General features: G+C 29.9%; 6 protein-coding genes and 1 non-coding gene across 8 annotated transcripts; 5 read left to right on the forward strand and 2 right to left on the reverse strand.

Annotated features, from left to right (window-relative positions):
- Positions 1 to 24,605: 24,605 nt before the first annotated feature.
- LOC125821309 (uncharacterized) lies at positions 24,606 to 28,827 on the forward strand. Its single transcript, XM_049500724.1, has 4 exons — positions 24,606 to 24,792; positions 25,253 to 25,349; positions 27,890 to 28,112; positions 28,354 to 28,827. The coding sequence occupies exons 1-4, from the start codon at positions 24,661 to 24,663 to the stop codon at positions 28,433 to 28,435; spliced, it is 534 nt and encodes a 177-aa protein (XP_049356681.1). The 5' UTR covers positions 24,606 to 24,660; the 3' UTR covers positions 28,436 to 28,827.
- A 304-nt stretch (positions 28,828 to 29,131) lies between these two features.
- Positions 29,132 to 32,802, reverse strand: LOC125821282 (pyruvate, phosphate dikinase regulatory protein 1, chloroplastic). 2 transcript variants are annotated; one of them, XM_049500700.1, is made up of 3 exons: positions 32,342 to 32,802; positions 29,674 to 30,316; positions 29,132 to 29,490 (listed from the first exon to the last, which is right to left on the reverse strand). In XM_049500700.1, exons 1-3 carry the CDS (start codon positions 32,783 to 32,785, stop codon positions 29,390 to 29,392), a joined length of 1,188 nt encoding a protein of 395 aa, XP_049356657.1. In that variant the 5' UTR covers positions 32,786 to 32,802; the 3' UTR covers positions 29,132 to 29,389. The 2 variants fall into 2 exon arrangements, with proteins under 2 accessions (XP_049356657.1, XP_049356656.1); XM_049500699.1 differs by having other exon boundaries at positions 29,132 to 29,493.
- An 11,015-nt stretch (positions 32,803 to 43,817) lies between these two features.
- On the forward strand, positions 43,818 to 47,414 carry LOC125821295 (gibberellin 2-beta-dioxygenase 8-like). Its single transcript, XM_049500711.1, has 3 exons — positions 43,818 to 44,295; positions 46,468 to 46,798; positions 47,124 to 47,414. The coding sequence occupies exons 1-3, from the start codon at positions 43,853 to 43,855 to the stop codon at positions 47,361 to 47,363; spliced, it is 1,014 nt and encodes a 337-aa protein (XP_049356668.1). The 5' UTR covers positions 43,818 to 43,852; the 3' UTR covers positions 47,364 to 47,414.
- Positions 47,415 to 48,116: 702 nt separating this feature from the next.
- On the reverse strand, positions 48,117 to 50,234 carry LOC125821318 (probable xyloglucan endotransglucosylase/hydrolase protein 8). Its single transcript, XM_049500731.1, has 4 exons — positions 50,054 to 50,234; positions 49,701 to 49,801; positions 49,176 to 49,378; positions 48,117 to 48,543 (listed from the first exon to the last, which is right to left on the reverse strand). The coding sequence occupies exons 1-4, from the start codon at positions 50,232 to 50,234 to the stop codon at positions 48,141 to 48,143; spliced, it is 888 nt and encodes a 295-aa protein (XP_049356688.1). The 3' UTR covers positions 48,117 to 48,140.
- A 1,201-nt stretch (positions 50,235 to 51,435) lies between these two features.
- Positions 51,436 to 51,515, forward strand: TRNAL-UAG (transfer RNA leucine (anticodon UAG)). Its single transcript has one exon. It is a non-coding gene; the product is annotated as a tRNA-Leu (tRNA).
- A 900-nt stretch (positions 51,516 to 52,415) lies between these two features.
- LOC125821313 (CRIB domain-containing protein RIC10) lies at positions 52,416 to 55,321 on the forward strand. Its single transcript, XM_049500728.1, has 5 exons — positions 52,416 to 52,584; positions 52,818 to 52,883; positions 53,062 to 53,159; positions 53,969 to 54,053; positions 55,082 to 55,321. Exons 2-5 carry the CDS (start codon positions 52,826 to 52,828, stop codon positions 55,267 to 55,269), a joined length of 429 nt encoding a protein of 142 aa, XP_049356685.1. The 5' UTR covers positions 52,416 to 52,584; positions 52,818 to 52,825; the 3' UTR covers positions 55,270 to 55,321.
- A 7,570-nt stretch (positions 55,322 to 62,891) lies between these two features.
- Positions 62,892 to 69,369, forward strand: LOC125821265 (homeobox-leucine zipper protein MERISTEM L1). Its single transcript, XM_049500683.1, has 11 exons — positions 62,892 to 63,141; positions 63,256 to 63,373; positions 63,909 to 64,097; positions 64,871 to 65,290; positions 65,374 to 65,475; positions 65,899 to 66,099; positions 66,184 to 66,352; positions 67,170 to 67,441; positions 67,746 to 67,841; positions 68,618 to 68,986; positions 69,217 to 69,369. The coding sequence occupies exons 1-10, from the start codon at positions 62,921 to 62,923 to the stop codon at positions 68,972 to 68,974; spliced, it is 2,145 nt and encodes a 714-aa protein (XP_049356640.1). The 5' UTR covers positions 62,892 to 62,920; the 3' UTR covers positions 68,975 to 68,986; positions 69,217 to 69,369.
- Positions 69,370 to 72,089: the final 2,720 nt, after the last annotated feature.

Here is a 72,089-nt window from a genome sequence, read left to right on the forward strand (position 1 = left end):
TATTCCATATCTAATGATTTTCATGGAAATTGATTTGTTTACATTGTGGAATATCGGCCACGGAATCAGTATCTGGATTGCAATTGCAAGAATTTTCAAAGTGAAGGTGTTGTCTGCTACCACATTTTAAAGACTATGTCTCATTGTAGTACTAATTTACAAACTAACCCATGCATTATGCAATGGGAGTAAACATAACCAAAAAAAAAAAAAAAAAAAATAAATAAAATACAACAAAAAAGACCTCATCCAGCGTCCTTGTGCGAAACCTACAACTCCAGGTTCCTTTTGCAAGCCCTCTTTTCCTCGGACCAACCATCAGGTGAAGTTCCCTCTCAAACTCGTGGAGTAATTTCAGAAACTCCGTTAGCGCCAACAGCAAAACCATTTGGTGATTTAGCAACCACCTTCTCGTATGTTTCGAAAGTTTGGGTGAGGGGTGGTTCATCCATTAAAAGCATCATTTCGACCCACCTCTTACCCTTCCATTCGATCAGCCACTTCAGGAACTCTGCTATTTCCTCCTCCATTTTCTGGTATGACTCCCGTTTTATGTAATATAACCTTTCCACAACCTCCGGAGAGGTTGAGAATGACATTGCCCTTCTTTTGTTATAAGGAGTTACGTAGTTCTCAGAACTCATCTTTTTTCAAGTAAGTATAAATTTATATTTTGGAATGGTTCTGGGCGTGAGGAATACATTTATAGTGAAAAGATTGGAGCCAAAAAGTGACGTGTTTGGCTCCCAAAAATTTGTTTATCGAAAATAAAAGAGAAGGAACGATTATTTATCTATTTTTTACTACAACATTAAAAAATTTACTATTAAATTTGTCACTAGATAATAAAGAACCAAAATGTGAGAATGGATGGGATTATTCACTCTTCTTTTTTAATCCATTTATTGAACAAGATTTTTAGAAGGTAAGAATATAAAATGTTACGTGTGTTCAAAAATGATTATTTGATACGAGCAAATTTGTCACTAGATAATTGGTCTCTAACAATTGTTAGTCGAAAAATAAAAGAAAAAGAAATAAAATCTGTGAATGGACGAGAAATAAATGACTAATTTTTATAAGGTAAGAAAATATAGTTCGATTAATTAATATAATCATTAATATTTTCAATGTTACGTAATAATTATTTGAGGCGTTTAAAATACAAATTTCATGAAAAATAAATTTTATTCATATATCAAAATGTAAATAACGTGAAATGACGGAATGAATTAGTTGTTCAAACCTAAAAGAAGTACTTGAGTACACCTAGAGGCTAGGAAGTTGACAAAATTTGAATTGATTAGTTGAATTTTCTTGCACTCTTCCTTTGTAAGGCAAATCCATTAATTAAGATCTTTTATCAGAAAGTAAGAATATAAAATTTAATTAATTAGTTTAATCATCAAAATATTCTATGATATAAAATTTTTCAGACCCTTTGTTATTAATATTATTGAAAATAAACTTATTCTTATATCAAAAATTTGTAGTAGTAAATATAACAAAGGCGAACCGATGGAATAGTTTTATTATTTTTTCAAGTCTAAGATAAGTTCTTGGGTACACCTAGAATTTTGACAAGATTTGATTTGATAAGTTGAATTTCTTACACTTTTCTTTTTTAAGATCAATTTTATTGGAAGATAATAATTTAAAATATAATTAAATTAATGCATTATCAAAATTTATTATGATATAAGTTATTTCAGACCTTTAATTATTAATTTCATAGATAATAAATTTAATCAAAAATTTTGAGTCGAAAATTAAAATAAAATGAACAGGAAGCGACGCAAAAATAATAACATAAATATGGGGACCTAACCTAGACTCGAACTCATGACTAATTGACTAAACGTTTAATCTTGCTTTAAACATTTGCGCTGCAATAGCATTCATTTATAATTGCGAAAAGAACTATATTTACGCTTCTTAATGAATATCAACTCTCTCGTAGAAGGAGTAGCTAGCTGTCTTTGGGAAGTGTGTGGAAACTTTATGTACAAGCTATTAACTTAGGGAAGACAAACACTGAAGTTAGATTTTCGGATTCAAAGAATTTCAAGTTTAAAGAGTTGTGATTTATCAGTTGAGATGAATGGTATTGAGAGTGCTTCGGAAGTTGTTCCATAAATCAGATCATTTAATGGAGGGGATTGTGAGAAGTAGCTTTCTAGGTATTCGTTTCAAAAAGCTACTCTCTTCTATTTCCATTACTTCATATTTTTATTGACCGACTCTTTTATTGAAAGATTTATCTTCTAAGTTAATTCAATGACAAATATTATGTGTGAAGTTGTTTGTATCTAAAATACAAAATAAACATATAAGTATCTCTTTTAACCCTACAAATTATTTTATAGGAGGTGCTATCACAAAATCACAATCCACATGGAATGAACATCCATTTTCAATTAATGATAAGGAACTATTAATGATCATTAAGTTCCAATGTCTGATCTATGGGAAGAATAAAAAAAATAGATTTTTTTATCACATTAATAAATGCAAAATAAATACAGTTTGCCACATTTAATGAAAATCATTGAATTCAGAGAAATATTTCAAAGACAAAAAAAATTGATGGAATCTCAAATTTTTTTTAGTACTACATAAATTGAGAAAGAAGAAATGACATCTATTATTTGAAAATGACGTAAAAGTATTACAAATCATATAATAAGAATTAATAATTTAAAATTTTAAAAGACTTTAATGTTTTATACTTATTCTATTTCCACTTTGGACAAAAATATCCTCCCAATATGCATATTTTTTTAAGCAAAAAGTGGGACCCATTATTGATGTATTCAAGGATGCTTTGGTAATTTTCCTGTGATGAATTCGTTTTGTTTGTTGTTTAATTTTTTTAAATAATTGTATAAATTATTATAAATCACAATAATTATTTACTTAAATATTCAAAAAATATAAAAATATTTAAAAGATCTGATTAACTCTTCAAATTTTATCGGTGACATATAAATTGGACAATGAAATAATATATATTATTTGAAAACTACTTACAAAGTACAATAATTTACAGTATTTAACAATAGAATATTTTAAAGACAAAAAAAATTGATTGAATCTCAAAATTTTATTAGTACCACATAAATTGAGAAAGAAGAAATAACCTTTATTATTTCAAAATTGCGTAAAAGATATTACAAATCATACAACAATAATTGGCAATTTAGAATGTTAAAAGACATAAATTTTTTTTACCATAGTTAACAATAATTAAAAATTTAAACTATTTTAAATTAATATTAAAGTTTGACTAACTCTTTAATTTTGTCCTTGTCACATAAATTTGAAACAAAAAATGATATATATTGGGTCGTGCTAGCACGGACTCCGATGTCTAGTATATATATATATGACAAATCAATAATAACAATAACAATAATATAGTTCATACTAATCCAATTATCTTGAACATGTAATAATTATGTCGGAGATATCAAATCTCTTCATCACTGCTACATCCATAGCAATGCTCTTCTTTTTCATCCTCTGCACTATCCCATTCTTGCGAACAAGAGGAACATACTTAATAGTGCAACAACGCGGTAGTTTATTATAGTCCACTAAATCAAATAACTGAAAAAAATAGGATAAAATATCTTTAAATCTATGTCGATACTGCCTTGTTATCGCTCTTTGTTTTTGAGTGACTTTCATTTCGCCAATTGTCTTTACCCCTCGCGGCTATATTTACCGCCTATATTCAAGTCAAATGGTCAAACTTGCACATTCTTGCCAACTACAATATATAGAAGATTGATATATTTGAACAAAGGTAGTTTAATCAACTCGGATTTGTCGTTGATTTATTATTCCAAATTAAAATTATGAACGAAAAGGAAACAAAAAAACACTATTTAAAATGACAACGTATAGAGACCCAAATTTGGTAGAAATAGAAGTAAACCTTACCAAAAAAAAAAACGAAAAAGCTCAATAAAGTATAAAATTAAAGTGATATGTTAGAAAAAAAAGAAAAATAAAAAAATAAAATAAAAATATATATATCATTTATTTGAGGGAAAATTAAAGTGATATGTTAGAATTTTTTTAATTTTTCTTGGATGAATTCAAAGAAATTGAAGATAGTGAAATTAAAAAAAAAAATTGAACTCTCACCAATAAAATAAAAAATCACTCAATTATTTTAATTATTTAAATTTTAGTCAAAAATTTATTTTTTGAGATTTCAATTTTAATCACTCAATTTTTAATTGCCAAATATATTTTTATTTTTATTTATTCTATAACCACTTAATGTTTTTAATGTTTAATATTAATAAATTTTTTCGTTCTTCATCTTTTTTCAATGCAAAAATCCATTTTTTATTTTATCTTTGCATCTTCTAAACCTTTTTTTTTTTAGTTCTACCTTTCAGTGTAAAAAATATTTATTCATACTACTATTATTTTGTGGTTTCACAAATTTATTTAGTTAATTTTTTATTATTATTAATTATATCTTTGTAAATAAACAAATAATTTTATATAACTATTTTTAATAATATAAATAATCAATATCGAGATAAAAAATAATATCAAAATGTTAGAACTATAATGAGTCCGGCAAATTTTTTTTGAACTTCATATTTTTCATGAATAAAGTTATTTAAGTGGAAGTATAAAATTTGGAAGAATTGTTAGAAAAGAAACTGAAGTAAAAAAAGTAAGAAAGAGAAAAAGAAAACGTTAAAAGGTAAAGAGAGAAAGATGTTTGGCCATTTGAAATGGATCCACTTGGCAAAATATAAATGGGCCTCATACAATTTTTATCTGTCACATCATATTTGTGCCTTATGGATATCTCAAAAGTTGTGATTTTAAAAGTATTAAAAGTGGTTTTACTTTTGAGGGTAATTTAGGTACACGAAATAAATGAATTTATCTAAATACCCTTAACTTTTCACCGAAATTACGAAAATACTTTGACTTTTGTTGCTCGTGTCATTTCGTGTCAAAAATCTCTCTTGCCAATTATATTTTCCGTTAAATATAATACTTATTTTCTTCTCAATTTTATAGAGTATAACATTATTATACTTGACATAACATGAAATATAAAAATTTAAAAATTATTATACATTCATCTTAACATTTGTGATTTTTTTTGCTTCTCGAAATGCAGAGAACACTCTTCGACTTATAATACTCTCTCTGTCTCAATTTATATAACCTACTTTTCTTTTTAGTCAGTTTCAAAAAAAATGATGCATTCCTATATTAAATAATAAGTTAACTTTAAAATATCAATTTTACCCTTAATAAAATAATTTATATCCACTCAAATTTTTATCATTCATTTTAGATCACAATTTTTAAAAGTTTTTCTTCTTTCTTAAATTTCGTATCGAGTCAAAGTACCTCACGGAAAATTTGAAGAAGGAAGTATCATTTTCATCACATAGATCCTAATCATATCTTTCCAAAGAAGTAATAACAAATATACTTTTTTTTTCTGACACTACATTTGAATTACTTCAAACTCTGTTATTAGTTACATAAAGTTTTCAATATTACACTTAATTCTATTTTTAAATGTATGAATTTTGATTTACAATATTGATAAAGATTTCCACCTAAAACATATGTCAATCAAAATTCTGAGTTCAGATGAACGCAACATTACAATTCTATATTTACCTCTATAAAGTACTATTTAAATTGCGTCTACGTAGTACCACCATAATCTATAAAGTTTTGTTCAAATTAAATTAAATTGGGTCATTCACTAAAGCGACTAGTTTGATTTGTAAGTGATAACTTTATAGTACATTTTTAGATGAGTGATTCAACACATGCCAGTGCCACATATGTGTATTGTCCTTGTTTATTCTAAAAACAATGTTATATATTTATATATAATTTAAAAATAATTTGATTTCTAAAATTTGATGTGTTGTAACTGTGAATTGTTTTGAGTAATAATATATCAAAGACTCAAAATATTAAAAAAAAGTTCATATCTAAAATTTGAGATTGTTTACAGATGATTTGAATTGATCATGGTTGAAAAATAAAAAATCAATCCAACGAGAGGGAGATGAATTGTTGTAATGTATAAACAATATATATTCATCTTTGATGTATAATTATATATCATATGTATACATCTATATATACACTATTTATAGATTAATAGCAATACATTACATACATACATTGCATAACTATTTATTTATACAATGTTACATTACATATAATTTCACGATAAAGTGTGATTAATCTCGTCTCCACAGATTATTGCATATCAATACATTACATACAAGGACTATTGCATCCTCCCAGGAACCTTAAGAGGAGTTGGACATTGTCCATTAATGTCCCCTTTGCATGAAATTGTTTGACAAATTCAAGATCAAGATCAAGTACTACTCGTGTCAATGGTTGAAACTCAATAGGGATGTTGAATCCATCCCCTAGAGAATGTTGTAAAAGTCCATATTGGAAAATTCGACAAATCGGCTAAGGGCGGTTTGACATCTCTCCTATTGAAAACGTAGTTAAGTATATATGATTACATAATTTAACATTGAATTAGAAAATAAATAGTATAGATTCTAGTTTCATTGTCATTCATTATAACAAAAAAATAATAATTAAAAATTCACATATAACAACTTTTCAGCCCTTATAATGATAAAATATTCATTGTGTTGAAGTTTCAAAATCCACAAGGAAACTCCAGCATATATAAAAACCTAGAGTTTCACTCGTCGATTTTCAAATTTTAGAATAGTTGCTATTTTTTTAAAGATAAGACCGAAAGTGGCTACTAGTGCTATTTCCACAATTTTTCATATGTTTGGGCATGAAAAAGAATGTGAGTGAACATGTTGAAGATAAACATAATAACCTAGAGTTTCATTTGTAGATTTTGAAATTTCAAAATTGTTACGTACTATTTTTCAAAGGCAAGGCCGAAAAGTGGCCACTAACACTATCTTCCACAAATTTTCACATGTTTGAGCATGGAAAAGATTCAAGACTCATACACGAGGGAACAAAGACATGATCAAGTTAATATAATTATGCTTACTCTAATTATAGATTAAACTCTTAGATGGGATGATGACACGAGTCGAAACATACCATCGCATTGAGACTGCAATGTATAGTTGAAAAGGAATGGAAGTAAAAGAAGTAACTTCTCAATTAAGATAGGTACATTATATATTTGTCATCTTGAAGGATGAAAATTTGTTACTTTATCATGTTGTAATAAAATTTAGTAGGTTTAATATAAGTTGATTTCTTTGAATGAGAGTTTTTATTATAAGATAGGGGCAACTTTTAGGCTCATCTTTAATTTTTCTACCACTTTAAAGAAAATGTAGTTTTCTTCACTATTTTCTTTTTCTTTATAGCTGGACTTTTTTTTTTGGATCAAAACAGAGATATTTTATTTATATATAATATGCATCATTACACAACTAGTGGCCTGAGATATTACAGACGTTTAGTTTGTCTACTACATTACAGACATCTAGATTAGCTACTACATTATTATTAGTACTATCCGATTGAAGAGGTGGAACTATGTGCCTATCAAAAGTTGTTCCTTCCAGTCTGCTTTGAGTACTTTCAGTGCAAACACGGGTGGAACTATCCATTCCACAAAATCTACGTCCTGCTTAAGTCTGCTTCCTTCTTTAGCTAGTATATCGGCCAACTGGTTTTGCTGCCTGCGACTATGGCTGATCTATGGCTCCCCATCAGCGGGAGCAACTCCCTGCATTCAGATATAATGTTAGTAAAAGAGTCGTGGCCATTTTGTATTACCTTAATGACTTCTGTTGAATCAGTGTTGATTTGTATCCTTGTGGTGGATAATTGTATTGCCATCTTTAGCCCAATCAAGAGTGCTTGAAGTTCCGCGTAAAGAGCCGAGATAAATTTTAGTTTTGCAGCGAAACCTTTCACCCAATTTCCCCATTTATCCCTTACTACTCCACCTGCACTACCTATCTTAGACTCATAATTGTAGGACCCATCTATATTTAATTTGAAGCCGCTATCTGGTGGTTCCCATTGTAGTTTGAATTTATCTTTGTTTCTTTTTTCAGAGTTGAATCCTAAATAATAAAATTCCATAGCTTTGTTTTTAGGAAAGTTGGTTGGTATGTTGATCTTTGTATTATTGTGGTAGTTATGATTTCTATTTAACCAAATGTTCCATCTATAGAAGGGGAAAATAAATTTCCACTCCATACCGTTAGGGGCACTTTGGTTTTTTATTTTCCTTATTGCAAGGAGCCATTCTGCTTCGTCCGTGTCTAATATGTGTTGTATGTACTGGTTTAGGCCCATTCCAACCCAGAATTGGTTGGCTTTGCTACATTCCATTAATATGTGTTTTGTAGTTTCTGTTTGATCACACACTATACAGTTTGGGCTATCACTAACTTCAATTGTATGTAAGTGTTGACCAGTAGGTAGTTTACCATGATTACAGACCCATAGAAAGTTTTTTTTATTGTTGGGACATTTTATTCCAAATCCAATGATAGTTCCTCTTGACTACGCCTTTCGTGCAGTTTAAGGTTTTAGTTTTAATGGCCTGGTAAGCTAAGGAAGTACTAAACTCCCCATTCGAGTTTAACAACCAACAAGGTGTTTTATTTAAAAACATGATAATACTGGTTTTAGAGTCGCCACTTAATTTTTTAAAGAAAAATTAAGAAAACTGTTGTTTTCAAAAGACTAAAATAGATATCTAATAAAAATAATAAAGAGGGTTCGGGATTCCTATTAATGTTCTAGGAAGGGTTTTAAAACACCTAAAACATCCGCCAACATACAATTATCCGATAATTAATTATTTGGTAATTTGTAAACATATGTGATTGGTTTAGAATAAACAAACTTAAAATTTCAAATTTTTTTAAAGGAGAAAGGGAAATAGCACAAGGGATTATATAAGAAAAGTATTTCAAAGTAATTAAAGTAGTAAAATAAGTATAATTATTAGTCTTTTAAACATCTAGAAACGATTATCTTTTGGGGAAATCGAATTAGGAAAACCTTAAAACTGACTAGCTAATAAACAATTAAACAAATACGAAATAGATAAAATAAGAGAGAGAGAGAGAGGGTTTTGGGCCCAAGTCTGATTTTCTGTTCGCCTGGACCAGTATTTGGGCCTAATTTCATTTTGGGCATTTGGCCCATTCAAATCACCTGCACATGTCTTAGTCTAACAATAAGGCTGCCAAAATTGTTGAGCCTTTGGCCCAATTTCCCTGTCCTAAAACTATCAAAAATCTACACAAATGTATGGATTTTTGGCCCAATTTTATCAAATGAACAAGCTGCTGTAATTTGGGGCTTTTGGCCTTATTTTCATATCTCTATATCGTGTATATGAATCTCGTATATTCCTGTATCACTGTGTATACTGTGTTGTATACAAGTGTATATCGATATGTAATCAGCTCCTTCCACATGTATATCAGCTTCCCTTACTATATATATTCTCTTTTTTAACTCCACATGGTTCCAATTGTGAGGTTGACTCAATAAGAAGGAGAATAGAAGAGATAGGAGTTGGGTCCAAGTTGGACTCCGCCAACATCACATAAATCAAACAAAAGTAAAAGAAGAAGAATTAGAATTGGACAAAATCTAAAAACTTAGCATAATATTCAAATCACAAGCAAAGAAACTAAGTGGTAATTTACGTAATTAATATTAAATAGACCACCAATTTTATTTTATTTTATCTTTTAATAATAATAAATAAATAAATAAATAAAAACAGATCACTTCAACAAATATAAAAAGGAAAATAAATATGGAATTAACAAACAAGACACAGCTTTATGCACATGGCAAGCATTTGACAAGTAAAGGATGCACACTGGCAAAGATTATTTATTAGCAATAAGAGTGGATAAATTATAAGTCATAATAGCATATGGACATCAGTAAACGGGTTTAGCAACATTCAAGTGAAATAGTTTTGGGACGAGGAGTAGCAAAGACACAAAAATGAGTTTAAATAGCTATACATATCGTGATTCCTATATTAAGCTTAGAGTAAAAGAGCGAAAAACATATGGCGTCGAATACAAGTTATTACCGTGTATGCGTAGCGACCACGACTTAACTAATACAAGTGTAGTAGTTCGAAATTTCAACAAAATACAGTAATGCAGGTTAGAAAATAAGAATAGTAACAACTTTAGTCAGAAAAATAATCTTCGACACAAACCAAACCAAACTTATTTATTATGAAACTGAATGCATTCTAAGCCAGTTAGAACAAGAACTCAACTAAATCTATCCATAACAAAGATTAGGCTAACATTGATATGAATCTATGATACCAAATCCTATTACACAATCAAACAAAAATTCCTAAAAAATCAACCTTTCCAAGTTCTTAGACAGCAAGGGAAAGTTAGCAATATGAAGGAAACATAACACATTTTAGAAAGAGAATTGCAAACTCGTATGCGAAAATAAGAAATAAGCGGCAACACACACTCATCCTATAATCACAACATGAGAGAAACAATTACAAAGCTCGATGAGAAAACTTAAAATAGTACCACACAAAACCTAAGACACAATCAGTGGCGGACCCAGGATTTTCACGAAGTGGGTTCAAGATATAAAAATATACCTAATATTATTTGTAATTTTTATGAGGCTAACAACATACATATCTGACTATACTAAACAATGCTAATACATTTGAAAAAAAATTACATTGACTTATGAATGAGACGGTAAATAACAAGATGGACGAAAAACTAGGCTTCAATATAAACTAAGAAAATAAAAGAATATTATGAATGATTTCTCTTCATTCAACATTTAACAAATAAAAACAAAATATTAAACAAAATAATTATAACCTTAATTTCAGAATCGAATACATAGAAATATACCTAATATTATTTGTAATTTTTTGTTGATTTTAGAATGATAAGGGAATTTTTAGTTGAAGAAATAAAAAATAACCACAATAATCATATATGTATATATAAAGACTAGAATCAAGAGCGAAAAACATTCAACAAAGAAGAAGACAAAAAGGTTTTTAGAATTGAGAATAATAGGGATTAGTGCTTTTTTGGTTGAGTTTTTTAAAAAAAAACAAAAAGGACTAAAGTTGTTGACTATTGGACTTTTAATTGTAAAAGTAAAAAGTTGTTCTACTTTTTATAGTTTCTAAATAACTAAAAGGACAAAAGTTACACCTACATAGAGGACAAAACTGTGCGTGAACATTTTATATATCAAAAAAACGAATTAAAACTAAATGTGGCAATGGGGATTCGATCCCGAGTTGGCTGGGAAACCCCTCAACCACTCGGCTAAACTTCAAACTTGTGTTAGTGGGTTCAAAATTTAATATATACATATAAAATTTTTAAAACTGATTTTTATATATATATATATATATATAAATATGAACTCACTTGAACCACTGTAGGTCCGCCCCTGGACACAATAATCCAGGTGCACCTGAAATTAACAGAACAGTAAGAAGAGAAACGAGTTTTTATCTTTATGAGGGCAGCGACTGAGACGATGAGCTTGAAGCGATTCCACTACCACGATCTCGACTTCAACGAACAGGAATCGACTAGAGAACCGTCCTTTGATTTTTTTTACTCTTTTCGGCTATGAATAGATGAGGAAAAACAATGGTTTTGAAGCGAGGATTTGTTTTAAAACTCTCTATTTTTTCTAGGTGAAATTGTGTATTCCCATAGAGTAAAAAAACAAATATGTATTCTTTTTTATTTTCTCCCCTCCCCTAAAACAATGAAGGGGAGGGGAAATTTATAGGGGGAGATTCGAATGAAAAAAGGGGGAAATTCGGATAGGAATTTGAAATTCAATTTTCAAAATCATTCAAGGAAGATCAGGCTTGGATAACTATCCATTGTTTGGAATTTAGGAAGCTCAATGATTAATTTATATTGTGGAGGTTCAAAATTGGGTGTCAACACAAGATTTATCCACTAGGTTCGATACTCTAGGTAAATAGATTCTCAGTATCTCTTTTAAAACATTACTTGGTATGACCTCTTGAAGGTCGTCAAGTTTCCAGCTTCCATTTAGTATAATGCTATCCATTGTTCTACTTGTTTCATTCTGGTGAAGGGGGCCATTAAATAAAGTCCTTAGGGGTGGGTGGTGTTTTATTTAAAAATATATATAAAAGGAAAATGACTGAGTTTTCGAAGAACCGATTAAACTTATGGTTTAAGAGAAATCGGGTTTCCAAAAGGACAGAGTCGCCACTTAATTTTTAGTAAAAAATCAAGAAAAAATACTTTTGGTTTTCAAAAGATTTAAACAGATAAAATCAATTGAAAACGGGTTCGAAGTTCAATATACATTCCGAGAAGGTGTTAGGCCCTCGGAATGCCCGCTAACTTGCGGTTGACCGGCGATTTGACTAAAATGACTTTGACTAATTTTGAGAAATTTAACATAAGAATATTTAAATAATTTACAATATTTAATTAATTTTGAGAAAATAATTAGATAAATGACACATTTTCTTTTTTAGAGAAAATAATTCAAAATGACACATTTGGCTTGTGATATAAGTAATTAGAATTTCAATAAAACTAGATTAATTAAAATTTATTTAATTCATTTTTTTTTTTTAGATAATAATTTGAACCAATTAAAGCATGATACCATTTTAAATCAATTGATAAAAGAGAACACACATAATTTTATTTAATTTTAGTTCATTTGAGGAAAGTGTTAACTTAAAACCATTTAAATAAGCAAAATGATTAAAGGAAGAGGCATTCAAAACATGTCCTTTTAAAAAACAAAAGATTTAATTAAAATGAAACATGGCCAATATATTTGATTAGTAAGACAAAACAAAAACAAATATAAGAATGTATTAAAGGTAAGCCAATGTAAAGAAATTAACTTATCGTTTGGGGAATTTAATTAGGTTAGTTAACAATTTAAAAGTTAGAGTCAACACGCAATAAACAATAAATAATCATAATTAAATAATTAAAGAGTAGGGAGAAAATGAATTTGGGCCTCATTTTGGGCCAAATTCGCTGAAATTTGGGGCTTAGGCTCAATCCCCTTTTTGTATACACTGGTTGTATATCAGTGTATATCGTATGAATCCAGCCCATTTTTCTTTTATATAAGGTTGTATACCAAATGTATACAACCTAATTCGACTTCCAGAACACATGTTTCAATTTTTGGACCTGTATATCGCTGTTTTTTTTTCCGTGTATACTTGTGTATACGACTGTATATTTCATGTATACAGCCCCATTCAGATCTTCTTTAGACCTGGAAATTCGATTCTCCGGCCCTGTCTCTACTCTAGGAAAATAGTATTTCAATTTCTTGTTGGATGACTCGATGAGCAAGGGGTATTAGGCCATAATGGCCCGATCGACGGAATGCAAGGAGAGGAGATCAAGTCCACACATGGAAAACAACAAAAAGAGGCCGAAATTAGTGATATAGCATACTTCGAATCTATATAATGCAGTCCAAAAGATACATGGAAAGAAAAAAGAAATGAGGCAATTTAATCAAAGTGCAAGCCTATTTAACGCAAATCTAGACTACCAAACTAAAACCGATTAACTAAACTTTCCCTTTGCACATAAGTGAGCTACTGGAAAACTATTATTTAATAGAATTTAAACATTTGGAGACATGGAAATGTTTAGAGAAGCAAGAACCCATTAGCGAACGAAATAATTAATCCAAACTGGAGACAATATTTTCCCAGAACAATGTAGATATTACTAATCCTCATTAAGAGCAAAATCATTCCACTAACTCAAAAGACAATTAACCAAAACTTTCAAGGCACAAACGAGATATTATAAAATTAAAACTAAGAAAATTTCGACAACTTTCAGCACCAAACAGTAGCAAACACATATGCTTGAACAAATAAAATTAGAGATCATTCAAAGGGGAAGAGAACAATAACAAATTATATTATGAGCATCAATAAAGAAGACCAAACATGCTGATGGTATATCAATCAAACCACTTTACAGTAACCCATAGCCATGCTTCCAAACTTGATAAACTTAATCTGACTGATACACAATTTGCGTGGAACCGAGTACAAACAAGCTATCGGAAAGACTAAATGCCGACATTCGAAGTAAGAGAAATATTTATGAACGACCAAACTTAACAACAATATCATCTAGACATTAAATTGAAAAGAAGGGGAAAATTTTAATAATAATAGCGATAAATCTGAGAGAACTCAGATATGCAAAGTATTACTTTGGCGAGATATGACTAAATTAATGAATGCACTCAAAAGCAAGAAGAAACATACATGAAGACAAGCACACAAGGGCTGAATCGAACTTGAATATGCATGACCAGGAGACAGACTATTAAGACAATATCAAATGCAAAGAAAATCCAAACCAAGGCATGTTGAGAACAGTTTACTCTAACCAAAGGGAAAAGGGAACGAACTTTGCTTTTGGAAATAGACTCGACTAAAATGAACCAATGAAAAAGAAAGATCAGAAACGAACAACAAACAATGCAGTCCGATACTTAAAACAGTAGCAAATACAACACATAACTCATATTGTTGACATCTCGATTCATTCATTCAACTTGAGGTGAAAGAATGAAGCGTATGACATCGAGTGTTAAGCAATGACACATATTCATGCTAAACAGGGGCAGACTAAGACTAATACGGTCATTTCGAAAGCTTATCACAACTAAACTATGAAGAGCTAAGGCGGCAAGAACAGTAATGGTCTGACACTGATCCTCCAAACATTCATACAAATGCCTCCGAATCCTGCTCGCATATGAAAGACCCAACTTCGAGACAGGTAAAACAATCGCAACTTCGAGAAAAAAAAACCAAACGGAGAGACAAGCTAAAAAAAAAATGCATTAAAACTTTCTTGGAAAATAGAATACACTGCCTAACTCAGAAAATAGGACGGAGAGAGTAACGTTAGGACAAACACATCATATCAGATCATTTTAGAATCCGCCAAGAGCTATATATCAAGTCAACACAATGCACTCGAAATAAGCAAAAGTATCATGAGTTGTTTACCTTATTCGAAGCAGCGCACCGAAGACGAGAACGAACTTGGAGCGACTTTGACACCAACTTCGAACTTCAGAAATTCGGCAGGTTCCCGATAACCGACAACTGAGGGAAGAAAGGTATATATTTAGGATGTGTTTCTTATATGAGTACTGTAGCTCAGCGACTCCTTTCTCTGTAAATATTTGCCAAAAATCTCAACTAAAAAATATCTCCCCTGTCTTCTCTAACGATTTCTCTAGCACAAAAAAATTTTAAACTCCAAAAAAAATCCCCCTCTACAATGACCAACAAGGGTCTATTTATATCCAGGGATTTATGGTTCACGATTTTAGGGGTAGAAAAAGTGAAAAACGGATAGAAACAAGGGCTAATTCGGAATTTCCCACAAATTCCCAAATTCAAAATCTTTACCAGGAAGCAGTTGGGTTTGGTATGAGATTTCATCCAAAATCCCAGAAAATCCGGACGAGGAGCAGAGTGGGTGGTTGTTGCAGAGAAAGCTGTTGTTTGTTGACATCTTGGACTGTCGTTGCCTTGACATTTTGGGTTTGCGTCTGGGGAAGAGGAAGACGCTGGCAGGGGGCTGTTTTGGTACTGTAAGGTTGTTGTTTATTGTATCATAGCGTTGGAATTGGAAGGGAAAGGGGATGGGGTCGGCTGGAATTGCTACTGTACGTATGTTGGTGTAGGCTGGGAGTGTTTTGGAATTGCTATTGTATTGTTACTGTAAGTAATGGATTAGAAATGTTGGGTGTGTCTTTGGTGAACAATTGAAAATGGGCCTGGGTCAAGGGGAAAACGTGGGATGGGAAATTGAATTGGAAATGGGCCAAAATTGGCCTGTTGAATTGGGTTAAGGATTTGACCAATTTGATTGAAATCGTAGCCAATTAAAATTAAGAACTTAGTCGAATTGAATTTAATTAGCAAATTCGACCGAACCTTAAATAAGACGAATTAATATTAATTAATTAACGAGCTTCTTAATCTAAACGAAATAAAATAATCAACCTAATTAGCAAAAAACTAATTATTTCAAAAAATATTATAAACTATTATATGACTTAACTAATTAAAATATAAATTCGGCTAAAACCTAAATAAGGTGAGCTAATATAAAATTACTTAATGAGTTTCTTAATGTTAACGAAATAAAATAATTAATTCGATTATAAACTAATTAATTTAAAACTATGGCCATGACTTAAATAATGTTACTTAAATAAAATGTGCTTTTCAAATCAACAAAATTAAATAAGACAAAATAATATAAAATAAGAATAATTAAAATAATAAAATAAATAACTTATACTTTAAACCAAATTAATTTAATTGAATATAAAACAAACTCTTTTTGAGACGATTTTTGAATATTCATAAAATATAATAATTATATACATAATTATGTAAAACATATATATTATCTAAATATTATAAAATAAGACAGAACTAGTTAAAATAACTTGCAAACTATATTATTATTATTATTATTTTATTTATTTTTTTTGAAATTTTATAAAACTAATTATTTTAAATCGTTTAAAATTGAAGAAGCTCAAAATGATTAATTTATATTGTGGAGGTCCAAAATTGGGTGTCAACAGGTGGTTTGGTATCCAAGCATCATTCCACTTATTTACCTTATTACCATTTCCTACGTTCCAGTGTATGTAGCGCTTATCTATCTCCCATCCTATCTTAATGTTTCTCCATAGTATGCTACTACCTTTTCTAAACAGCGTGTTGGGTATACCGCCTAGAAAGTTAGTCTATAGGCTAAGTATAGTTCTCGCCCAAAGTGTAGTTGGGTTGAGGAAGAGTCTCCACGCTAGTCTAACTAATCCCTGTCTAATCCCTCTTTTTGGTTCAAAGTATTCCGTTCTTGTATCGTTAATTAAGACTGCTTTCTTACTCGTAGTGATACCAAACATGATTAGATTGATAATTTTTGGAGGGAAGTTAAACAAGTGGAGAGTATATTTCACAAAGGACCATTTCAATTTGTCAAAAGCCTTTTCTAGATCTATTTTCATTATCATGTTGTCTTGCTTTTCTTTCATTTTCTTAAGATGGTTCAAAATTTCTTGTACTATGATGACATTATCTGTACCCTGTCTATTTTTTAGGACGCTAGCTTGACAAGGCCCTATTACTTTATGTAATAGGGGCTTAATTCTGTTAGCTATTATTTTGGTGATTATTTTATAAGTTGTATTACACAAGCTTATAGGTCTAAAGTTTTAAAGATTTTTTGCATTTTTGCATTTGGGTATGAGACATATATGAGTAGTATTTATTTGTGGGTCTATACATGCCTTATTAGCCCACGTTTTGTGACAGAAATCAGTTACTGCAGAACCTACAAATTTCCAATAGTCCTGGTAGAAGAATGGGTGTATTCCATCTGGTCCAGGAGCTTTATAAGGTTGAAAGGAGAATACTGCATTGGAGATTTTCTCTGTTGTGAGGATATCATCCAATGTTGATAGTTCCTCCTTAGATAAGCTCGAGTCATGAACACTAAATGATCTAGCAGATTGGAGTTGATTAGTGTTAAAAAGATTACTGTAGTATGAGTATGTATAGTTTATAATTTGATTTTGATCGTATATCCAAGTTCCATTCTCCGTTTTCAGGGACAAAATTTTGTTTCTTCTTCTTCGGTTAAGTGTAGTGGTATGAAATTTTTTTGTGTTGGTATCTCCCTGGTTCAGCCAATTTATTCTGGATCTTAATTTTCAATAATCTTCTTCGTTTTTAAGGATATCGTTATATTCTTTGATAAGTTCGGTCTCCAGGTTTAAAAGAAAATCACTAGTATCATAACTAGGCAATGCTTGTAAGCCTTTTAAGCGTCTTAGAATCCTACTCTTTTTTATGAAGATGTCTCCAAATGTAATATTCTTCCATTTAGTTTCATCTTCCTTCACGACTTTTAAGGCCTCTAATAGGTTATCCTTTTTCACCCAAGCTTTGCCAACTATCCTACTAAATTCAGGATGTGATGTCCACATTATTTCTAGCCAGGGGCGGATCTACGTAGAGCGTGCCGGTTGTTCGAGCACCCATTGACCCCGACAAATTTTTTGTATATTTATATAGAAAATCTGCAAAAATGAATATATAATAGATATGAACACCCATTAAGATTTTGAACAAAAGCACTGATGGGTGCTTTGGTTCAGGGCCCGGTCTTAAAAGTCATGCGTGCGGGGCTGTAGGTCGAGGGATCGATTCTCCCCAGCAACAACCCATTTTTTTCTCCATAAATTATACATTTTTCATAATTAGATCTCAACCTTTTACAACATTCATAAATGTTCTTCCATAGTCTTTTTTAGCTGGATTTGACCACACTACATGATTTAGGTTGGAAGTTAGATCTCATTCTTGAAAATTAATTAATGAAGCCTTAGTAATCTTTAGGAACATATCTCTCATTCACATCATATATTTTCTTGTACATAAAATAAATTATTATTTATAATATCTTATTAAATGCATTTCAAATTGATTCATGAGAAATTATATTTGAATGTTTTGAAAAAGACATTTGTAATTTCTCATGAATCAATTTGAATTGCATTATATTAGCCCAAATTTAAAATGGGATGAAATAAACAGATCAAATGAGTCCATATAATAAAATAAGCGGATTATTAACTTATCCAAACATAAATGAATTAGACGAATCATGAATATTTGGACTGATTTTGCCCACCCCTACCAAAGACTGATTTTCCTGACTCGTGAGTTAACAGTAGGTGATCAACATCTGATATAACATTTAAAATTTTATTTGCAAATTATGTATCAATATGTATAGATACAAAAACAAAAATAACCTTTAGCGACAATTAATTAACGATAATAGCTTAATTACTGCTAAATATGTATTTTTAGCGGCAATTAGCAGTTCTTGATGTTAAATTTTCATTAATGGTAGATACTTTCCAGGAAAGTCCAAGCGTAAATCTCTTGATGTTATATATTCTCATCATTTGCGTGTTGATATTTGTTATGTCTTTATCAATTTACATTTTCAAGAGCTTAATAACTGTTTTAATGTTGTGAGTAGTGACTTACTTCTTGGTATGACTAACTTGAATTCAGTTACTTCAATTGGTGGTTTTGATAAGAACAGGATAATGATATTGACCGAGTATTATAAAAATGAGTTTGATAGCAATAAGCTTCGAGATCTCAGTTGTTAGCGTGATAATTTTATAGTTTATGCTCGTAATTTTGATAAGAGATTCTTCAACTTGAAGAGAATTAGTGACTTTGCTAAAGTATTGGTAAAGTCAAATCTACATCAAACTTGGCTACATGTTTATTTGCTTATCAATTTGACTTTCATTCTTCGTGTTGCTACTATTTCTGTGGAACGAGCTTTTTCATCCATGAAGTACATCAAAAATGAATTTCGTAATAGTATAGGTGATGAATTTTTTAATGGTTGTGCAATGCTCATTTCCTTAACATAAAAATAAATGAGGAAAGCTTGCAAGAGTAAATTATTAGTTATAATTGGTAAGAGAAGCTAGGAAAATTTGGACTTCATTTCTTAGTTTTTCTAAGAAATGAAGAGTTTTTAACTATAATGTTTAAATAGTTGTACACTTATACAGTTATACAATGCATTTATAGTAACTTTATAATAAGAGAAGTGAACACCCACAAGCCTAAGATCCTGGATCCGCCACTGTTTCTAGCCTAAAGGACCTCCTTCTAAGATACCCCACCTCCCTTGTTAAAGATAGTAGAAGTGGGCAATGGTTTGAGTGGGTTCGAGGTAGGTGCTGGACCTGTGCATCTGGATAGCCAAGCAACCACTCATTGTTTGCTAAAAAACGATCTAGACGTTCAAAGATAAGGGAGCGTTTATTTTTATATCGCTTATTCAACCATGTATAACGACTACCTTTATAACCCATATCTAGAAGATCACAATAATTTATAAGGTCTTGGAAGTCCTTGCTGCACTTGAGCTAACAGTTTTTTAAAAATAACTTTTCTACTTTCATAAGATAGTGATAAAATCTGCATATATTATATCCTCTCCGGACGCAACTTATAAGATTTGTTCATCTTCGGTTTTGATCCATTGACTTTTTGGCATTAGTAAATTAGGACTATAAAGGATGATGATACATTGATAGCTTTGTGTTGCTTGGTTTTTGGAGTTGGTTTGGTTGTATCCTAAAAGGATTTAATTACACCGGCGTTGACGTTCTCTTTCATAATATATTTTAATGTATATATTAAAAAATTATATTATTAAATAGATACTATTAAAGTGATTTTATTACGGGGCGTTGACTTTTTCTTTCACACAATATTTTAATGTATATATTAAATATTAAAAATTATGATTAATACATGGGACCTTCATCAAAGTGATTATTTGTTTGTGTAGGTAGCTTTCTTTTTATTTCAACCATCATCATTTGGATTTTGTGTCACCAAAACCTATAGGTTTCTCTTTTGCGTGTCTCCAACCTGTAATAAACTAGCCCATAACTTACTTTCTGAGTGAAATATTGATAGTTGAGTGACTTTCTAAGCGAAATTTTTATAGTTGAGTGACTTTTGAGTTATAAAATAAAGTTGAGTGACTTTCTAAGATAAAAACCCTTAGTTGAGTATCTTTATAAGATAAAAACTCTTAGTTGAGTGACCATTTGAGATATTATCTCACTGAAAAAGGCAACATGTTATAATAGGGATAATTTAGATTTAGGAAAAAAATACCTAAATACACATCTTATTTTATCATAATCTTTAAAATTTTCTAGCATTTAAAAAAAATCAAAACTCTCCTCTCGGATACATTACTCTCCTCTTGCTGATACATCCTTATCCCCCTCTCGGATAATCAGAATGTCTGCTGATATATCTAGAAGTCCAGTGATGTATCCCAATGTACTATCCCATCTCTGATACATCCCTCCCCTATCGGATACATCTCTCACCAGTCACCTATATATCCAAATGTTTGCTAATGTATCCGGAAGTCCAGTGATGTATTCGAAATTCATAAATTTTGAGAGATTTTTGTAATTTGGAAAAGAATAGGGAAATAATGTAATTAACTCTTAATACTATGGGATTTAGGTAAATTATATTATTTTTTATTATTGTTTTACACATAAAAGAAAAAGTAGTAAACTAAATATTATCCAATCATATTGAATATAATGTGGCTGTAGTTTCGTGGTGAGAATTCCACGTTGTGGCCGTGGAGACCTGGGCTCGAATCCCAGCAGCCACACACATGTACATTTTTTTATTTTTTTTATTTTTTTTTATAAAATGTCGTTGGAGGTGATTTAACCAAAGTTATTATATATAAGAAAAATGCGTAAGCCATCTATTTATAATATTCATCTGGATATTTGAATTTTGTTCAATTAATTTTGGATAATATAATCAAAATTAATAGAAAAATATGAACGATATAATTATTTTTGTAATCTAAACAAAAACTAGTATAAATTTGAAGAAAATGAAACACCGTATATATAGAAGTTTCTATGTGTTGCAAAGTAAATCACGATTAAATAGATAATGGTAATAAATAAGAATAATTTAATCGAATTACTCCCTACTTAATATTTATCATAAAGGATATGCAAAGAAAAAAACATGACAAGTAAAATCGATCAGAGAAAGTAATAAAAAGTGTCTTCGGGGTGTGAGGGTTGATCAGTTGATTGAGCACCCTCCATCCCTAAATTTATATATTTTTGTTCCTAAATTTATTGTGTGTCACATGACATTTTTTCTATTAAAAGCTAAATAAAATAGTATACCTATATTTATGTGTCTACAACTCTATTATACATCGAAGTTAATTACGTGTTTTCTGCGTAAGAAACAAGAAGAAATTAAAGAACATTAATTAGCAGAGAAAATTAAAGAGACTTTTCCCATTACGTGTTAGGTTGGTAAGTAAGTTATTTTTAATACCCAAAATATAAGTTGCGTTAAAGAAATGAATAAAGAAAAATTAGGTGACGTAAATGGTGGAATTAGAATTTTTATTATAGGTTCAAATATAAAGAAGAAAACACATGAATAATTGAAAAATAAATGAACATCTATATTTATAAAAGAAATAGTTTTAACAATTTTTAAACAATATAATTTTATGTCGAGGTTCATCCGAACCCTCTTGATCTTACCTGACTACATCCTAGAATGGAGTCTTGCAAATAAAGTTTTCTTTCTTTCTCATAATCTTAACAAAAACTTTAGAATTTAGAAATTAATTGTTTTATTTGTAAATAGGGTAAGTAGACTTATTTGAACTTAACATGTTTGTTATGTTGTCAAATCCATCAGGTAACTAACTATGATTTCCAAGTTAGATAGTCAAGTTGGTAACACCTTCCAAACAGGCACATGGAGTCTAGTTCAATTTAGTATTTATATATATATAGAGAGAAAAAAATAATTTTTAAAATTTTATGGACATAAAAAAACTACTACGTACTATTTATATTGTAAAATTAATTATCAGAAAATTACAGATAAATTTCTTAATAACTATTAAATATGAACTTAGTAAAATGGAAGCTAACATACTATCCTAAGTTAAGAATTTACTAATATACAACATAAAACTTTATTAACACCGTTAATGTATATAACTTAGATCCAAAACTAATTGTCAAAAATTTGGTATTTATTTAGTTTTGAAATCATAATTTCAAAAGTGCTATATATTTAAGGGAAAATGCATAAGTACCCCCCAATCTATGCTTGAAATCCCATAGACACATTTATATTATACTAAGGTCTTATTACCCCCGAACTTATGTTAAATTAGGTCTTAGACCTAACTCACACCCCAAAAGCTAGTTCAAAGGGAGGAGGATTGCCCAAACCTTATAAGGAGTCCTTCCATCTTATTAACCATCAATGTGAGACTTTTGTCATTCTTTAACACCCTACCTCACGCCCAGTGCTTAGCATTTGGTGCGTGGGCAATTTTGATTTTGGAGGCCCCAACATCGGGTGAGACAGGCCCTGCTCTAATACCATGAAGGTAAAACGAAAGAGCTCAATCAGAGCAACAATGAGAGCTCCATGAGCATCTCAGATATTTTGTATTAAGAAGAAGATTACATTGAGTGAGTCACAGTATTTATAACTCTCTTACTGTGACTTGTAACTGATCTTACTAACTCTATGCTAGGTAGTTACAACTAATTACGGTAAAATGACTGATCTATCCTTTCACTTTTAACATCCTAACTAACATTAACTAACTTCTAACTGACAGTAGCTCAGCTTCACATCACATTAACTTATTTTATAAATAATTTTCTACCCCATTTCGGCCTATGTGGCACTATCAACCAGATAACTTGAAAAAATTGTCAACACGCACTGGGCCCAGAAGATAGTGCTACGTAGACCGAAAAGGGATAGAAAATTATTTATAAAATAAGTTTGGGGGGTAATAGGACTTTAGTATAGTATAAGTGTGTCTTTGAGATTTTGGGCATAGGTTGAGGGGTACTTATGCATTTTCCCTATATTTAATGATAAGAACTACTATCAGTGAATATGATGTGATGAATATGATCCTTCCACACTTAATTAAAAAAATTGAATACAAGTCATGAAAAAATAATCTTAATAGAGAGCGTCTTTTACAAATCTATCTAGTTTAGGAGCAAATTACTTCTCTTTACACAAGTTTTCAGTATTACGAATCTTATCAGAATTTGGACTTCAGATACATGCATTTGACGCATCCTGATACATGTATCTCGAATATATGAGGTCAAAATTAATTAGGTGTAATTTATTCATATACATTGTATCCAAGTGGATTTCATGTATCTGACTCTCTCGCTCACCTCTCTCCCTATGTATTTGTATGTGGAATGTTATCTCATATCCAAATACATGCATCTTAGTGTGATTTGCATGTATCTAAGATACACGGACTATCTCGCCCACCCTCCTATCTCATTCTCTTGTTCACCTCTCTCCCTATTTTCAGTGTATCTAATAGTGAAAATACAAATATCTAGGTGTATTTGATTTAAAATCTAATATGATATTATTAATTAGTCAGACAATATGTAATTATTTTAAACTATAGGGTGAATTAGTAAATTAAATATAGTATTGCATTAAAAAATAAAAAAAAATAAATATTAAGAGGGTTCAAAATATAAAAAAGTGAACTAAAAAGTCAAATAATTCAACATCTATCATGTATATATATAAAAAAAAATTCAACCTTATATATACGTCATATTTTTTTATCGGAGGGTATCGAATGAACCCTCTCGCACCCATGTGGTTCCGCCCTCCTTATATTAGGCCTTGTGTTTCTCCAACTCCTCCTCATTCAACAAAAATGGTAAGCCTTGTTTTATGGGTCAAATCTTTATTTTTGTATCCCCTCTCAAAGTTTTGTTATATAAATATGTGACAACTGTTTTATTGAATTTAAAAATTATATTGTTAAATGATGTTTGAGTTTTCTCTATAAAAATATATTCAGATTTTCAATTCCAATTGAATTGTAGGAAAATATGGCTACTCAAAGCTTAAAGGGAAAATTTGGAGAAGAAAAAGTATATGTTTCTGAGAGCTTTGTTGTGGACATGGAACACATATCTCATCATCTTGTAGAAAAAGAAATAAATGCAAATTCAAGAATTACTGTAAGTTCATATTCCTTTCTCTTAAATGTCTTTTTTTTTCATCTGATGTTCGTTTTATTTGTTTTTTCGTACGTCAAATTTGAAAGAAAGTTATTGAGTTTTGCTAAACTTGTAAGTAGAGCAAGATTTAATTTGAATTCGTATATAAAAAATCCCATATTAAGGATAAAAGTTTTTTAATAAAAATGATTTTGTACCAGAATTTAAAGTTGAGATGTTTGGTTAAGGATGAATTTGACTTTTTTCTAGTGATCATTTCATGGTTTAATAGATCTTATACTTGTTAACTTTAAAATTATGAGGAATGATATGAACTCATTATTTTTCTAATTGGTTTAATTTGAAAATGAATTTCTCTTTAAACCAAAAAGATAAATAAAAAATATACTCCAATATTCTTGATGAATTATATATGTATTTTGTGTGTGTGCGTGTCTGATGGTTTGAATCATGAAAAAAGTTGCAGAGAAACCATTCAAGGAAGGGTTCATTGAAAAAACAAAATTTCAACGATGTCAATGAAAAAGACATAAACCTAATGGCCATTTCACCAAAAGGTAATACTTCTTTTTAATTCTTTTTTCATTTTAAAAAAATGAAGAAAAAAAATCTTCACTATGAATATCAAGTTGAGGTACTTTATAATAGCTTGATAAAAGCTTTTTTAGATGATAAATTGAGGTTTAAAGCCACCAACTATATTTTTCTCTCATCAATCGCGCTACTAAAAATAGAGTTATCCACATCGTGAATCAACGGAAATTTTATGTTACAAAATATGAATTTTCCATTTGTTTTTCATGTGACAACTCAGTGAGAAAATGTATGGTGATAAAATGGAATCTCAATGAAAAAGTGAGAACACCATGCTATTTTTTTCTTTTTTATGATTCAATCAAAATATCTGTGATGATTTTTTTTTCATTGAAACAATTAAATATCTGTGAAAATAACCACTAAATAGTCTTTTTTAGTAGTGATCATACATATGTATGTTGTATAATGATGTATACATAAAGATGCCATATATATTTATATTTATCAACTATATTTTTTAGGGCAGCTTAAAAATTGTAATTATCCCTTTAATTAAATTTCCATTTTTGTTGATTGAATGTATTTAAATTTAATGATGGAAAAGAAACACCATTGTAGTAGTACCACTTTGACGTTTTCTCCAAGGTAAAAAAGTCTCATTAGAAGAATGGGTTTTAGTCTTGGCTACGAGCTAGTATGTTAGGGTATGGTGGTATGTTTGATTGGTTAAAGTTTTCGGAGAATATTTTTTTTAGGAAAATAAGTTTGAGAAATGACTTTTCATTGGGAAAACAAGTTTGTATTCCACATCAATTAATTTGTCTAAGATAATATAAAATATATTTAGATAATATCTTCTGCTTACTTATCAAATACTAAATCGAAACTCAAAACGTTTTCCTTCGTTCCAATCACAAGCTTATATATAATTATAATAATAACAACAATAATTATTTTGAAGGATTTATAGTTTGACCATCATAGAGGTATTATTTAAGTGACAATTAGACCATCATAAAGATATTAAGTGATAATTAATTAATCGTGTCTAAACATGCACCATGCACTTGCACGAAATGCTTAGTTTGACTAAACAACTCACACATAAGATAATTCACTATGTATCCTCATTTTCAAAGTTAAAACTTTGTTTAAAATAATAATAATAATAATAGTGCTTAGCTTAGTTGTCTTGTAGTTTCCTTAAATTTCTTTTAAATCATCATAATGAGTTATCTCAATGATAAGTACTTAACTAGACAATGACGTTTACACCAAATTAATTAATTCAAATTATCATCAAACGTATGATAGAAGGGATATGAAACTTACGAATTCTATAATTCTAGAATAACAATATCAAGGGAAAATGCAAATACTAGATTTTAACCAAGGTAATGAAGTTTGACTATCTCCTAGCGTTCTAGCTCTGCCCCTAATTATAATAATTAAATTATTTAATGAGGCTTTTACCTACTCCAATCTTTAATCCTAGACGTGCCACATACGTACGTCATTAGTTTGTAATTAATATAATATAGATGCACATGCATTAGAATCATTCTTTTTCTTTTTCGTATTAGCTTAGAATTATGTTTTTGTCAATGTTCTATTTAAAGATTGCCAAGATTTTCTTGGTGAGCTACAATTTGATGAAATCAATTAAATGGAACAATTAAAAAATATTTTGTCCAATCTATCCATTCAATAATTCAAAAATGTTGAAGATAAGAATGATTATGATATATAACTTGCCAATGGGGTCGAGTTTAGAGAGTGCCATACCTTTAAAATTTCTTAATTTAGAAAAAAACGCATATGCATTAGAATTATTGAGTAAAGCATAGTAATAACCTAACACATTATTATGGTATAATCTTTTAAGTTATATACACTAACAAGATTAAATATTTATATATATATATGACTAGTGTAATTTAAATGGTAATGCATATAGGAGCTAGTAAGGGTCTAGGGGTTCAATTATATTGTTTATATATGGTTAAAATTACTTTTTATGTATATATAGTAGATGTTGAACTCTCTTCGACTTCTTCGTGAGTTTACTCTTCATATTTTGATCCCTTAGTGAAAATTCCAACTCCGCCACTGATCATGCATATTAGTCACTTTGTTTATCATAGTTTGACTATGTATGAAATTTAAAAAAGAAAGAATGCCGACTTTTAATACTTGCCATAATGTTTGTGTGGCTAGGGGCAACTTTCTAATATCGAGTTCATCTGAACCGAATACTTTCTATACAAAATATAAATTTATATGTAAATACCTAATGGGTTCATGCTAAAATCTTAAAGATTGAATCCATAAAACTAAATTTCTAAATTCGCCTTGATGTGTGGCTATAGAAGCTTTCATTACGGTAATATATGAATGTATCATTCTTTGTTGCCAACGGATTAATAAAGAAAAATAGAACAAGTGTTATTTTTATCAAGTTATCGACGTATTTACCTTCTAAATGACCTGATTATATGTACCATCATAGCATATATAGGACATAAATTCTTAACTTTTTTAGTGCAACTTCTTTTGCTAGGAGCTAGCATGCATGAAAAGTCCATGGTGGTAACATCTGATCACTCCACACCACATGTACATAATCAGAACACATCAGTGGTGGCCGCCAGTAGCGGTGCTGCCACCACCACTGCCATCGATGGTAAAGTACCTGTCTTCAAGAGATTCAGTTTCCGACGATCTTCTTCCTCCTCACCTTGGACCATTGATCCCAGAAGGATACTTATTTTCTTTGCTACCTTGTAAGTTCTCTTAACCAGTTAGATAGAAGAGAAAAGTATTGAAAACACTCCTAAACTCGGCGTGAAATATTAGTTTCATCCCCGAACTATTTACAACTTGACTAACTGAACCTAAAGATACCCCCGATCTTGCAACATGAGTGAATTACACCCCTAAATTCTCACCAAGAATTATGTACAATTTTCGTTACTTTGGCAATCCTGCATCTGACTTTTTGTTCTTGTTTTTCTACATTGACAGATCAAGTATGGGAACAATACTACTGATCTATTTCACACTATCCATGACCAAGCTCAATGGAGAAGATAAAGTTTCGTATTGATCTATTTTCATACTATTCATTGCCAGGATCAACGACATTCTCAGTTGACAGAAAAGACGTCAAAAACTGTTTTCCCTCCTAAAATAACAAAGTGATGGAAAAGTCTGTATGATATCGAAGAAGAAGAGATTGAGCATAACTGGTTTTCGGGTGACAAGACTATCTGTGAACATTTGGAAGTACAAATAAAGGAATGGAGTCAAAGAGATGCTAAAAAAACAGATAGACCATCTTTTAGGAAGAATTCAAATGGCAGATGTGTAAAATTTGAGTATAACTTTAATACAGTCGCAATGCAAAAGAATTTTTATACCATCATGTGTTTCGCTCATTAAACAAGGAAACATGATCGAATGAGAAGACATGTTGAAAACATAAATAAAGCAAATCAAAGTGTAGTGTATTCTTTCTAACAGCTTAAACTTTTAGATGAGTTGTTGATACAACTTGAAGTTGTCGGTATCTCATTGTGGATTCTCATACTGACTAATGGTTTTAATAACAAATACGGGAGTTATACTACCCTGTATACAAATTAAATTCACAAAATTTTAATGAAGAGCCAGGAATAACCAACCTTTTGCTATTTTTCTCACATTTCCTTCATTTCCTGCCTCCTACTCATCTCGGTTTCTTCTGAAATCCTATGCCAACTTCAAAGTAGTAATGATACACATTTATAAAATGTACGCAAGATGCAACAACATTAGCTATATTCAAAGTTGATATCGTTGCAATATTTATTTGAGATACAGGAAGAGTTGATATTACCTATTATGTGTGCAAACTACATAGAGCACTATACAATATCAAGCAAAATGTACCAACACCTGCTATACATAGGTTGCACCGCAGTACGTTTATTGCTCTGGCACTCTGCCAGCACAAAGAAGATGTCTTGGATTTCAAGTATTGTCTTTGAGATCTGATCCATCAATGCTTGAGAACAACAGTTTAATAGCGTTTGGAAATTCTTGGCATTGAACACCTGTTCTTTCTGTCGTGGTAAAGTCTCAGAACAATAACAGCTGTTTCTTCAATAGCTTTAGACGTAACTTCTGCAACCAAAGCAACAATGGGGAAAACGAATCATCAAAATTTCTAGTAATTAACTTCCTCAGATTCGTCTGTTGGCATAGTCGTGGAGGTTAACACCTAATTGTTAAGTAAGGGTTTACTCCTAATATCAGACAACAGAAAAGCACGGTACAAACTACAAAATATAGAAGGCAAATTACCTATTACTGGCCAGACAGGGTTTTGCGCAAAAATTTTCCCTGCATATTCCAACTCTTCTTTCACGTAATCCATGTCACAATAGTTGGTCTTCAGTTCTCCATCCATACCCAGAGTCTTAGCTCTTGCTCTTCTGATGGATTGCAGAACAACGGGATTTATTGTCAAAGCAAAAACCTTTTCGGGGTTAACTTCAAACAGTGTATTGGGTAAGTCTATATTCATGACAATGGGTACATTAGCTACTTTATATCCTTTCTGTGCTAGATAAATAGATAGCGGTGTTTTCCCACTTCGTGAAACACCGGTTAGAACTATATCCGCCATATGCAGGTTTCGCGGCAAGGCACCATCATCTTGCTTTATGGTAAATTCAATTGCTTCAATCCTCCGGAAGTATTCCTCGCTGAGAGGAGATTTCTGCCTCTCAGGAGCCCAACGAGAGAGGCCAGAAGGTGAAACACCAAGATGGCCAGCAATTGCCTCTGTAATTGGCCCCAGTATATCACTAGATGCTACACCCCAGTGTTGACATGCTTGTTTGGCAAATTGAGCCATGGAAGGCTCAGCTAAAGTAAAGACAACCATTGCCCCTTCTTTGGCTGCTTGCTTCACTATCTCCATTAATTTTTCAACATCATCAATCTAAAAAAATCACGGTCCATCAAGCATAAAAAGTTCAACACTAAGCTTAATCATATTTGTCATCAGATCACATCAAATAATTATTTAGTCGATAACTTTAGATAGTAAACATGGTCATTCAGACTTTAGATGATACAATAAGAAAAACAAGATCAGAATGCTTTTCACATGAATCATTCATATCAAGTTTACAATTGTATAACTCCAGCAATACATACTTTGAATTTCTTAACACAATACATTGTTTTGAGTAAATGCTACTAGGTTCGGTTGAACGCATATCTGGGCTTCTACCTCCACCTCTGATGTTAATAGGGGCTTAAAGCAAAACAAATTGCTTGCATGTTAAATTAGGAAAGCAGCTCTTACACTGTAATGCTTCCATTGTAACATCCTAGGTCAATGCTTTATACGATTTCCAAGCATCCATTAACAATAACCACTCAAACTCAGTGTTTTGGGAAGCGAGAAGCGGAAAAAAGCGACGAGGGCTCGCTTCACAGAAGCGAGAAGCGAGAAGCGAAGCGCGCGCTTTTTTTAAGTAAAGCGATATTTAGTATAAAAATAAAAAAATATTAAATAACTGAATAGAGGTAATATATTCTTAGATTAAAAGTAAATAGATAGTCAATAATACTCATAAGTCATAACATATAAAGCAAAAAATCAAAAACATAATTAAATCACAAAAGAATCAAACTCCTATTCTTCAACAAGATCCTCAAACTCTTCAAGTGGAAAGAAAACAGAGCAGCAAAAGAATTGGAAAAAACAGAGCAGTAATATTAATTGAAAAAAAAAGCAGGTCAGTAATAGAGATTGAAAAACAGAGCAGCAAACAGAAATTGGAAAAAAAAAATGCAGCAATAAAAATATAGATAACACCCAGCAGCAACCAAAAAAAAAAAAGCAGTAGCAGCAGCCTCAAAGAGAAGAAGAGAAGGAGGAGAAGAAGAAGAAGAAGAAGAGAACTTACAGCAGTGGCAACCTGGCAGCAACCAAAAATAGAAAAAAAATCGCAGATCAGTTGCAAAGAAGAAGAGAAGAAGAAAACTTACGCAGCAGAGAAGAAGAAGGAGAAGAGCAGTCGCAGCAGAGAAGAAGAAGGAGAACTCATGCAGCAGAGAAGAAGAAGGAGAACTCATGCAGCAGAGAAGAAGAAGGAAAAGAGCAGTCCAAAAAAGAATTTGAAGTCGCAAAGAGTATATTAAGTCGCATAAGGATTTCAGCAATTAAAAAAAAAAAAAAACTTACAATTTTAAAAAAAGAAACCCTAAACTGTTACCTTGTCAAAAAAAAAAAAAAAAAAAAACCCTAATTTGCGCTTTTTCAAATTAAGCGCGCTTTTTTTACGCTTTTGCTTTTCTGCGCTTCTCGCTTCTACAGTAGAAGCGAGCGCCTTTTCAATGTCGCCTCGCTTCACGAAATAAAAGCGCAAGGGCCTCGCCTCGCCTCGCTTCTCGCTTTAAGCGCGCTTTTTTGCGCTTTTTACAACACTGCTCAAACTTCAATTCCAAACTCAAAGGTCAACACAATTATGTAGCAGGGCCAATTTTGGCCACAAAATACAACAGAGGATCAACGTGAACAATATATTAGAGTGGTAAATTTGGTCATTTTCCCTAATCTTAACGTATCATTACTATTGTCTTTGTTATTGTCATTATAACATTGTTTCGCTTTACTTTTCAACACAAGGTTCCCAATCCAAACCATTTATTGACTTAGACCAACTACCAATTTGAGTCTAGCTCTTGCCATTATGAATAATATATAGTACTTGGTAAATCTGTTCTTTTTTTTTCCTTTATACCAACTACACACATGTATTTGTCTATATTTTTAATCTTTTTCTTTTGGTTACATTGACACTTGATCAAAATTTTCGTTCGCAAACTAAATTATCCCGCGATTATAGTAATGAGACTAATTTATAAGGTGATAACAGATTTACTCGATGATAAATTTATATTATCAATCAGACATAAAGCATATCCCACATTATAATCAGATAAACAAACTTACCCCAGAGAACAAGTGAGTATTCACAGGGCAAACACGATCGACTAAGCAATAATCAAATTGACCTAAAGCAGCGTTAACGGCGTGCTCCGCCGTCCATCCAGTTCCATCAGACACCATAAATATCGGTTTTCCTCCGTTAACCTCCTTTTCATCGTCGGATGAGCCGGACCGGCTATCACCTTTAGGAGACATAGGCAACTCAATTTCCGGTTCACTACGAACCGGTGAACCAGACTTGTCGCGTGATTCAGTGCTGACAGCGGACCGGTCTAGTTTCCTGCCGGACCGGATGCTTCGAGCTCTGGACCACCGGTTTAGCTGAGGGCTGGCTTTAATCCTTCTCACCTGCAACTGAGATTCATCGGATTTTTCAGAACTCGCCGGTGGAGATGGACTGTTTCTGGTGCCGGTGCCGGACAAGCGTAGGCTAGAAGAACAAATCATTTCCTTTGAATTTTTATTTTTTCATAAAATCTACATCGGTATTTTTGTTGATCTCAAAACGCCGAATCAGTTGAGATTTTTTTGCGGTTTCAGCCCGTAAAATCAAAATGGTTTGGATCGGCCCAACTATTCTAATTGGGCCCAAATTTAATATCTTCGGTAACTGAAACACATTAAACAAAGATAAAATCAACAATTTTTAAAGATGTTGTGTTTTACGAATTTCATGTATTTATTCGTATTGAGTGTATCTGTATTCAATATCAATTTCATTTACTGTGTCTAATGTCAGTTTGATGCATCCAATATCAATTTCATCTAGTGTGTCAATCTGATGCAACGAGTGTGTATCTTAGGGACAATTCATAGGAAATTCAAAGTGACGTATGAATAATATGTAAATTATTAAAATTATCGTGTAGTTGAGTTGGAGTGTTTGCTTTATTATATAGTTTTTAAAAACATATTTAGTGTACTTCATTCTTTAAGTGGGGTTTGCAGATTTTATCTTTAATGATAGAAATATTATTTCCGATAAACTCTCAGCTTAATTAGCAAAGTGTCGGCTAACGAATATACCGGGATATTATTACGACTAAACGATGTGGCCTCTAGAGTTCAAATCATAGGCTTATCTGAAAATTTATTTAAGGACCTACAAATTAAGATAACGTTACTTTTTAATTCCATAGTTCCCCCAACAAGAGAGATGATTTGTGGATTGTGATATTAGTCTAGTCTAGAAAAAGAAAGCTTTTGCCAATGATGTCTCACTTTTCTTCTTTAGGGCTTCATACTTTCCCATCAACTTTATATATGATCATCTAGTAGAGAGAAAAATATTAATATGCTATTCAAAATAAGTGGTGTTTTTAGTCTGAATAACTTTAGAGAAGGTGCACAAATTGGTATAGATGGTTCTTAGATTGGTTGTCGTGGAGCTTAAGGTCGGTCACGAAGGTGGTTGTGAAGGTACACAGTATATCCTTTAAGAAAACTATTGATTTATAGAAAGTAAAACGTATTTTCACTAAAATAGAAAGAGCATCATTAATATCTTTTTAGTTATGTACTATTGGATCGAAATAACATATAATGATGGTTTATTTAATTTATCTCATCGCAATCACGTGTGGCTAACGCAAACCTCACATCATTGTATATTGAATATAGACATAGATGATGAAAAGTATTGCTGATTAGACTATATATAATAATCAAGAAATCTCTTGCTAAATATTTGCTCCTATTTTAGATAAAGAAAAAGAATATAAAACATGACTTTATTATACAAAATATCTTAATTTGATACATATATTGATCCTTTGTGGCCATTCACTTCTTGTTGGCAAATTGTCTTGCGATATTTGATCATTTAAGCTAGACCTTTGACTATGAGTTCAACAGAATTTAATAGACGTGGCTCAAATATATATAGATGATTTATCATGAATTCAGTAAAACATGTTTTTTAATGTTTCAAACTTATAAATTCAAAATCTTTTAACTTCGCTTTTGATAGCCGGTTAGATTGGATCTTTTTCTCTTTAATCAAATCAAGCGTGACTAATTAATTTGCTCATCGGCAATCCCCAAACTTATTAGTCAGTCTTGGAGTAGTTGTAATGAAAGTCTTTTTCACTAATGAAAATGATCTTTGATTTGGTACAAATTTCCCTCTTTCAAATCATGAAGTTTCTTTCGAAATTATTAATTTTGGACATATGGTGCTTGGATAGTGTAATAGGGAAACACTTATAGGGATGTGTCTAACTCTAATACTACGTAAAAGAAAGAATATTAAAAATTAATTCAATTTCAGAATTTTAGGTCAAAATATTAAAATTATCCAAAATCATTACAACATAATAACTCACACACTTCACCAATATTGTGGAAATTCTAACAAATTTGCCTTAACATTAATTGTATACAAGAAATGATTATTCTCAAAATTAATAAGGAGCCAAAACTAATATAAATCCACTAGTTGAATGAAATTGCACATTTTATATTTATTTCTCCTATTTATTTGACTGATTCAATATTATTCAAGTTGAAAATTATCACTCATTAAGATTTGGTCGATATTCTTTTTGCTTGTGGTCTTTATCATGAGAGAGAAAGTATATACTTTATAGTCAAATCATGCTTAAATAATTTTAGTTGAAGATAAGATATAACTAGAGCATGGGCATGCTCGAGGTTAGCATGATAATGTTTTGTTGTTTGCTAATAATAAAAGACCACGCATTTTAATGAAATGAAAAGTTATGCTAACCATTATAATTAGTGGTGAAGTCAAAAATTTATACGTGTAAGAAATATTAGGGTATCATATATACCTATAACCTAATTGAACTTGCGAAGGGGATTCAAATCTCGAATTGAAATTTGTTATCCTATACCTACAATGTTGATTTTGGTTAACTCTTAATTTTGAAATCACTAGTCTTAATTTTTTGTGATCTGAAATGCATGAGTCTAGCAAAATCTATGGTGGACTAGCTTGATTGATAGAATAATTAAGTCCCTTGATAAACTTCCTTACCCTCTCAACTTAGGATCTTGGTGGACTAGCTTTGGAGGAATTATGGACACTTAGGGCCCGTTTGGCCATGCGATATGGTATCATGATATGGTATCATGATATGGAATCATGAGATAAAATTGAAGTTTTGTTTGGACATGCAATATGGAATTTTTGTGTTGTATATTTTCTCATAAACATAAAAATCTCATAAGTTGTAAAACAATTAAAATAGCCCCACAATTGTTTATTCAATCTTATCAAATAAACAAAAAATTAAAAAAATCGCATAATAAATTATTACAAAGCTATTTGTTTTCCACATAAGTAATTGCATTGTTTCATCTAACTTTAATTTAATAAAACTAAATGAACATAGTAGTGTACTAGTCTTTAATATAATCCTCCCACATAGTACGGACAATTTCCTCACATTGAACTTGCATTTCTCGATCATGTGACCGAGAAGACGAACCAACATTGTTACTTTGAGCCATTTGTTGGTCAATATCATCCGCAATTATATTTTCATGCTCATAGACCATAAATATTTCATCACTTTAACAATCGGTTGGTGTGAGTTAAAGTGACTATATGTTGGTGAGAATAATAAATTTTATGTCGGTGAGAATAATAAATTTTAAAAAGTAATGATGTGATTATAAATTTTATTTACATATGAAATAAATGGTTAATAAATATAAATGTGGGTTGTTTTAACAAAATATAAACTCGTGAATCAATTTTTGTATTAAAATATCTCAAGGCGTTTGGTCATGCGATACCATATCACGATATGGTATCGTGAGATGGAATCAGCGTTTGGACATGCGATTTTACGCTGATTCCATCTCATGATTCCATATCATGAGATGTGATTCCATATTCTCCAAAAACCATGATATGGAATTATATGGGAATTTCATATCATGATTTGAGATATTTTAATACAAAAATTGATCCACGAGTTTATATTTTGTTAAAACAACCCCACGTTTATATCTACTAACCATTTATTTCATATGTAAATAAAATTTATAATCACATCCTTACTTTTTAAAATTTATTATTCTCACCGACATAAAATTTATTATTCTCACCAACATATAGTCACTTTAACTCACACCAACCGATTGTTGAGTAATAATTTTGTTCTGTTCATTTACTCCAACGCTTAATTTATTACTTCTATCGTTTTGTATTTATTACAACTATAGTTATATCTATTTGAACATGGAGTGAAAGGTCTTCTCTTCATTTACTCTAATAAATTGATATGGAAGTTAGGTTGGTCAATACAGTTGTGGATGATATTGACCAACAAATGGCTCAAAATAACAATGTTGGTTCGTCTTCTCAGTCACATGATCGAAAAATGCAAGTTCAACGTGAGGAAATTGTTCATACTATGTGGGAGGATAATATTAAAGACTAGTACACTACAATTTATGTTCATTTTTTTTATTAAATTAAAGTTAGATGAAACAATTACTTATGTGGAGAACAAATAACTTTGTAATAATTTATTATGCGATTTTTTAATTTTTTGTTTATTTGATAAGATTGAATAAACAATTGGGGTTATTTTAATAGTTTTACAACTTATGGGATTCTTATGATTATGAGAAAATATACAACACAAAAATTTAATATCGCATGTCCAAACAAAACTTCAATTTCATCTCATGATTTCATATCATGATACCATATCATGATTCCATATCGCATGGCTAAACGGGCCCTTAGACTCTTTGAAGATAAAAAAAAAAAAGCATTTACATCAACGAGTTTTATATTTATTTACGAAAAAACTACCTAATTAGACAAACATTCTTATCATGTTTACTAATTTTTTCTATAGTTTGAAATAATTACATATTGTCTTCACTGATTAACGATTTCATATCATATTTCAAGTCAGGTATACCTAGATACATGTATTTTTGCTTCCAGATACACTAAAATAGTGAGAGAGGCGAGCGATAGAAGAAGAGAGGAGAGCGAGATTCCTAGATACGTGTGAATCACACTAGATACATGTATTTGGGTTATCGATCAGATACAAGGAGAGAGGCGGGCGAGAGAGGAGAGTGTCGAGCGAGATAGGAGAGAGGCAAGTGAGAGAGTCAGATACATGCAGCTAATCCACTTCGATACAATATATGTAGAATAAATTACACCTAAATTTGACTTCATATTTCTGAGATACATATATTTAGACGTGACAGGTATATGTATTAGAAGCCCAAAATCTGATAAAATTCGTTATATTGCAAAATAACATAAATCTAAGTAATTAGCTCCTTATAAACTAGTGAAATTTCTTTAAGCTAAGTTACCCTTTATTTATTTTAGGGTCTATTTGGGGCCTAATTTTGTTTATTGTTGGATACGAGTCTTAAATAAGCTAAGCTAGGACTTTGATTTTTTATTTTTTTTTGGAACAGGACTTTGATGTTAAAATGCAATATGTGAAAATATCAACTAAGATTAATAAAGACCTTATATATATGTATGTAATAAAATGAAGCCTTAGGGTATGGTACAAAAAATAATAATTATCCATCATCAGTAGCTTGTGTCCTGCATCAAAGCATTGCACATGGAAGCCCTTAAATTCTCAGCCTGCAAAAAAATTTCCTTTGTTTCAATAGTAGACGTAGAGTCTAGACGAAACATGAGACTTTGTTTTATCAATAATTCCCCATGTTTTTTCTTGTCGAGAAATTTATCATGTGTCTTGTTTCTTGCTATGTGGCAAAATCTGTAGTGGAGTTAGAATTTTCACTAAACAAATTCATATATAAAAAAGTAAACACATGCACGGAAAAGTTAAAGAAAGTTTAACATGTATTATATATACATTAAAAAAATTAACTAAATATAAACTATATAATTTTTTATTGGAAAGGATTCGAATGAACCCCTTAACCCTATCTAGGTCTTCCCTTGAGACAGAATCACAACACATTCTAGCAATGGAATTTTAAAATATTTAACATGTCTCAATTTACGTGATTTTTTTAATTATTAAAATTATTTTTTGAAGCTAAATTAAATTTCATCGACTTAATATTCAAAAGTTATACGAAAATCATTTCAATATAATCTATAAAAAAAATGTATGTTAAAATGTTCGTCAAAATTCAAACGATTAGAATTTCGAGAAGAGGAAAAAGAAATCTAAGAGATGAAATATTGAATGATGAAGGGAGGCAAGACTTGGAAGAATGAGAGCCAAATGAAACAATATTAAGTTTGTGATTGGAAATTAAGTTAGGTTTTCAACAACCATTATTGGTTGAATATTATGCTATTAGAAATGACAGCAGATCTTGCGTAATATAAATACTTGAATTAGAAAAAGTAAAAATTAAAATAAATTTAATTATCCTTAAAAAAAAAAAAAAAACACCCCCAAAATTCAAACCACCTCTTTTTCTCACTCACTTAGCCAATGAAATTAAGGGTGTATTAGGTATTGAGAAATACTTTTTTTAGAAAAAAGCTTTTTAAAACGAGATAAATAATTTCTCTAACAGAAAAAAAAAACATCTTAGATTCTTTTTTAGAAAATAAGTTCTTTAAAACGAGATAAATAATTTCTCTAATGGAAAATGGGAAAAAAATTTATATGTGATTCAAATTCATTATCTCCACTACTAGCGGATGTGGTGCAGTGATGAGGTTGCTCCTTGCTTGATCAGAGATCTCGAGTTCGACCTGATTATGAAAAAAATTATGATAGGAAACGCTTCAACTGAATGGTCCCTATATGGTGCAAATCCTAAATAGTCGGACTCCAATGCGAATATTGAACACTGAATGAATTTTAAAAAGTTCATTATCTCCTCCTACTCATCCAATCGCCAACCCTCACGTCCCCTTTTTCATCTTTGAGCTCCTTTAATGTGTTGCTAAATTATATATAAATATAATAATATTTTCTTGCTTACAACTAATATTAAAATAAATTAAAAATATAACTTATTTTTAAAAATACATTTTTCATAAAAAAAATATCTTTCCCCCTACCGAACACATCCTTAAAGATCACTCTTTTCAAGCTACACCAATAAATATATAGCAAAAAAAGGTGAACATCAAAGGAAAAAAGATATTTGCCATAATAAGGCAGAAGAATTTCTCTAATTTCTTAATGAACCACGTGTTCTTCTGCTATACATAAACACTCAACTAATAATATTTTCTTGCTTACAACTAATATTAAAATAAATTAAAAATATAACTTATTTTTAAAAATACATTTTTCAAAAAAAAATATCTTTCCCCCATCCTTAAAGATCACTCTTTTCAAGCTACACCAATAAATATATAGCAAAAAAAGGTGAACATCAAAGGAAAAAAGATATTTGCCATAATAAGGCAGAAGAATTTCTCTGATTTCTTAATGAACCACGTGTTCTTCTGCTATACATAAACACTCAACTAATAATATTGGATCTGGCTCCTCTCCATTTTCCCCAAATTCTTGCTTGGATGTGAGACACATGGCATAGGTAAGAATTGATGGCTAAGATTTGATTCATTATAATAAGATTTTAATTATAATTTAGATAATTAATATTTCATAAAAATAGTAATGCCACAATCATACATATATATTATCTTTTCCATAAATATATTATAAATTTTTTATTTAGATTCGGTAACATAACTCACTAGTTTTGGCTCAAATTTATTTAAATATAAAAATTTATCAAATATATATATAAAAAAAACGTAAATTAAGAATTCATGAATTACTATTTACTAGCACTTAAGGCTTGTATAGTTGGAAATAAATTATCTCGAAATTAATTATTTCAAGATTGTTAACCACCCTTAATTAACGTGAATAAAAACAACACTACAATTCTGAAATAAGTTATCACGTTATTACCAAATATAAGATAAACTTGTCCTAAAATTTATTTCGAAATTAGTTACCTCTTATTTCTTAAGGTCATTTTCTTAAGATTTAAAAATTCAAAAAGTTCAAATTCTTAATTCGTTGCCGCTAAAAATACCTAACCTCATTCAACTCTTTTTCCCCTACAAGTTGTTTCCTTTCCCTATAAATATAGCGTCCATTATATCTTTTCTGCATTACAAAACAATCGACTGCCTAAGCAGCTTAGTTTATTCTCCATGTAAGTTACCTTCTTTTTTTTTATTTTTGTTTTATTTTCCATGTAACTACTAATAGTAGTATTTGTTGGTTTGGTAAGGAGAATATATTTTTATTTAGTTATTTGTGTCTTTAACACATTTCATCTTGTGGTTTGGAATTTTTTTACGTTCTAAAAAATCTTTTAAAGAGATTTAATTCCGCATTCTCTGATATCATATTCAAAAGCGGATTTAGAATTTGAAAGCTTCAAAAGCCATACTACTTGAATAGTAATATATGAAACATTTTTTTTTTGGCGTAGCCATGCAAATTAAACTAGTATTATTATTTAGTTTTTTTTTTTTTTCATTTCAATTGTATTATTTATAATTTATTACTGATGATATTTTTATGTGGATTACTGGATTATATTGGTTCTTTTAGTAACACAGGCAAATTAAGTGTAAGCTCTATGACGAAGTCTTCAAGCGTCCCACTACAAACAAACCAAGTAAGAGAAATCTTTGCAAATTAGAATATTTTTAAGTTATAGATACTGATAATATATAAAATTATTTTTTATGTTTTGAATTTATAATTGTGTGATCATCTGATCTAGAAGGTTAAATTATTAAAATAGAGCAAGTTTTAATTTTTAATTATACCTACAACACTATTCATTGCAAATTTTGGATAATGTGTTAACTCGTCTGATAGCTAGTGTTGAAGAACAATTAAGTAAATATAATGTTTTTACTCTTAGCTTAAACAATTAGGTAGGTTGATCACACACTTTAATATATATTATGAAAGCATGCGGGATCTTTTGAGTTTGAGTCTCACAACTACTCACTAGTCACCAAATTACATTTACATTTATGTATACCAAACTTTATACTTCCTTCGTTTCATTTTATGTGATAAAGATATTATTATTTGAAGTTAAATAATTTTTTTATTATTTATAACTTTCTCATATACTGAATTATTAACTATATACATTTATATAGTACTTTTTAAGTAACTTTTTAAAAAATAATTGAAGAATTTATATAAAAATAACAAGAAAAATAAAGTATTTTGACTCTATGGTACTCTAAATTCCTTAAAATAAATTGATTTAATTTGTGGAATAATTGATTTTTAGAACACATAAAATTCGGAATTATGATAAAAGTATTTGGAGGGATAATTGGTTTTATTGTTTGTAAAACTAAACATTTAACAAAAATGAATCTTTGTATTATACACACCCACCCAACCCCTTCCCAAATGAAAAGGGAACATTACATTATTTTTAATTAATAAAATAGACGACGCTGGAGGCTGTCAACATTGATAGAGCATGTGTACCATGATTTGTGATGGAGAATCATACGTCAAAAATGTCAGAACTCAAAATTTTCATTAAAAAAAATGTTAAGATATAAAACCGTAAATTAAAAAAAATTAAGTAAAATCAATGTATTATAATATAATATATATACATGAAAAATATCTTATCTATTTTTTTATTATTATTTTTAAACAAAAAAAGAAATTATAAAAATAAAAAATAAAATTATACGTGCCTCTAACACCCCTAAATCAGTACGGAGGTAGAGTATGACTTAATGGTTTGGTCCACCCTTTAAATCCTAACTTCACACGCCCTTTGTCGATCTATCATCCTTGAATCTTTGACCAATTAAATACACATATACATGCAATACTTGAATTTTTAAATGCCAATGGGTCCCCAATGGTCGTTGTTTGGGTGCACAAATTTCTTTGTGTCCAAATGCCATTTAAATTGGCCTGACCAAAAAACATAGTATCACAAATTCCAGAAACATAGTGTTTGATTCTCTTTTCTTCCTCGATCATCTACTCAATGATCACCATATTATATAACATAATTTTGGTCATATTTCAAAAACGAGTATAGGTTCTATGGACACATTATAATAAAAAAGATATTTCGTGGTAATAGATTTTCTTTCAACAACAATTATGGCAATGTCATGAAATTTAGAGTCGCTTAGCTTTTAATGACATTTATAGAGAGTGCTAATTATCAATTTTTAATTAATAAAATAGACGAGGCTGGAGGCTGTCAACATTGATAGAGCATGTGTACCATGATTTGTGATGGAGAATCATACGTCAAAAATGTCGAACTCATGAAAATTTACTAAGATATAAAACAGGAAATTAAAAAAATTAAGTAAAATCAATGTATAAGATATATACATGAAAAATATCTTATCTAATTACATATATAATATAATTTCTCTACAAAAAAATGTATATGTGCCACTAACACCCCAAAATCAGTACGGAGCTATAGTATGACTTATTGATTCGGTCCAACCTTTGATTGAAATGTCTTAAAATATCTATCAAATATCTATAAGTTATTAATTTTAAAACACAATAAGAAATCTTTACTCGGTATAGTTCAAATGCTGGCTTCATACGCCCTTTATCGGTCTATCATCCTTGAATCTTTGACCAATTAAATACACACATGCAATACTTGAATACAAATGCCAATGGGTCCCCAATGGTCGTTGTTTGGGTGCACAAGGCTGCTTTGCTCCATTCACCACCTCCCTCCTAATTATAGGACACACATATTTCTTTGTGTCCAAATGCCATTTAAATTGGCCTGACCAAAAAACATAGTATCACAAATTCCAGAAACATAGTGTTTGATTCTCTTTTCTTCCTCATATACTCAATGATCACCATATTATATAACATAATTTTGGTCATATTTTGAAAACGAGTATAGGTTCTATGGACAAATTATGATAAAAAAGATATTTCGTGGTAATAGATTTTCTTTCAACAATAATTATGTCAATGTCATGGCATTTAGAATCGCTTTAGCTTTTAACAACATTAATAGAGATTGCTAATTATCAATTTTTAAAGAAGCCTTTTAGTGGTATTCACTATTTAGAGTCGATTTTACATGTAGTATAAAAGATCAGGAAGACTTTTGAATATATATAGTAATAATCTTAGATTAAAGATTTGTGTAATTTACCAAAATGTCATTTTATTCTTATAATCTTAAACAGTAGAATATTAGATAGAAGTTACCAAATATAAAAATAGATATTCATTTTGAAATAAACTAAAAAAAAGAAGTAAGACACTTGAATTAGAACACTAAAACTAGTATGCATACATGTCCCTTTGTGGACATCCGATAAAGTTTGAACGGTACAAAGAAACATGATCCCCTTCAAAAGAATGACACATGTAAATCAAAAAAATAATTCAAAGTATGTATACATAAACATTTACTTTATCATTTTAGCTACATAATGTAATTTTCCAGCGAAAGAAACGTGAACCCTTAGACAAGAGTGGCACCATCAAATGCTATATATATTCTGCTGACACCACATTTGTTTTTTAGACCATAAGTAGCATGGAAGAATCACCTGATCCTCCATTTGTGGAGACATACAAAAATCTTTTAGATACCAATATACTCAATGAAGAACATAATGACCTATTCATGGTGGAAGAATGTGAGTTGCCTTTGATAAATCTTCATGAACTTAAATACGGAGACAAATTGGAGAGAGAAGAATGCAAGAAGAAGATAGCCAAGGCATCGCGAGAATGGGGTTTTTTCCAAGTGGTGAACCATGGAGTTTCACCCAATATTTTGGGAGAAATGAGGACGGAGCAAGTCAAGCTTTTCAAGAAAACGTTTAATGAGAAGATGAATATTGACAAGAGTCTCAATTTCTCCCAAGGAAGTTACCGTTGGGGAACGCCAACAGCCACTTGCCTTCGGCAGATTTCTTGGTCTGAAGCTTTTCATGTACCTCTCTCTGATGTTTCAAAGGGTTTCAGCAGCCTCAGGTACATATTTTAGTTATATTTATGAGTGATATTATATCTTCATCATCTGGTTTTCCTTTTCTTCATCTTAAGGAATATTCTCTTTTATGCTTTAGTGATGTGTGTGTTTATTTTTATGATTGATACTATATAGTCTTCACTTTCTCCGTCTCTTGGAGAGAAGCAGAGACGTCTTAATAAAATTTGTAGCTTTAGATTATATTATATTATACTATAAACAAGAGAAGATCCTCTTAATTTTCTCTTTTATCTACTTTAGTGATGTGCGTGCTTTTCTTTATGATTGATACTACATCTTCGTTTCCCTTTTCTCTATCTTTCTCTAGAGAGGAGAGAAAGCAAAAGTGTTTCAATGAAATTCGTTGCTCTAAATTACAATATATTATAGTCACTAGATTCTTAAAATTTTCTTTTATGTAATTTAGTGATGTGTGTTTTTCTTTATCATTAATACTATATCTTCGTCATCTGGTCTGCCTTTTCTCCATTTCTCTCTAGAGAAGGAGAGAAAGCAGAGACGTTTCAGTAAAATTTGTGATTATAAATTAAATTATATTATAAGTTTGAAATTTTAGTAATTGCACTCTATTCGAATTTCACCTATAGAAATTTTTGAACGAAAGTTTCAAATTCCAATACAATACCATGCTGATGTTTTTTTTTAAAGCTTTTAGAACTAATGAATGAATGGGTCAAGCTCTTCCTTAATGAAAATGATTGCACATGAAAGTCCTAAAATGAGAGGCTAAAGTGTCGGCCAGTCTTTCACATTAAAATGCAACTAAATACTACTCCCTCCGTCCACAATTGTTTGGCAGGTATACTAAAAATAGATGTCCAAGATTAATTGTCAATTTAAACAATCAAGAAATAATTAGTCACTTTTTTCCAATTCTGCCCTTAATGATTGTGTAGTTCAATTGAAAAGTTATGTGGACTTTTGGTATTCTTGATACAGTAGGGTTATATTTGTCAAATTACACCTTGTATTAAATTTTCCTTGAGGGATGTGCATGACCTTACCCTGACAAACAATTGTAGACGGAGGGAGTATTGAATAGTTTTGAAGGGTTGACTAAATATTAATCTTGTTCCTTCTTTTTTATTTTTCATTCAATTTCTAGTATTCATATTGAAGTCCGATAAAATTTAAATTTGCCTTGAAAAGTTTCATATTAAGGGTAAAATGTTCCCTAACAAATGTGAGTATGTACCTAGGAGAACTCGAACCCAAAATCTCTGTTTAAGAATGAAATAGTATCTATCGTTCCACCACAACTCTTGTTGATATGGTACACGTTTTTGAGTGCTGCCGACGGCTACTCCTTATTAGGCAGGAAGGTATTACCCTACAAAGTGGAAGTATATCACCAATTGAAAGGCTTGTTGATAACCTGACTTGAAATGATGGTTCATTTTTTTGACATGTGGGGTTGTTTATTTGAGGATCCAGTACTTTATAATAAGATGAGTATCCTAAAAAGTGAAAAGTGTATCAATTTTAAGGAAAAATAATATGTGTTTCATGCATTTGGCATTTCTTTAGGAGGAGATGTCTTAATCCTTATCCTCATGACTTTGGAGTTTGGACAAGGGCAGTCAACCTAAAACAAAAATACAAAAAGTTAACTCTGGACCACCCTTACCTAATATTAAAGAGGTTGTTTGGAGTTGATGGGATAAGGAATAATAATGTTTTGAAAATTATTTTGTATTAAAATCAATTGAATTGGTTATTTCATATAGAAGATAGGATAGATAATTTCATGAGAGGTTGTTTGAACGTCAACGGAATAAGAAATAACAATTTTTGAAAATTATTTCTTATTGAAATAATAGGATTGGCTATTTCATATAGAAGATAAGATAGATAATCTCACGGGAAATTAATGAGGTTGTTTGGACGTCAAATGGTATAAGAAATAACAACTTTGGGCATCAATGAAATAAGAAATAATAGGATTTGACTATTTTATATAAAAGATAGGATAGATAATCTCATGAAAAATTAATATGGTTGTTTGGAATAACGAATTACAATTGCTCCACCACTAATTAATAACATGTAACATCTTGTGATTTTTCACATTTTAAGAAGACTTATCCTTATAAGTTGTATATTTTTTGAATAATCTGATAGTCTGTTAAATTTTTATTTTTGGATGAATTCAGCTCTACCATGGAAGAATTTGCAACAACACTATCTGAATTAGCACAAGAATTAGCAAGATTATTAGCAGAGGAATTGGGAGATTATAATTATAAGTTGGATTATTTTAAAGAAACATGTTTGGCAAGTACTTGTTACCTAAGAATGAATAGATATCCAGCATGCCCTATTTCACCACAACTCTTTGGATTAATGCCACATACTGATAGTGACTTCCTCACAATATTGCATCAAGATGAGATTGGAGGCTTGCAATTATTTAGAGATGGCAAATGGATCTCTGTTAAGCCTAATCATGAAGCACTTATCATTAATATTGGAGATTTATTCCAGGTACTTTAATCATTTTCCTATACTACATCAACAGTCATCCTCTATAATCATATTTCACTATAATGATCTAATTTCATTTGTAAACGTTTTTTTCATGTTGTGTTATATTGTATATTCTCCATAACATCATTTTGCTATAACAACCAAAAAATATCTAGACAAATGACGTTGTTATAGAGAGGTTGACTATATTTTTCGAAAAATATTTCTGATCATACGAAAGACATTCTTATAATTGTATGACTTGTTTAATTTATTAAAAGTATATTTCTAACTTTTTGTCTTTTTTTTTTACAAATTAATGAAAACGTGTTATATGATGCAGGCATGGAGCAATGGTGTTTATAGAAGTGTTGAACATAGAGTTGTGACAAATAAATTTAAAGAGAGATTTTCAACTGCATTTTTCTTATGTCCCTCTTATGACACAGAAATACTAAGTTGTGTTGAACCTTGTCTTTATAGAAAATTTACATTTAGAGAATTCAGACAACAAGTCGAAGAGGATGTCAAGAATTTTGGTTATAAAATAGGTCTTCCTAGGTTTCTTGTATCAACCAACTAGAACACACACAAGTTAAATTACGGAAGATTTGATTTTGTAGCCCTTTATAAATTTATTTTTAGTTTTATGTCTTTTTTTATGGGAGATATTCAATTTTACAAGTAAGAGATCTGAAAATGTCATTTTTTTTGTTAAATTTGTAAGTGATAAAAAAAGATCGTTTCCACTATGTTACAACTTTAATTAAAAAGTTAAAAAGGCCAAAGCCTTATTTTTTTCCTTATTTTTTCTATTTACTTCACATGTCTCACAATGTTAGAACCTTAAATCATCGATTTTGAAGTATAAAATTGAGAGATTTTGCCTCAAACTTCTAGATATGTAATTTGAGGGTTTGAAGGTCGATTTAAATCCAGAATGAAAAGTCTTCGCATTTATTATAGTATAAAATTTAGGAATCACATAGTTTTAATATGAAATTACAATCTATTCCTATTTAGTTTATAATTACATTAATCCCTGAAAAAGTAAAACAAATCGGATACATAATATGTAGCTCGAATACATTAAAAACTAGCTCGGATACATTATAAAATAAACCGGATACATAATATGTAGTTCAGATACATTAAAAACTAGCTCGGATACATTATAAAATAATTTAGAATTAGGAGAGAAATAAGGGGTTTTAGAAATAGAAGGGAATATTATAAATAAGGGAAACATAAGACGTGCATTTCAGTAATTTTTCCTTTTATAAAATTGAATTCATGATCCAAGACACATGACAAAACAATACAACATCTACACACTCTTAAATCAAAATTGAAATACTAATTAATCCCATGGACTTAACCAACATTCCTCAGGCTTTACTTTGTATCTCTCAATATCTTGGCAATAATCATAAGTTACAAAATTTCTTTGCACCCAACCATAGTCCAATTTTTGATCACTTGAAAGGTGCCAAGAATTATATTGATCCCACCAATTTTGAGTAGTTGTTGAAACACAAGAAGGGAAAGGATCTTCCCATTGACAACCATCAACATTGAAATTCATATATGTTGATACAAATGGTGCATTTTTCCAGTCCGTTTTCTCTAACCCGCCCCGAGTAGCCCAATCATCCGCGTTCCATATGCTCGAAAATAAGTACATTGGCTTCTCGTTAGGGAAGAAATTATTCGTGTAATTCGTGTTTTTGTATACTCTTATTGGAACCTTATCCACGAAAAACCTGCACACACAACAATTAAATACATACAAAGATGGGCAGAATGTATCAAAATAACCTTTAATCTTGTCTTGTGATCGTAAATATGTCAAGTGGAAAGTTGAAATGTCAAAAAAGGAAAAAACAACAATTTATTTTTTTAAATAGAGTAAAAAAAAAGTAAAACAAACAAATTGAAACAGTTAATATTTCTATACTTAAATCTATTTCCTTTTGCTTGAAAGTTGAGAGTTGACTAATTTAAGAGTTTAATATTTTTACCAAGTGCACCCCAATTTCTAAGAAGGTACTAGGTGTAATAGTATTCTTTATTCATTTGACTTATAAAAAGACAGATCTCTGCCATGAAATGTTTTAAAGTGAATCTACACGTCTATGGTCGATACTCGCATTGAGATTCGACTCAGGTTAGAGTCACATGAGTGCAAGTGGTTCATCTCGATCCCATTCGCCCAAAACATATACTGTATAATATAATGTTACAATTATTTTTTAGATATATATAGTAGATGTTGAATCATCTTGACTTTTTGTGTGTTCAATATTGTTAATACTTTGAATCTCCTATATGAAAATACTGACTCTGCTACTACTGATCCGACTAATTCAAATTTCAGATTGAAAAAGGTACTTACACAATTTGGTGAGAATTCCAAAGAATAGAATATGTATGGAAGTCTTGAGTAGGGTCAAACCATAGAACATGCCTCATCTCACGCCCACCAATACCATTTTTATACACATTTGTTTGAATAAGATAGGGTTCCCCTGTTCTATTCCCCAAGAACTCAAAGTCTAGCTCATCTCTAGTTGGCCCTGCCCCATCTTCTGTGCACATCTGTCGAATTCAAGATTTAAATTTTATGAGTTCAACACGTAAGAATTTACATTTTTTGTCATAAATTTAACTTGTATACATTAATTAATGTGTATACGTTATACACTTATTATATACTGAATATGCATCGACAATGGCTAGGTAGACAGAAATTCTTTCAGTTGACTAACTAAAAATGTTAAGATCCATAGCATCAACTTTCCATATTAAACTTGAGATAGTAACTTCAAAAATAGATTAATCACAAGAATTTTTTTATATGATCAATGTATATAACTAAATTAAGTTATGCATGAAATATATTCAAAATCTTGCAACTTACATAATAAGCTGTAACAACACCAGCTGAATCACCTCCTACCAATTTCAACTTCATGCTAAACCAACCAAATCTATATCTCTGTCTGGTCATAAATCCACAACCTATAAGAAGAAGAAATACATCAATGTTACTTTAAGGTTCAAATGTCAAAAATAAATGAAAAAAATTATAGAAAAATAATAAGCACGATATTCTCTTGAGTTAATTCTAAGTAGAGTTAGATCTCTTTATAATATCAAAGTTTTCATTGGAACTAATTTTCATGCTATGTTGTATGTTTTATCATAACACTTTGCAATATCCAGACAAAATAATATATGTTGTTATAGAGAGATTTGATTGTACGTGCGTACCTGCTTTGTTATCTAATGATAGATACCAGATCTGTCCATCTTCAGAAGTCTTGAAGTGAGAGTCAGGACAATCACTTTTACTAAAGTTGTCTTCAAATGAACATTTAATTTCAGAGCATAGGATAGCAATTACAATTCCAATTAAGAGAACTTTAGCCATTGAAGAAGCCTTTCTCTCCATTTTTGGTTTCTTCAATGAAATTCCTCTTGGAAGAGTAGTTAGACCTTGGCTAATAAATGGTCCTTTTCACTCATATTTAAGGGCAAAAGTGGAAATAAAAATACTTTATGTTTGTCTAACATCTTTAATAAACTTTTTTTGCGCTTCGACTATTATTTTATTTTGTTATAATGACTCTTTTATATTACTATTTATTATTTGATATATTTTGTATTTATGCTCGTCTTTATTTGTCTTTTATATCTTCGAATAAGCAAGATTCTGCTCTTGTAAAATCAAAGATAGTTAAATATGTGATACTAATTGATTTAATATTAAAAAAACTTGTGATTTAAAATAAGTCAAAGATATTTTATGGTTATAAAATATTTTGTTAAATATAAAAGAAAACTTTTAAAATAAAATTGTTTCTAATTATAAAGGTAACATTCCTTTTTAAATAGATTAAAAAGGAAGGAATGCAACATAATTGAGAAGATGAAATACTCCTCGATTTAATTTTTTCGTATGATTTTGACTAGATATATATTTTAAGAAAATAAAGAAATTTTTTGTATAATGTATCAAAATGTTATTTAATTTTATGGTCTTGAACATTTTAAGTGAAAAGTTAGAATCAAAGAGTTATTAATTAGGAAAATGACATTATCTTTTGAAATAAACTAAAGAGAAAAAAAAGATAAATAAATTAAAACGAATGAATGGATCGTAATATGTTCTATCGTTTCTAAAAAATCAAATTAAAAACAAGTTGCAAGAAAGTCAGCTCTAAGATGCCTTCTTTAAATGAAAGTCAGACTGCATTAGATTAGTGTTAAGTTTTTATAATATAAACTTCTCGATTTAACAACTGGATTTTGCTAATTAAGGTAAATAATTACTCATTAATTTATTCATATTTATTTGCCCCTCTACTTTAAAAAAATTATTAATATTTATCATTAATTTATTCATATTTGCCCCTCTACTTTAAAAAATTATTTATATTTATCCTTGTTATACTTTTTAGCCACATCAATCCTCGTCATTATACTTAGGGGGTTTTACCTTCATAATTATGTTTTGTTTAAATATATCCCTTGTGGATTTTGTCCTAGTATAATCTCTTTTATAATTTAATTAATATAGTTGGCAATTTCTATTATAGAGATTATTAGAAATAAAAATATAATAAAAAATATGAAATCTTAAACAACAACAAGACAGTTTGGCCGAGTGGTCTAAGGCGCCAGATTTAGGCTCTGGTCCGAAAGGGCGTGGGTTCAAATCCCACAGCTGTCATTTTAATATTTCATTTTAGGTAATTTTTCTAAATACTAGATAATAATCTTCATTCTTTGAAAAACTTGAATTAGTTATCGCCAAATCAAAACTTTTACCAAAACTAAAAAAAAAAGCTCTTCCTTCATTTGTATCTCCAACAAACAAAATTACCATGTACATTACCATTAGTATAACTCCTATGCCCATCGAAATCTACTCATATAAATAGTTTTTTGGTGTGCGGGATACCCCTCACCACCTCATTTAAACTCTTCCAAAATCGATTTTAGCCTCTTCATCCAATTGCCTGCTTAAGGTGTTTATGTACTAATTAATTATATTCATGATAAATTCTTCAAAGATTAGTTTAATCGTCATCATCACATCCTTCTCGCTCTTGAACCCCAAACCCTAACCTCACCTGAGTACATGACTTTACTTTATCATAATCCTTCAAGCCACAATAAATGATAAATATAAAAATGACTGGGATAATTTTTTAAAGTTACATGACATTATTTACATCATTTATAAAATGACAAAGGCATATATATGCACTGTTTTTTAACAAAAGGTATTAGAGGTATATTTTCCATTTAAAAAATGGCATGTGGAGTGTCAAAAAAGTCAAAAGTGGGATTAAAAAAACAATACAATATAAAATTTATGGAGAGGAATATTTCTAAAACATTAATTTCGTATTTAAATGTTCTTTGTAAAGTTTACCCCCCAACCTTTCTTTTTTAGTGGTTGGCCACATCTCTCATTTCTCTTTTTCTTTTTCTTTTTCTTTATCTCTTTCTTCCTTCTCTATCTCCCTCCTTTGAATATCTATACATAACTATCCATTCAACAAAAGAAAATAACATCATTAATTGTTTTCATTCAACTCTCACATTTTGTTTATTTATATTTGATGGATCAACTAGCTTGATTTTTGTTTTGTTTTTTCATGAATGCTTATCACATTTATATATCAAAATTATTTGGAAGAAGGTAATGGAAAATGCAAGGCCAAGGGAAGGAGAATTAGCTTTCTTTTTTTCTTTCACATATTTGTGTATGGTATCACCGTCGCTTTAATAAGGTACTATACTCAGAGACAGATTCAGAATTTAACTTTTATAATAAAACATTATTGGTTCAATTGTACACATTCTTGGTTAGGCAAGGGAATGATTGAAACTTTTTTTTCTTCTTCTATATTTTTAAAAATTGTATAATTTTTATAATATGTTCCATGTGTTTGCCTTTTTGGTTAGGCTAGGGAATGATTTATTGACATTTTATGACCACAGGTTTTTGGCTTGGGGTTTATAGTTTCTTCCATGGGAAACAAGATGAAGGGGATCATCAAAGGATTCAAATATATGTTTAATAATTTTGGTAATGCCTAAAGATTTTATGTTTTTGAGGTTTATGTTGTCTGGACTTTTCAAAATGTTATCGAATATGTATAGGATAATTTAAAAGTACATTATATCCAACACGTATTTAATAACATTTTTGAAAAATTCGAATAGAGCAGAGACTTGATAAAGATAATTGATTTGTGATTAAACAGCGGTGAAGGAGAGGGAGTTGGAGATTGGATGTCCAACTGATGTTAAACATGTGGCACATATTGGCTGGGATGGCCAATCTGGCAATGCACCAAGTTGGGTATGTTCTCATTTTCCCATCATGTTTATTTGGTCCACAAATTATGCATCTTCTCCTATGCAATTTCATCATTTTGTACTAAACCTTTGTCAAGTGTCCTATGTTGGTTGAGGGAAAAAGTTATTAATCTTTTATACAGTTTTAGATAATTTTTATATTATGAACTAGTTTTTGAAATTAAGTTAATTTCAATATATGTGGAATTTACTTAATATATTAGTAGAAATAGAATCGTCCTTGTTTATGGTTTATCCAATGTTAGACTTCTTTTGTCAATGGTTACGAGTTTGACAGAATTTGATTGTTTTTGTCAAAACTCTGTGTAATTATATTTGTCTTAAGAAATATATATATAAAATATATAGTATTAATTTATTCAGAATTCATTAAATTATATTTTCTATAATTCAGGATAGATCAACCTTTGTGTTTCGGAAGTAGGGGCGGATTTATAACCTTTTTATGGTGCTTGTGAATTCATAATTTTCTGTCAAACTTAATATGTTTTAAGTACATATTTTTTAAAATTGATTTAATATTATCTGCTGACACTCATGTTTTAGAAAAACTAAATGGTACGCCGGGCTGAATGCTGAGTTATTTACCAAGAAGATCGGGATTCAATTCCCACTTAATAGAAATCTCAAATCCACCTCTGGACGGAGGAGTTAAGTGTCATTTGAGTGAATGGGATGTTCTTTGCCTTATATGATCTTGAACCACATGTGAAGTTAGCTTTTACGATTGAGCTAGCCTGATGTTCATTTTTTTAACAAAGTTTTCCCATGCCTAACAATTTGTTATTTTAGATGAATCAATTCAAGAAAGGGCCTGATTTTGCAGCAGCTTCTATTGGTAATTCTGGTTCTTCCCTTTCTCCATGGACTTCTCAAGGTAATCATTTGCTTTTAAGAAAATGTCTTTTTCCCTTAAACTCCTTTCAACAAAAGAATTATTGATCAAAATGTGCCTTAAAACAAAAATTAAAGATTAAACAAAGTATTTTGATATGTTGGCTTCAATCACATGTGTAGTGTCCTAATCAGACAATGGCAACTAGGGTTTCCTCAGTAATCTAGATGTTGATTGAAAACTAATAAGCTTGTCCTATTTTATGTTTGTATTATTGTTGGGAAAAATATACAATTCAGTCGGTGACATTTTTTCCTTTTTTAGTCAAAAAAAAATATAATATACTCCGTACGTCTCAAAAATAAAAGTCACCTTAAAAAAAATTGTTCCAAAATAAGTGTCACATTAGAAATTCAAACACAAAAAATAGTACTATAATTTTCCAACTTTTTAGTAGTGTTCAATTTTAAAAGACATTTATCAAATAGGTGTGATTTAGTGAACTACACATTATATATATTGATTTCTTAACGGACGTGATGCTCTAAGATTCTTTTCCTCAAGACAGGGAAATATTTTGGCTCATCCTTCACGAGATGTCTAAATAGGCCCTAGAAAGGGACAATTTTTCTAGTCTATCTGTCCAAAAACAAATTATTGGATGGTAGGCTATATATTGGCTTGTACTATAGTGCCCTCCAAAGTAGTAATTATTTTGTCGGGTACTTGTTATCTCACATCTTATAATACAAATATTGAGTGACTTTCTCCATTAAAGTTGAGGCAAATAAATAAATCAGCTAACTTTATTAACATATACCTCAACTTGAATCATCTATGTATATGTCAAGATCAATACAATTAACCAATCATATGAGCTTTTATCTTGATTAAGCTTTTGATTATTACAATCAACATGTTGTATTTATGTTACTCGTCTTATTTTTCAGGTTAATAGTTACATGTAATTGTTTTTTAAAGGACTTAATAGCATAAGAATCTCTTTAGCTATTAGTATCCAAAAGTTAAAACTCATTTATTTATTTTTGCATTGATTATTTGTTTGAAAGGAGTTGGAGAGTCAAATGAAGCGCAATCAACATGTGAGACTAACAAGGAGGTTAATGTTAAGAAGCAGAGGAGGAGGAAGTCCAAGACAACTTCCTCACCAAAATCTAGCTCATCATCAAGAGCAATGAAATCCAAGGCTAAATTTGTAAAAGAACAATCCAAACCAACAAACATAGAAGTGGCTTAATGTTAGAACCAAAAACAAAAATGAATCTTGTTTTTTCCTATCGAAGTTTTTTGAAAATTCTCATGATGTTCAAATTCTGAAAAGGCATTGAAGAGAATAGGAAGGAGGGAATAGAAAATCGTCCTAGAAGGGATACATTGTAAATGTGAGTGAGAAATACAAAAAAAAAAAAAGGGGCTAGAGATGTGAAACAGAAAAAATGTAGAATTTGATTTATAAATGGAGAGACATGCTTTTGGGAAAAATTGTAGAATCTAAATGATCAATGGATCTTGTTACTAACTTATTTTCTTATGTTGTAAATTGATTGATTTTCTATGTGGAAGAAAATCCCATCACATAAATAAGGCCCAGCTTGGCCTTTGAAATATGATGGGCTGGGATGGGTCGGCCCACTATTTGTGTGGGCCTTAAATGGTTCTCCCAATACAATCTTGAGAGGGTCATGGGTTGGATTGCGTGAATCCATTTGAATGAATAATATATTAAAAGGATAAAAAAATATCGAGAAAAACTCATATCTAAAATTTGAGACTATATAAAGGAGTTTTGAGTTGGATGGCCATTGAAGAGCTTCTAAGCTCAAATTTTAAAATTTGTCACAAACATAATTGCTTTAAGTGAATAATATGTCAAAAGAAACGAAATACTGAGTCTAAATTTTAGATATGTTTTGCGGATAATTGAGCTTGTTGAAATAGAAAAATAATTTACTTCATTGAGGAAGATAAATGGTGTATGTACACATTATATATACACAATTTTACACTATTTATACAATATAGATACACTACGTATACATACGATTATTTAGCTGATTTTTTTTCCGTTGTGCAATACATTTATGTAAGATACCCATCACATAAAGGGCTAGGTTAAGGCGGCTTAGCGGGTCAAACTCATATTTAATCATTTATGATGATCTCTCCAAACAAGCGCACGCTTATCTTCAAATATCTTAATGTCTCTAGTTGCAATGGAAAACCGCATACATTGCATAATCAAATTTATGTATCTAGAATTATGTTACATTTATTTCTTAACAGTAATTACTTCAAATAAATCATTAACACAAAAGAGTTATTATTAGCTCAGTAAAGCTTCTCAAAGTAGCTTATCATTGTCATTACTTTGCATGCAACTAAAAACCACAATAATTAATTGAAAAGGTTACATATTTGGCCTTTCGCTAAAAATAATTACAATCGTTAGCCATATATACAATAATTATGCATAAATAATGTATACTATATGCATATATATATTAATATACATTTTTTGCTATCTCTTTTGTGAGCAACTATAAAATGTAAAAAAAAAAAAAAAACAGTTCAATGTCTTTAAGTGATATCGCTTACTCAATATGTACACAATGTATAGGTTAGGTACCAATGCATAACCAATATTTATGTAATGTATATTTCGACTATTTTTGTACGTATTTTGTAAACTGATTATCTGAGCAATATGTTTCGGAAAACATCCCATATAAAAATCCCTTAATCAAGTTGTTTTAGTTTTTAGTTTTATAATTTGTTTGCATCAAAGCTATTGTTGGTCCCCTTTTCCTGTTAATTCATTCATTAATTTCCATTGAAAATTCTTTTTTTATTTTGTGGGTGGAAAAAAAAAAAGATTCATAAGTTGAAACAAATAAGAGCCTATTAATTGTGGGAAATCCCGTGAATGGTGAAATTAAATTCTGATTGTCTTAAATAACATAGACAACATAACAAAATTAAATTCCAATTTAAATATAGGCAGGTACCTTTCCATATAATAATTAATACACTATACCTCAATTCCTCTAGTTGGTAATACAGGCCAGCTGGTTTTCTGCCCCACATTTTTTATTTACGATCGTTGTTTCGATTATCGTATTATCTATTGTTGTTATTGTTCTTTTTTCTATCAATTTTCAATATGATTTCTTTTCTAATGTATTCTCTTATACAAGTTTTGATATGCTTTTTACTGAAACTGAAAGTCAATCGAAAATAGTATTTCTTACCATCACAAGATAGGGGTAGCATTACGTACACACTATTCTTTCAAGACTTCACTTAATTTTGAGATTTCATTGAATGTATTATTGTTGTTTCCGTACTTTCAAGCAACTTATAAGGGTGGCTTGGAGGTAGAGGCGGACCCACCCCTCTAGGTGGGGTGCACGTGCACCTGGTTACTTTAGAAAAAATTATATATATATTGAGAAACTGATAGAAATTAGGATATAATTAACAATGCATCCATAAAAAACATAGGAGTGTCAGTGTACGATATATTATTTTTTTATGAAAACGATATTAATTTTGAAACCAAAAAAATAACAATAATAATAATAATAACAAAAAAATTCTCTTTTTTTGTCACACTCACATTTGATTAAAAGCCAGTTTGCCACACCTTGTTGTGGTCCTCAAATTAATGGCTTATATTTTCAATTGTCACCAAAATTGACTTTTAAGGACACATTAATTTGATCTTGTCATGAAGCCTTAATATCTAAACCATACCCTTTTAATTATGGCTTAATTTGTTATCAATGATTTTCATAAATGCTCCTACCAAATAAATATACATAGCTATGAATATACTTTGATTCAAAAGAAAAAGCAGAGTTATATCTTCTAAGAATTAAAGCAATAACTGCGGGATAAAGTAAGAAGATGTACGAGAGTAATTTGTATAATAGATACTTAGAATGTTCCACGATTAAGTATACTTATTCGAGCTGATTTTTTTAAAATAAATCAGTTTACACATAATTGATAAGTTTGAATAAATTATTAGAGTGGGAATTCCAATTAGCAATTAAAAAAAAGGTGAAATAAACCTATAATTATACACTGAGTTAAGGAAATTTTCACAATTAAATTATTTTAGTAGGTAATTATTGGTAAATGATTGACCATTGAAGTTAGTTGGGAGTTGGGACATCAATTTTCTTGATTGGATATTCTATTCAAAAATTATTATTATCTCCATTCAAAAAAAATTTGTTTACTTTAGTTTATATAGTGATGTTTTTATTTTTTTATTTATTATATCGTTAACACTATCTATTGAGGATATACATAAATTAATATGAGTATTATCAAAATATACATTGTTGAAATCAAATTTTAAGTGAAGAAGATAATGAGTTTCATAGTGATTTTTTGTCATGTAAGTTGTTCTGTTTTTTCCAACGATGGAATGCTAGAAAGGATATCATACGTTTGATTTGGGGACCATAACCTATATATATATACACACACACTCCAATAACACAAGTTGTATTTCTAATTTAGTCCATCATTAAGTTAGAAATTATGATCAAATATCTACACATAAGACCTCGTACTTTATGAGGCGTCTTGTACACTCAAGAACTTTAAGCCTTAGAAGATCATTATTAATTTTGATCAATCTTCTAGCGATAACATAACAACCAACATACAATTATTAATAATAATAACATGTGAGTACCATAAAAATTTCTAAAAATCTCTTACTTGAACTAAAAAAATCTCTTTCTCACCTTCTTCAAAAATGTTCTATTCAAGTAGGAAAAGACTATTACTATCAACTTTTAATAGTTTGTTAGTATCAATACATGTAAGAGAAGTCAATTTTTCAATATAAGAAGTATTAAGAACTAACTAAATGATCACTCAAGATTACAACAACATATATTGATGATCACAAATCTTAGTTTTTTTAGTTTAGTTATTTAAGTAGATAAGTGTATTTAAAACTGTCAATAGTTCGAATACGAAATTAATATTTTTTTCTTCAATTCAACCATGCTCTTTAGTCTTCCTTCACGATGACAAGAAATAAACTACAAAAGTAAGCTATCAATTTTCATTAATGAAAATTCTTGTTATTAATGTTCTTAGGTGAAACGTGATCTATGATGAGAAAAATAGGATAAATTTTATAGATGGCTAACTATGAGTTTTTTGTTTTCATCAAAGATATTTGATTATATTTTTTAATTCGAAAATTACACAACTTTGCCTTTACATACAAAAAAAATTATATATGTCAGAAAATTTAACTTTCGATGAATAATTTCTTTTTGCTATTTTTTTAATCTAATAATACAAAGTCAATTAAAAAAGATCAACCATATCCGACCCGATTCAAAACCCAAATTTGATGGGTAATAATCTTTTACTCTTTATTTTTGTTTTAATCGAATAAAGTAAGAAATTATTACCTATCGAATTTGGTTTTGGATTGGATTAGATCGGTCTCTCTTTTTCTTTTCTTTTTTTAATATTGAATTTGTATTATTAAATCAAAATAAGAAAATACTAAAACAAAATTACCTATCAATAAATCAATTTTCGTCATATGTGATTTTTATATTAGGTAGTAAGACAATATTTTATGTTGTATAAATGTATGTATGTATTTTCAGATTATTATACGTTTTGAATGTATGTGAGACCAATTGTAAGCATATGTCTGTGTGACAGTGACAGTGGCAAGCATATATAAATAGTTAGCATTTTAGGAGAAAATAATTTCCTAACAACAAATCAGTTTCTAATTTATCATAGGTAAATATTTTTAAAATACAAAAAAATACCTTAAAAACGGTATTTAAAAATACCAGAGTTATGGGCACAAAATCAGAACCAGAGTTAGATTTTAAAAATAAAATAATATATATATAATTGCATGATTCCACTACATTATATAATTTTTTTAAAGTATCGCTATAAATAGTAAGGGCATGTTTGATATTTCGACTAAAAATTAACACTTTTTTAAATATCTTTTCAGAAAAGTGTTTTTGAAAAGAAAAATAATAATTTATGTTTGATTAGTTCATTTGAATAATGCTTTTGATGAGCATATATATTGTGTTTGACTAATCTTTTTTTTTTTAAATACTTTTGAAAGTCAAATTACGATAAAGACAAATATCAATGTACTTCTAATATTAAGATTGTTTTTAAAAAGAAATTAATTTAAATATCTATACTTTTATTAAATTAAAATATACCTATTCAAATATTCAATAAATATTATTCATAAATAATAATAAAAAAATATATATTAATATAATATTAACATAATAATTTAAATATAATTAAAAATGTCAAGTGAAATAATTTAAAAAATTCACCACAAAAATAAATAAATAAAAAAGATACATTGGTATGTATATATGACAAAAATAATTTTTTGCACTTTGTTTTTTTTTAAGAAATAATTATTTTTAGTTCTTCCCAACATTAGAAAAATTGCTTCCACTTTCAATTAAAGCGAGTTTTACTGAATAACCCAATATCTTAATTTTTTTTGTAAAATAATTATTTTCGACCTACGAATATTATTACCAAACAGACTCTAACTTATGAATCCAAATCACTAATTCGAATAATTTTTCCATGATGAAATAGCTAGAAATTTTAGTGAGGCTCGAATCCAGTAAGATCTGAGCTGTAACTTGTAAGTGTCTGCTTTAGGAATTAAAAGAAGCCATTATCGTTTCACCATAGTCCATACCCCTAAATATGTAGAAAGTAATCATTTTCTCTTTTATTTTTTCGTGCTAAAAAATATTTCATCTAATTCATTTTATTAGTCAAATTCATCTTTTAACATGATCTTTAGGAAAATATAAACTAAAAAAATAATTTAATTTAATTATTTTTTATTTACTCTTTGATATCAATATAGTTTTGCTTTATCATATGAATCTTCTCTCTTCAAAATACGGTACAAATTTGAATCATTTAAGTTTCATGATTTAATTTGCCCTTCAAAAAAGTCGATTTTTAATTTTATCTTTATCAATATCAATTATGTTTAAAGGATGCAAAATATATTTTTTGTGATATTATGGGTAGCACTAAAGCTTCTGTCATGCACAAAATCTGGGGAAAAGTTTGACCATAAGGACCTATTGTATGTAGTTTTACCTTGTCAGAGATTATTTTCAAAGCACTTTATCAAGACTCTCATTCCAAAAAATATTATGATACGCAAAATATAAAATTTTATGTTATCAAAAAAGTTATTTAATTTTTAAGAGCTAAGCAATACGAATATCAGACACCGGATATAAAAGAAATGAAAGTATTATAGTTGCCAACCGCCCCTTCCTCCTCCTCTCTCTCTTCAACAACAACATTAACACCTCTATAGCAAGTCATAAATGCTATTTCATCCTCTCTATACCCTTTGCATTAACTCCTTTGCTTCTCCCACCTCTTCACCTTCCTCTTTTCACACTTTAATTTCTTTCTCTCTCTTTCTCTTTCTCTTTTTCATCCATAGCCTCAAACTATTCTTCTTAAATTCTAGTCACAAGAAAAGTGTTCCATTTCAACCTAGCTAATTAAAATATATCTACATGTTCATTCTCCAAAAAGTACTTCTTCTCAAAACTTAGATTTAACCATTTTCTCAAAAACCCTAATAACTTCAACAAAAATAGAAGAAGGTGTGTTCTTGCTTTTGTCACAAGGCTTCTCTAATCTCTACAACTCATGTAAGTCAAACACTATCATCCTCTTGAATTTCTAAATTTTATTTACTAGCTAGTAAGTGTAGTAGTAGTAGTCGTCCATGTTGCTCGAATTTTCTAAAAATGTTATTAGATCTTTCAAAAACAGTATATATTTTGAAGGATCCGACATAGATGTAACATCAGTTTTGCAGAGTCCGAGCAAAATAGGTAGTAGTAGTAAATTCACTTGTATTCTTTTCTATTTGACTTACCTTTTTATTTTCCGTTATATTTTGCAGAAATAGAAATGCCAGTGAAAACTAAGTTTTATCATATACAAGTACCTAAGTTTTGAAAAAAAAAATAATGAAAAATATAAATAGTTTTTGAGTTCACACTAAGTCAACTCTATCTTTGTTTTTTTGCTAATTTTTTCTAGTTTCAGTCTTTCTTTTTTTTTTTTTGACTTCTAAAACTTTTTTTTACATTATTTTTATCCCTTTAGAGATTCTATAAAAACTCTATGCCCTAACAAAACTTCTTACCAAACAAACAGAGATATCGACATATATAGAAACAAAGGAGAGAGAAATTGTTTCTATGGCTTGAAGGGCTTATGTCATATATGTTATAAGTGGTGAAAACTCCATCACCATGAAGTTTTTGGCAAGCGGTGAAATTCATCGTACGTAGGAGGTAACAGGTGTCCATCCAGTAAGTAAGTCGTAATATATTTTAACATCTAATGTTTATGCAAAAAATATTATACAATAGATGTAAGTTCAATTCTCATTGTTTGTTCTTTGCCTAGAAAGTAATAAAAGAAAAGATAAAAGATCCGTTCGTTCTTATCTCTCCAATTCTCAAGATCTGTTTGGATCTTGAGTTATTAGGTACTAATAAAGACCTTACAAGTTGAATTATTCAATTTTATTATTATTTTTGCACTTTTTGATATCATTTTATGTTTTTAATCATGTCATAATTATATGCATGTAGATGAAATAAATTTTTATTCAAGAATCAAATCTTATTGAAAATTGTCTACTATTACTTTTTTTTTATTTGGATGTTTAATTTACACGGAAATGAATTTCTTTATTTATTTTTTAAATTTTTTTCTTCTTTTGCATTTTTTTTTGGGACAGATTAAAAGTCAATAATTAACTTTGCAAGAAGGAGAAAAAAATATTCAAGATGTTTCAGCACAATATGTTCGATAGCCACAATTTTTTGCTTGATATGACCCGTAAAACACCCGAAAACGAGCTCGATTTAATTCGAGACGATGAATTTGAGACCAAATCGGGTACTGATATCATGGAAGGCGCGTCTGGAGACGATCAAGATCCTAATAAACGTCCCAAGAAGAAGCAGTATCATCGACATACACAACATCAAATTCAAGAATTAGAGTCGTAAGTATTCATTCATTCATTTGTTCAATATGTATAATTCATATGGACATAACAATAGTTTTGTGACATTATTGATCTAGTTATAATTTTGTACTCCAATTAATCATTTGATAGGTTTTTTAAAGAGTGTCCACATCCTGATGATAAACAAAGAAAAGACTTGGGGAAAAGATTAGGGTTAGAGCCTTTGCAAGTCAAGTTTTGGTTCCAAAACAAACGTACTCAAATGAAGGTAATATGACTTTCTATTTGTATTTTTTGTTCTGATTGTTACTTAAATTTTAGTGTATTGTTTCGTTTATATTCATTGCTATGTGATCATGAAAAGTCTTGTTTTATGTAACGATTGATCTGATGTGGTGTAGTCACATTTGTTCCTATCTTTTTTTCCCTTATAATCTTGTTTTCTTAGTTATTTAAAATTATATTTTTTAATCCTTTATACTATATATAATTTTGCTCTATATATACTCTAATTTTCTTTATAATATTATAGATTTATCTTTTAAATTGCTAATGTGAATGATAGTACAATTTATTATATTCATCACAATAAATTATTAAATTTAATATGTTACATTTTGAAATGATATGTAACAACCATCTAAATAAGCTGTATTTTCCCTCCTTTTTGGTAGATAACGTATTAAATTTTAGATTAGCTTTAAATGTCTAAATTCAATGTAATTGACTAAGAGATCGAATCTTGCAAATAATTCAGATTTAATGACATTAATTGTATTTTTTTAATTATTATTTTTTTGTAGTCTCAACATGAACGACATGAAAACACACAATTGAGGAATGAGAATGATAAACTCCGTGCTGAAAACATAAGGTATAAAGAAGCACTTACCACTGCAACATGTCCGAACTGTGGCGGGCCTGCTGCCATAGGTGAAATGTCATTTGATGAACAACACTTGAGGATTGAAAATGTTCGTCTAAGAGAAGAGGTAAAATAATTAAATCCTAATCCTTTTAAGCCGTGACAGATTTAAAATTTAGAATTGGTGAATCTTGTTCTTCTCTACACATAAGTGCCAATTTTTTAGAGAAGTAAGTATTTCTCAAAAATAGAATTATAAAAATAGCTTCTTACAATTTTATAATAAAGGGAGGTATATTTTGGGACGGTCAAATCGTCGTTAAATGAGCTACTCATCCAAAATTTATTTGAGTACTTAAAAGTATGACCATATTTAAAATTACACTATTTTTATTTCATTTTGTCCATATACTTTGATGAGTCACTTTTGGTTTAGTCAAAAAGCTAGTCATGTAACTAATGGGGGATGAGTTGGGACCGTTGGGTGTTTACCAATACTTTAATTTGCTACAAATAATATATTTATACTTTTTCTAATTTGTTTACTTTTCAGAATGTCTAATCGAGAACGATCTTTTTCTACATTTGAAAACAATTTATTTTGATCTTCTCATCTTATTCTCAATAAAAAGATTTTATAGCTACACAAATATTACATATTTAAAAGACGTATCATATGTTTAAAACTTTGAACTTCAAATAACATCATTTCCTCTTATAATACTACAATATATATATATATATATATATATATATATATATATACATTCCAAGTTTAGACATTCTAAATTGTCTCAAACATTATTATAGAGGTATGTTCTGCGTACATATGATCAATACTCTTTCTAAAAATGTTACTAGTGAAATTATACTGAATACGTATTTTTATGATGTTTGTAGATTGACAGGATATCTGGAATTGCAGCAAAATATGTTGGTAAACCAATGCTTAACTATCCTCAACTTCCATCACTTGGAGGCAATAATATTGGTCATCAATTAGGAGAAATGTTCACAACTACTAGTACTGGTGGTGATCTTCTTAGATCAATTTCTGGACCAAGTGATGCTGATAAACCAATTGTGATTGAATTAGCTGTTGCAGCTATGGAGGAATTAATTCGATTGGCTCAAACCGGAGAACCCTTATGGATTAATTCTGATAATAATGACAACGTTTTATTAAACGAGGAGGAATATGCTCGAACATTTCCTCGAGGGATTGGACCAAAGTCACTAGCTTTAAAATCCGAAGCATCAAGGGAATCAGCTCTTGTCATTATCAATTACGTTAATTTGGTCGAGATTTTGATGGACGTGGTACGTATTTCCCTTTTATTATTATATATGATTAGTGTCACACACACACACAAAATGTATAATAAATATTGTAATGATGGCAGAACCAATGGACAAACTTTTTCACTGGAATAGTATCGAAAGCAACGATTTTAGAAGTTTTGTCTACTGGGGTAGCAGGAAACTACAATGGAGCTTTGCAAGTGGTATGATCTCTTCACATAAATTGGGACGACGAAAAAGTTGTTATTTTTTGTAGACAATTTCTTTTTTTGGCAATATATATATATCTACCAAAAAGTAGGTCACTAAATAATTCATGTGATTATTAGTTTTATTTAGTATTGCAATGCCGTATTATATATAAATATATGTTTAGAGGATTGTATTTACGATCCATGTGCTTGATATTTTGGAGGTAAAGTTCATGTCCCCTCTTTAATTGTCTTAAAAACTTTTGTGGAATGGGCATGAGAGGTCAAGCCAGACCCATAACACCTAGGTACTGCCTATATGGTGATGGCAATTTTTATTTGTTATTTAATTTATTATTATTTTTTTTTGATTACTTTTTGCATGATACTTTATTATTTCAATCGTAACGTTAGGTTGTTTTATTTCAATTTTAGATGACAGCGGAGTTTCAAGTCCCCTCACCACTTGTTCCAACTCGGGAAAACTATTTTGTAAGGTATTGTAAGCAACATGGCGATGGAACTTGGGCAGTGGTTGATGTTTCATTGGAAAATTTGCGGTCTACTTCAGTGTCACGTTGTAGAAGAAGGCCATCTGGTTGCGTAATTCAAGAATTGCCTAATGGTTACTCCAAGGTAAAATCACTACTCTAATAATTTCACAATGTAGGAAAATGATTTAAATTCAATTTTAGTTAATTTATTAATTTATCATTATAGGTTACGTGGATTGAACATGTTGAGGTGGATGATAGAGCTGTCAACAACATCTATAGACCTCTTGTTGATTCAGGTCTGGCATTTGGTGCAAAAAGATGGGTTGCAACATTAGAAAGACAATGTGAACGACTTGCAAGTGTAATGGCCAGTAACATCCCAACTGGAGATGGTAAGTATGTGTGTGTATAGGAGTGGGTGAATAGCACCCGTTAACCTCGAAAAAAACTCTATATATATTTGTGTATATACATTTTAAAATGATCCCTCAAACATATCTGTTGAATTGGTGCATCTAGTCATCGATCGTTACGTCCCCTTAGGCTACAATAGTTTGTATTTTTTTTAATGCCGTTTGACTTATTCATTACTTCAATTGGCATACTAAAGATAGTGGTGCTCCCATTCTATTCAAATTTTATGTCCGCCTCTGTTTTTTCATTAAAAAAAAAATATTCCTATTTTTGAGTCTTTCTAAGCAGTTATTAGGGCATCCTATATTTATCTTGACGAACTATCATATATTTAAAACGGTCCCTCAAACATATTTGTTGAATTAGGGCTTCTAGTCATCGTTCCCCTTAGGCTACAATAAATTGCATTTTTTTAATGGTGTTTGACTTATTCTTTACTTCAATTGTCCTACTAAAAGAAGTAAAGATAGTGGTGCTTCCATTATGTTCAAATTTTATGTTCGCCTCTGTTATTCTATTTTTAAAAATGTAATTATTCCTATTTTTGAGTCTTTCTAAGCAGTTATTATAGGGCATCATACGAACTATCATATATTTTAAACGGATCCCTCAAACATATTTGTTGAATTAGGGCATCTAGTCATTGTTCCTAATAGGCTACAATAAATTGCATTTTTTTTATGGCGTTTGACTTTCAATTGTCATAGTAAAGATAGTAGTGCCCTAGTCGTGCTCAAATCTTGAATCTGCCTCAACAACGTATTAATTATTCCTATATTTAATATTTTAATGTAGTTATTACAAGTCCAGAAGGTAGAAAAAGTATGTTAAAACTTGCTGAGAGGATGGTGATGAGTTTTTGTGCTGGAGTTGGTGCATCAACTGCCCATACATGGACAACATTATCTGGAAGTGGTGCTGATGATGTTAGAGTTATGACTAGAAAAAGCATTGATGATCCAGGCAGGCCTCCTGGTATTGTGCTAAGTGCAGCAACTTCATTTTGGATGCCAGTTCCAACTAAGAGAGTCTTTGACTTTCTTAGGGATGAAAATTCTAGAAATGAGGTAAATCTTTGTTGCCAAATCTTTCTCAGTAACAACGTCATTTGTTTCGATAATTTATTTATTGGTATAGTGAAATGTTGTTACTAAGAACATATAACGTTATGAAAGATTGGTTCCATATAAATGTCCCCTCACGTGTGGCCCTGATTCTTTTTTATGAGCCAAACATGCATAAATTCTTTTTAAGTTGGGTGATGGTGAGATTCGATATCAGAACCTCTGTCTGCTCTAATATCATGTTAAAATGTGTTTATTATTTAGTTATATTCTCAACAAATTTTGACCGTCCATTTTATGTTTGCAGTGGGATATTCTTTCAAATGGTGGCCTAGTTCAAGAAATGGCACATATTGCAAATGGTCGTGATTCTGGTAACAGTGTCTCACTACTGCGCGTTAATGTAAGTTCTCTATTATGTTCATCAATTTTACATTAAAATCTTCTCATTATCAGAAAAAATAATCATATGAAATGGCTAATATTTTGGTTTGGACAGACTTAGAATCTCTTAGAATACATGTAGATCAAGAATAATGGGATACAATGTAAGAAAAAATGTAGTATATCATATGTATATGATGTTAACTATGTTGCTTGGACTTTTTAAAAATATTATCATATTCGTATTTGATCTTTTAAAATTACACTATACTATATATAGAGGGCCCAACACACATTTTCAAAGAAACTGAGCATCATAGACACTAATTGTCAAGATTAGTCATGTTAGTACATTCATATGAAATTAGCCCATTTTTTGGTATGGGCACACTTATAATCTCTTTGAATGCATATAGATCAAGAAAAATGGGTACAACGTAAGAAAAATATATAAATGTTACTGACTATATTGCTCAGATTCTTTAATTATTATCAAATTCATATCGGAACGTTTAACATAGTAGACTAAGGAAAATGGGAACTATCTTTGAATACGTCTTATTTTTGGTTGATTCAATATGCACCTGACAAGATTTTATTTTTGAATAATCTCAATAACATAGATACATATAGTTGAGATTAGTCATGTTAGTACATTCACTTCATGTGGTCCAATATTTTCTAAAGATGTTTTAACGACTCACATTAATTAGTTTAATGAAGTGCCATTGACTATGAGAATCATATCGTCGATCAGAACTTGTTGTAAATAAAATTGTGAATTTCTTTTTGTAGAGTGGAAATTCAAGCCAAAATAATATGTTGATACTCCAAGAGAGCTGCCTAGACAGCACAGGATCCTATGTTATTTACGCTCCGGTTGATATTGCTGCGATGAATGTGGTGTTAAGTGGTGGTGATCCCGACTATGTGGCTCTTTTGCCTTCGGGTTTTGCAATACTCCCTGATGGCTCTAGTAATGCTGAGAATAGTAATGCTGCTGGTGGCTCGTTATTGACCGTTGCATTTCAGATACTAGTTGATTCTGTCCCAACAGCAAAACTTTCTCTTGGATCAGTTGCAACTGTTAATAGCCTAATTAAGTGTACTGTTGAAAGGATCAAAGCTTCCATAACGTGCGAAAACGCCTAGCCTAAATCTAAGGTAAGATGCTCGTCTCTCTATTTCAATTTATTTGATGCATTTTTCATTTTATATTTAATGAAAAATATTTATACCACATGAATTTTATTATGACGTGTTAAGGTCAAAAGTTTTATACCCACACATGTATGCATATACTATTGAATTATGTGATTGTTTCATCATTTTATAATATTCATTAATTAATATTCTCAACTAACTATTTTGTGTTTTTATTTTATAATTTGTAGGAGGAAAAAGAAAAAGAAGGATGAGTTTACATATATTTGTAGTTGTGGAAAAAGGGAAGAAGTCAAGAACGCACCTCAAGTAATTAGGTTCGGGTATTGACTTCAATTAATTATTTTGATGTAAACAAATTCCTTCTTTTATTTCTTTGAATTCTCATTAGTTAAATCTAGTTTTTTCTTTTCTTTTAAAAAAAAATGTTTTGGTTGCTCTTTTACTTGTGGAGAAGGTCTTTTCTCCAACAATTAACTTTTGTGATAAATTGTGAAGTATTATAAATTTCTAGATGTTATTTAAATTTCTGTCGAATATATATGTTCAAAATCTTTTCTGTGGTTAAATTTTTATGAGCTTAAATAAAATAATATGAGGTGTGATAATTTATATAATTGATTATTTGAGATTGAGACATAATTACTATTGCATCTGATCTTTTGTCTTAATTATATATAAGAAAATATATGTTTATGTTTGGTTGACAAAAATAACGTATTTTCTCTATAACATATTTTCCCGTAACATTCTTGCCTCCTTTTTTAAGTTTGGAAAAAATGTCAGATTTAATCTTGTCATTCAATTTTCGGGTTCCTATTTGTTTTTGTATTTTAAAAGTCATATTTATACCTATTAGATTAATCACATGTTCTCTAGCAATTTATTTATGTATAAGTAATGAGCGGAGACTTTTAGAAAAAAGACAGAGATCTTAGTGTTATCTCCGAATCTGACAATCTAATTTTTTAGATTTTTAGCTTTTAGAATCCTCTTTTTTTCTATTCCTTCAAATATTTTTACCCTATTCCGATTCGATTTAACTAATATAATTCTTACTAAAGAAGTCATAGAGCAAGTCGTATTCAATGCAAAAAAGCATGTATTGCGCAAATTTTCAGTGGGATGTTGTCCATAAATTTTGTAGATATTGTAGCCAATGGAATCAATTGTATCATAAAGAGCCTTATTAGGTGACCTCATGTATACTGCTAAGTCCATCATGGCAGTCGATTCCCACCTGAAATTAATAATCTAATCGAATTACTTTATTTTATTATGATGATTATTTATAAACATATTTTAGGTGGACCAATAACATTAAAAAAACTACACCAACATCTATAAAATAAAAGCTCATATAAAATACCTATTAACAGCTTGAGTGAAAAGGGTTGAAGGAACATTTTTGATCGAAAGATTCATTCCTTATTATTATAAGTACTTAAAATCTTGATTTTGGGTGATTTGATAATATAAAAATAAATGAATTAATCATCGTCAATATATGGAAGTAAAATTCAATTAATTTACCTCAAAACATGAGCCAATTCATGTTGATGTATCTCCTTTGTTATAGAGTAGTCCATATTTGCCAATTCTTGTAAAGTGTTTTTTCCCCATCCATTAATTCCTTTAAAGTTATTGATGAAGTTTTTATCCTTGCAACTTGCTAAACTCTTGTGGTATGGATACTTCAATGTTTCTTTAATAATTCTAGCTTCATCTCATTTGTAGAGCTATCAATATGGGCTGACCCATTTCATTCGGACTAATACAGGCTTTGAAATTTGACAGACTAGATCGGGCAAGCTCATTTTTTGTGTAGACCAGAAAATGGTCGGTCCAACCCACAAGTACGTGGGCTACGGGCTTTGTCGGGCCTACCCTTTTTTAAAAAAATATTTTTTTTTTCATAATTTTTTTAATTAAATTATAATTTTAAAATATTATCATAAATATCGACAAGACAATATTACATGGTGTTAGTGTTACTACTTGCTAATCAAATACACAAATAAAATTATATTTATAATAATTATTAAGATTGATTTCAAAGTAAAAGCATAAATAGCTAAATAGAAATATTAACCTAATTGTTTTTCAATGATCATAAAAAAAATACAAAAACTATGACAATATTCCATAGGATATGACCTATGTAATGAATCTCTAGAAATTTTAGGGAATTTTTATTTTATGTATTTCATATTTTATAAACATAATTTGTATTTAAATTGTAATATTTCAAACTTTAAACAGATTTTGAGTTTAGACTCTTGTTATTTTTAAAACTCTATTTTATTATTATTTTTATTTGGCCCACGGGCCGACCCTATCAATATTTCCCAAGCCCCACAAATCAGCAGATTTATTTAGGCCTGGCTAAAAAGCCATTTTTTTAAATGGGCTCCAAAAATCGTAGCAGTCCTATCAAATTGGATTAGGTCAGGCCGACCCAACGGGCCTAGCCCATAGGCTCTACACATGAGTCATTATTTGCAAGACATTCATTTAGGTGATCACCGCTAAAATTTGCAATTTCTTCAAGTATGTGTCACCTTCTACACCAAGTTGTGATGCTTCATAAAAAAATATTGTGTAAAAATAAAGAATAAAAATCTTACAATTCTTATTCTTATTATTAAAAATAAAACAAAAAAATTCTTATTCTTTATTTCTTTACGATAAATTTTTTATTTTATTTTATGTATTTATTTGCGGAATATTTTTTTAATTTATTTTAATTGATATTTTAATTATATTTAAATCACCATGTTAAAATTTAATAAAATTAATATTTTAATTTTTTTTTAATTTCTTTAACCACATTTATATAAAGTGGTGATTGTACATACTCATATATTTTTTTGGTCATTGTCATTTTGAAAAACAGGTATCGTGTCATCTAATGTTTTCCCAAAAAAGGATAAGATAGTGATTTGTGAACCATAAAATAATGTTGAAGACCTAAGAAATCAACTAGACATGTTAATTTTATGACTGAAGAAAGGGCAGGATAAATTTTTTGAATGCAAGTTGAATATTGTAATTTACAAATTCAAACTCTGTTATCACATCAACTAATGATATACAATGTATG

The sequence above is a fragment of the Solanum verrucosum genome, unplaced genomic scaffold, assembly GCF_900185275.1.
Source record: "Solanum verrucosum unplaced genomic scaffold, falcon-dt-bn FXZP01000222.1, whole genome shotgun sequence".
Lineage (NCBI taxonomy): Eukaryota > Viridiplantae > Streptophyta > Magnoliopsida > Solanales > Solanaceae > Solanum > Solanum verrucosum.

Coding starts and splice junctions, on each gene's coding strand:
- LOC125821318 (XM_049500731.1), bottom strand. CDS start 50,234: ATGGAGAGAAAGGCTTCTTCAATGGCTAAAGTTCTCTTAATTGGAATT. Junction 49,802..50,053: donor ATCATTAGATAACAAAGCAG/GTACGCACGTAC, acceptor TTCTTCTTATAG/GTTGTGGATTTATGACCAGA. Junction 49,379..49,700: donor GTGTTGTTACAGCTTATTAT/GTAAGTTGCAAG, acceptor TGAATTCGACAG/ATGTGCACAGAAGATGGGGC.
- LOC125821265 (XM_049500683.1), top strand. CDS start 62,921: ATGTTTCAGCACAATATGTTCGATAGCCACAATTTTTTGCTTGATATG. Junction 63,142..63,255: donor CAAATTCAAGAATTAGAGTC/GTAAGTATTCAT, acceptor ATCATTTGATAG/GTTTTTTAAAGAGTGTCCAC. Junction 66,353..67,169: donor TAACATCCCAACTGGAGATG/GTAAGTATGTGT, acceptor ATTTTAATGTAG/TTATTACAAGTCCAGAAGGT.
- LOC125821309 (XM_049500724.1), top strand. CDS start 24,661: ATGGCTACTCAAAGCTTAAAGGGAAAATTTGGAGAAGAAAAAGTATAT. Junction 25,350..27,889: donor AATGGCCATTTCACCAAAAG/GTAATACTTCTT, acceptor TTCTTTTGCTAG/GAGCTAGCATGCATGAAAAG. Junction 28,113..28,353: donor CTTATTTTCTTTGCTACCTT/GTAAGTTCTCTT, acceptor CTACATTGACAG/ATCAAGTATGGGAACAATAC.
- LOC125821313 (XM_049500728.1), top strand. CDS start 52,826: ATGGGAAACAAGATGAAGGGGATCATCAAAGGATTCAAATATATGTTT. Junction 52,884..53,061: donor ATATATGTTTAATAATTTTG/GTAATGCCTAAA, acceptor GTGATTAAACAG/CGGTGAAGGAGAGGGAGTTG. Junction 53,160..53,968: donor CTGGCAATGCACCAAGTTGG/GTATGTTCTCAT, acceptor TTGTTATTTTAG/ATGAATCAATTCAAGAAAGG.
- LOC125821295 (XM_049500711.1), top strand. CDS start 43,853: ATGGAAGAATCACCTGATCCTCCATTTGTGGAGACATACAAAAATCTT. Junction 44,296..46,467: donor AAGGGTTTCAGCAGCCTCAG/GTACATATTTTA, acceptor GGATGAATTCAG/CTCTACCATGGAAGAATTTG. Junction 46,799..47,123: donor ATATTGGAGATTTATTCCAG/GTACTTTAATCA, acceptor TATATGATGCAG/GCATGGAGCAATGGTGTTTA.
- LOC125821282 (XM_049500699.1), bottom strand. CDS start 32,785: ATGATTTGTTCTTCTAGCCTACGCTTGTCCGGCACCGGCACCAGAAAC. Junction 30,317..32,341: donor ATACTCACTTGTTCTCTGGG/GTAAGTTTGTTT, acceptor TGATTTTTTTAG/ATTGATGATGTTGAAAAATT. Junction 29,494..29,673: donor CCCTGTCTGGCCAGTAATAG/GTAATTTGCCTT, acceptor CTTTGGTTGCAG/AAGTTACGTCTAAAGCTATT.